At 32.0% G+C, this 72,089-nt stretch overlaps 4 protein-coding genes and 1 long non-coding RNA gene across 8 annotated transcripts; 2 read left to right on the top strand and 3 right to left on the bottom strand.

Annotated features, from left to right (window-relative positions):
- Positions 1–69: 69 nt before the first annotated feature.
- On the top strand, positions 70–3,447 carry LOC120154864 (bidirectional sugar transporter SWEET17-like). Its single transcript, XM_039166512.1, has 6 exons — positions 70–87; positions 494–633; positions 834–1,044; positions 1,134–1,278; positions 2,368–2,487; positions 3,364–3,447. Exons 1-5 carry the CDS (start codon positions 70–72, stop codon positions 2,469–2,471), a joined length of 618 nt encoding a protein of 205 aa, XP_039022443.1. The 3' UTR covers positions 2,472–2,487; positions 3,364–3,447.
- Positions 3,448–24,597: 21,150 nt separating this feature from the next.
- On the top strand, positions 24,598–26,724 carry LOC120154824 (serine/threonine-protein phosphatase PP1-like). Its single transcript, XM_039166468.1, has 4 exons — positions 24,598–24,848; positions 25,594–26,153; positions 26,220–26,409; positions 26,503–26,724. Exons 1-4 carry the CDS (start codon positions 24,680–24,682, stop codon positions 26,646–26,648), a joined length of 1,065 nt encoding a protein of 354 aa, XP_039022399.1. The 5' UTR covers positions 24,598–24,679; the 3' UTR covers positions 26,649–26,724.
- On the bottom strand, positions 26,320–43,628 carry LOC120154827. The gene is made up of 3 exons (XR_005518911.1): positions 43,618–43,628; positions 43,377–43,378; positions 26,320–26,475 (listed from the first exon to the last, which is right to left on the bottom strand). It is a non-coding gene; the product is annotated as an uncharacterized LOC120154827 (long non-coding RNA).
- LOC120154825 (dormancy-associated protein homolog 3-like) lies at positions 30,112–33,984 on the bottom strand. 3 transcript variants are annotated; one of them, XM_039166470.1, is made up of 3 exons: positions 33,724–33,984; positions 33,305–33,463; positions 30,112–30,468 (listed from the first exon to the last, which is right to left on the bottom strand). In XM_039166470.1, the coding sequence occupies exons 1-3, from the start codon at positions 33,950–33,952 to the stop codon at positions 30,365–30,367; spliced, it is 492 nt and encodes a 163-aa protein (XP_039022401.1). In that variant the 5' UTR covers positions 33,953–33,984; the 3' UTR covers positions 30,112–30,364. The 3 variants fall into 3 exon arrangements, with proteins under 3 accessions (XP_039022401.1, XP_039022400.1, XP_039022402.1); XM_039166469.1 differs by having other exon boundaries at positions 30,338–30,475; XM_039166471.1 differs by having other exon boundaries at positions 30,461–30,504.
- A 10,365-nt stretch (positions 43,629–53,993) lies between the features above and the next one.
- On the bottom strand, positions 53,994–55,509 carry LOC120154750 (60S ribosomal protein L22-3-like). 2 transcript variants are annotated; one of them, XM_039166406.1, is made up of 3 exons: positions 55,469–55,509; positions 54,791–55,036; positions 53,994–54,225 (listed from the first exon to the last, which is right to left on the bottom strand). In XM_039166406.1, exons 2-3 carry the CDS (start codon positions 55,018–55,020, stop codon positions 54,081–54,083), a joined length of 375 nt encoding a protein of 124 aa, XP_039022337.1. In that variant the 5' UTR covers positions 55,021–55,036; positions 55,469–55,509; the 3' UTR covers positions 53,994–54,080. The 2 variants fall into 2 exon arrangements, with proteins under 2 accessions (XP_039022337.1, XP_039022338.1); XM_039166407.1 differs by having other exon boundaries at positions 54,791–55,032; positions 55,470–55,500.
- Between the last annotated feature and the right edge of the window lie 16,580 nt (positions 55,510–72,089).

Here is a 72,089-nt window from a genome sequence, read left to right on the forward strand (position 1 = left end):
AAGAGGCATGAGGGGAAAAAGAAAGTGAACTGTTCAAAGAGGGTGCCTGTCACAGAAGGTGGAGGGACGATGGAGCTGAGGGTTGTGGTTACTCTATTTTGGGTTTATTTAAAGTTGCAGATATGATCGGTCAAAGGACCAGGTAAACAATTAACGATCCAACTCAGCTTTACGTTGTTATTCAGTTGACGACTGTTAACATCGAGTGACCAATAAATTAAGTATGTCTTGTCTACTTTCACAAGAGTCTCCTTTTAAATGGAGAAGACACCACTAATTTTCTTATTTTTGTGACACGATTTGGCATGTGATAATTTAAAATGGAAGGAATGGCTTTAAGACTATCATTCAAACAAATCAAAGGGACGCTAAATTCAAACCCCCACCTACCTATACTCAATCATTTCCATATTCACGCAATAAAACGCCAGAAAACCGACAGACCGGTCGATATCATTAACTTCTTCATTAATACTTTACCAGCATCATGTAGTTCATCTTCATACTAAAAGAGTCGGCAAAATTTCATATTGTTCCGTGCACCATTGTGTTCGTCTTCAACATGGTTAGTTTAATCACCATTTTCGGGTTGCTAGGGAACATTACAACCGGTCTGGTTTACCTTGCTCCAGCGTAAGCTTTTTCTTTTCTTTCTGGTCTCATTTTTTTCTTTTACATATTTATTGTACCTCCGGAGATAATCTCCAAAAACTATCAATCCTTCATCCATAAAAAAATTTGGATTAAAAATGGATGAACCATCAACGATCGATAAGATCTGTTTGTTTCCATCAACAATGTTGACCATGAGTTGTTTTGATGCCATTTTCTAGGAATACGTTCTGGTACATCGTACGACGTCGATCGACCGAGGAATTCGACTGTCTTCCGTACGTCGTCAAGCTCTTGAACGGATACATGTGGGTTTATTATGGAGTTGTGAAGCCGGACAGTATACTTGTGGCCACCATTAATGGATTTGGTTCGGTCCTTGAGCTTATATACGTGACCATATTCATCATCTTTGCGCCTCCTAGAATGAGAGTAAGTTGTGATTCACCATTAATGGGTTTTGTTTTCTGATTATAATAATCGTGGTCGTGTTTGTTTGGGAATGTGGTAAAAAATTTCAGGCAATAACTGCGATGCTTTTCGTGGTGTTCCCAATAGGAGCCGTCTTGGTTACTCAGATGTCATGTAATAGAGAAATGCAAATCAATGTCTCAGGATTCTTGTCTTTGCTTTTCTGTGTTGCAACTTATGGTTCTCTCTATCATGGTAACTTCTAAAATCGGTTTTTTTCCTTCCGTTGCACCGGACCGTAAATGAAATGAGACAGATGGGAGCTACTTAAGATCAATTCAGTCAAAACTCGATAAATATTCGACTCGAGCTCAAGCATGACTCGATTTCTTAACGAACCAAAACAAGCTACTTGATACTCACTCGAAAAGCTCGCGAACAACTCGAAAATATAATATATTAACATTTTATTTTAAAAAAGTTATTAATAATATCAACATTTATGTGGGATTTTTTAAATGCAGAATAAAGTTTCATGTATTAAGGTTTATTCGAGTTGAGCTTGAGGCTTCAATCAAATTAAGTTTAAGATTTTTTCCATTTTGAGATTTTACGATATTCTATTAATGGTTTCAAGTTAAGTTCGAGCTTAAAAATTTTAGGTTCACAAGTTTTCGAGTCTAGTGTACTCCATTTTAAAGTTTTTGCGTATAGAGAGAGAGAGAGAGGGAGAGAGTGGGGTTGATAACTATAATAAGAAATGAATAAAACTAGAGGTATACAATTACATTAGGGACATGTTTATGTGATTCAATATTTAGGGACGAAACAATAATCAAATATTTAAAGGGATGAAGATTTAAAAAATATTTAAATTCAAAAATTAAGATAAATAAATGTATTATTAAATTAATATTTAAACTAACAATAATCTAAAATACTGTTTTATAGAAGAAGAAAAATTATCCTAATAATAATTAGGATAAATTACGTATTTAGTACTTAAACTATCAATTTTGATCTATTTTAGTAAATAAACTTTTAATTTTTTTCAAAATCATACATAACGTTTAGTTTTTGTTTCATTTTAGTACTAAACCGTTAAAAACTTAATGTGTTTAGTGCCTAAACTAATTCAGTCTGTTTAATACATAAACTTCCAATTTTTTTAAAACTTAAAGCTAAGTTTTAATGAGTACTAAAATGAAACAAAAACTAAACGTTAGGTATGATTTTGGGGAAAAAATGAAAGTTTGGATACTAAAACAGACTGAACTTATACTTTATGTATTAAACTTGTAGTTTACCCTAATAATTATAATTTGTATGTGTTATGAAATGCAGAAAACTGTGGTGACAACAAAGAGCGTGGAGTACATGCCTTTCCTCCTCTCTTTGATCCTCTTCATCAATGGACTTGTATGGACTGTTTATGCAGTGCTCACTAATGACTGGTTTATTGGGGTGAGTTGCCACCCGCATTAATCTATTTATTGGACTCAGTTCCATCTATTCCTATTTTTGATTTCATATCATACATTATAAATTTTAGCCCAATATGATATATATAGGGTAAAGTATACAAATAATCCATCGATTATAGGACGTTGCTATGTTAAGTCATTCGATTATTGAAAGTTACAAAATGGTTATTCAATTGTAGGGTGATGTTTTGTTGAGTCCCCCTACTATCAAAAGTTACAAAATAATCTCTCGACTATTCATATATTTCAAACTCGTCATTTTCTTTAAAAGATGGCAGTCGCTTGAGCTAGATGTTAATATGTTGACTATGATATGATTTAATCTTATCCCATAATTGTCTGAACTGTATTTTATGGATTGATTTTTTGTTTATATTATGTCGTCAAGCCAACGCTTGAAAGCAATGACAGTGCTAGTAGACATCATTAAAATATACTTTTATCATATCTCAGTCAGTAGGTTAACGTCCAACTTAGACGATCGTCGATTTTTTAATGAAAAAGTACGAACTTGGAACATGTGAATAGTCAAATGATAATTTTGTAATATTTAATAGTCAGGGACTCAACAAATAATGTTATATTTTCACTCATCCAACGGTCCTAAATGTGTAAAGCTAAAAGTCTATACTAGGTGTAAGTAGATCCTAACACACACATATGACGTTTCCGAATAGTCGGTGATTTAAAGGTAGTATATGTTCATAATTTTTTCAATCAATTGATAATGCATACACACTCTGCAGAGCAGTTACTCGAACTTAAAATCAATGGGAAGAAAACATGAACTCATATCTCACATTCAAGTATTGAGAAATATAAGTATACCTAATGAATGTAATTGGGTTCTTTTCAGATACCGAATGGGAGTGGGTTTGTTCTTGGAACAGCTCAGATGGTGCTTTATGCAATGTACTGGAAACCTAACTATCAAAGACAACATGCGAGCATGTTGATGATGGATGCCAACATGAGAGCCTCATGCCAGATTCTGGTCCACCATAGGGAAGGGGGGGGATTAAGAGCAGGTTGTTTAGAACATTTTCAAAATAATATCAAATCATCAGTCATTGGGCCCTATAAAATCTCCGATTGTTCTATTTGATCTTCTGAGTTCGAACCTGACCTTCGTTTCATTTGTACCAAGTATAATTTAGTCCATCAATCTCAATTGGTGCCCAAAACGAGCCATTATATCTAGGTGTGAGCGCTCAGTCTAGTCAAGTCGAGTAAAAAAATCAAATTATTCTAGTTGACGAGTCTTTTTATAATTCAGATTTAATTTGAAACTTTTCGAGTCGAGTTATCGAGTTCCTGTTTAATTGTTAATATTTATAATATTATGATAACATTTGATTCCGAGTTAAATGATTTTTCTATAACTATACGCAATACATATATATTTTCTTCATATTTTTTTATATGTGATATATATATTTATCATACATAGTTGAGAGACTCGACTCAAACTTAAAAATCAATCTACTAATACGAAAAAGATTCAATTATTCGAATTATTATTCAAATTATTCAAGTTCTTAACTTTTATTGATGACGATCGATAGTAACTAGCACAGTAATTAAAATATAGGTAGATAGAAAAAAGGAAAATTATGTTTTGTATTGAATTTAAAACGACATCGTTTTAGGATAAGTTTAACTTTTTTAAATAATGCTATTTTGATATCGTTTGTTATGTTATAGTATTATTAACTATTAAATAATAAAGTGATTAAAATAAAAGAAATTCAAAATTTCAGTAATTAATTTTTTTTTATTTTAATATTATATAATAAGGATGAGAAGATAATGAATGATATAATATAATTTATCTGATTCAACCCACGGAACGGATATTTTCAAAGGCTTAATCGGCTATCTTGTGTTGAAGGAAACATTTAGTTTCGACAGTTTCATGGCAATCTGATTCCATTTTCTGGTTCCAAAATCCACATCTTGTTAACATTGGAATCATAAAAAAAACAGAGGGAGAGAGAGAATCAGAGGAAAAATGGGTTCTTTCATAATCCAAAGATTCGACTTTTCATCAAATCTCATCGTCCTTTTCCTCCTCGTATCACAATCTTTCGTCTTCAAACAATCGGCCATGAAAACAATAAGCCAACAGCCTATGAAGTTCTCAAAGACTTCGACTTTCCCATCGGCCTTCTTCCAAAAGGCGTGATCGGCTACGGTTTCGACTCGTCATCGGGAAAATTCTCAGCTTTTCTCAATGGTAGCTGTAGTTTCTCTCTCGAAGGATCTTACCGATTGAAATACAAGAATACCATCAAAGGGTATCTGTCAAAGGGAAGAATTTCAAGCTTGGATGGTGTCAGCGTGAAGCTCTGGTTCATGTGGGTCAACATCGTTGAGGTCTCGAGGAGAGGCGATGATCTCGAGTTTCTGTAGGATTGCTGGAGTTATTTGAGTCCTGTTTAATTGTTAATATTTATAATATTATGGTAACATTTGATTCCGAGTTAAATGGTTTTTTTATAACTATACGCAATACATATATTTTTCTTCATATTTTTTTACATGTGATATATATATTTATCATACATAGTGAGAGACTCGACTCAAACTTAAAAATCAATCTACTAATTACGAAAAAGATTCAATTATCGAATTATTATTCAAATTATTCAAGTCTTAACTTTTATTGATGACGATCGATAGTAACTAGCACAGTAATAAAATATAGGTAGATAGAGAAAAAAGGAAAATTATGTTTTGTATTGAATTTAAAACGACATCGTTTAGGATAAGTTTAACTTTTTTAAATAATGCTATTTTGATATCGTTTGTTATGTTATAGTATTATTAACTATTAAATAATAAAGTGATTAAAATAAAAGAAATTCAAAATTTCAGTAATTAATTTTTTTTTTAATTTTAATAATTATATAATAAGGATGAGAAGATAATTGAATGATATAATATATAATTTATCTGATTCACCCACGGAACGGATATTTCAAAAGGCTTAATCGGCTATCTTGTTGTTGAAGGAAACATTTAGTTTCGACAGTTTCATGGCAATCTGATTCCATTTTCTGGTTCCAAAATCCACATCTTGTTAACATTGGAATAAAAAAAAAACAGAGGGAGAGAGAGAATCAGAGGAAAAATGGGTTCTTTCATAATCCAAAGATTCGACTTTTCATCAAATCTCATCGTCCTTTCCTCCTCGTATCACAATCTTTCGTCTTACAAACAATCGGCCATGAAACAATAAGCCAACAGCCTATGAAGTTCTCAAAGACTTCGACTTTCCCATCGGCCTTCTTCCAAAAGGCGTGATCGGCTACGGTTTCGACTCGTCATCGGGAAAATTCTCAGCTTTCTCAATGGTAGCTGTAGTTTCTCTCTCGAAGGATCTTACCGATTGAAATACAAGAATACCATCAAAGGGTATCTGTCAAAGGGAAGAATTTCAAGCTTGGATGGTGTCAGCGTGAAGCTCTGGTTCATGTGGGTCAACATCGTTGAGGTCTCGAGGAGAGGCGATGATCTCGAGTTTTCTGTAGGGATTGCTGGTGCTGATTTTCCTGTGTGATAATTTTGAAGAATGTCCTCAATGTGGATGTGGGGTGAATTGCAATGGTGTTGTTAATCAGCAGCGACGAGTAAGAAAATCTGGTGGAAAATCACTTGTTTCTTCTTATTAGAGGGAATCTTGATGTGTATTTGGAGTCTTCGTTGAATTTAGATGTAGATCAATGGATTTGTATTGGTCGGATACATTGCTTGCTTATAGATTTTCTGATATGGTTGAAATGTGGATAATGCATGCATTTTGCCAGATCCTTGAACTATCTGTTCATAATTTTAGTCTGATTAGCAAATGTCCTTTTGCATTCGTTGAGAGCTTGATGTGGACACAAGTTTCTTCATGTTCTTCATTTTTAGATCTAGGATGCAATGTGATTCGATCGTCTTAGTACATAATTCCATTGCTGATGCAACAATGATTGGTCTCTTTGGACAATGCAGGCTTGCACTATGTGGTTATACATATTAAAGTCATGGAGTGTGGAACAAGTTTTTGTTCGGTGGTAGTTTCTACATGTTCTTCCCCTTTAGCATTAGGATTCAATTCGATCGTGTTAGTACATAACTCCATTGCTGATGCAACAGTGATTGGTCTCTTTGGACGATGCAGGCTGCACTATGTGTTTATACATATTAAAGTCATGGAGTGTGGAACAAGTTTTTGTTCTGTGGTAGTTTGTATTGACTAGATATTAGGTTCTGGTTCTGGTGTTTTTCTTTCTTTCTCGGAGATTCGGGATCGAAAAGGAATAAGGGCCCATTAGTTTCCGCGACTAGTGAATAATTTTGAAATGAACATTGAAAGTATGCCCTGTCTTTTTCATCTTGGACAGATCTTTTGTCCTGTTTTCTCTCTTAGCCTAGTTGAAAGGGGGAAAGCAACTCAATTGCTAACCTTACTAGCAAGGCTACAACATGTATGACTTTGTGGCCAGACATCAGTCTCTTCCTCACAACGTCTAGTTGTTTACGTCGTTATCGGAGCATTTTGAGAACTCGGTTGTTTCAACATCATGCATAACACCTTGTTAGAAAAGTAAACAAAGTTCATCTCATTCGACATGCATGTAGGTCTCTTGGTACCGATAACCTATTACGGCGAACAAGAGGCCTTAACCACTGCCGCCTTACGCTGTCGGACTTTACGTTTTCAGAGTGCCCCCAAAATCTCCGGATTACCGGATATTCGGGATCATTATTATTTTTTTTCCAAGATTGAAAATGACTTCCATTTGCCTCACCGAGTACAAGTAGTTTGCCCTCAATGTAACCCAAAGTTAGGTCTTGCTGCCTTTCTAGATGAAAGTGACTTTTCAGTTTTAGTTTCCTGCACTTTGACTAATATGTTGGAATCTATAAACGCCACCGTTTCAGTCATTCTTTTGTCTTTTTCCATTGTTTCAACATCAAATGTGTATTATTTGCTTTGGAATGTTGTACGTGAAAGACTTTTTATATGGAATGGAATCAGCTTTAGGTGGATTTAAAGATTATTTTGTAATTTTTAATAGTCGAGTCGAGTGATTTAATAAAGAAATACTCTATAATTAGGGGATTATTTGTATATTTTATCCAAATTTTAAACTTTTTTTAGTCTGTAAAGTACATACCCAACTATTAGGGGAGCAGCTGAGCGGGTCCTCATTTTTTTATCTTTATAATTAAGTCTTTAATTTTTTTAAATCTTATTTTTTTACTTTTATAATTGAGGTCATAATATTATTCAATCTTACTTTTTTTATTTATAATTGAAGTCTCTAATCCTTTTCAATCCTCTTTTTACCTTTATAATTGAGCTCTCTAATTTTGTAATCTCACTTTTAACTTTATAATTGAGGCTTTCAAGTTTTTCCAATCTAACTTTCTACCTTTTCAATTGAGGCCCCTAAGTTTTTTCAATCTTAATATCTAACTTTATAATTGAGGCTCCTAATTTTTTAATCTCACTTTTTTAACTTTATAATTGAGGCCCTTAAGTTTTTTTAATCTCACTTTCTAGCTTTCTAATTGAGGCCCCTAAGTTTTTCGATATCAATTATACCTTTATAATTGAGGCTCCTATTTTTTTCAATCTCGATTTATAACTTTATTAAGGCCTCTAATTTTTTACAATTTCATAAAATTCTCAATTTCTCATCCCTTTCTCCATCTCTCTCGTTAATTCATTAATTTTGAATTAAATCTAATCATATTTGTCTCTTTTTTTACAAATCTTATTTTTCAATTTACCAAATATTCTTTAATTTTTAGTCTTTTCCAATCTCAATCTGACGATAACATAATATCTTATTCTTTATTTTTAAATTTATTAATCAGAATAAAGCTAATATCCTAATTTATTCCCACATTCGATTTTTTAATTGTATTTAAGGTGTTTTCTTAACAAAACATGTTGGATTAAATCCATAATTATGGGCATATATTTTAATGCATTTGTCTTATAAATTATGAAATAAATTAAGTGACCAATTATGTTGTAAAGTCATAAGGTATTAGAAGTGTCATGGAAATAAAAGTGTAGATATCATTAAGTTGTGTTTATATCTTGATGAAGGGTAGACTTATACTACATACAAAATTGATTCTTAAATCAGTTATATAAAGGGGTTATAGTCTCCAAGAAATAAACATTCTCGTATTTACTCTTATACCAGTAAGAGAGTTTATACTTCAGGAAACTCTAGGGAACTCTATCTTCTTGGAAAATCACAACCAAAGAAATATTCAAAGATTTCAACCTATCAATTAATTCTTGTACGCTTCCGCTAATTTAGTATTTATTTTATTCTTGATGGTTTGACATGATTAGATCATGATTTGATTATATATATCTATTTATGGTTTGGTTCTAACAAGTGGTGTCATCGCCTGTCATGTTGAATCATCGAGAATCAATTGATTTTTAGGTTTATGATCTAGGGATTAAAATCATGGGATTATAAAACATTATATTATTGGATCAATGTTTAATTTCGTGTTGCTTTAAATCAAACTTTGATTCCTGCGGTGTTAAGTTACTGTGATTGTTATTGCTGCTTGAATAATGGCATGAATGTTAATATTTTGGATTACATATGAATTTCAATCTGTTATGTGCCATGTAATTGACGTAATGGTTTCATATGATTTTGTAATTGATGGAGTAATGCAGTAACCTTATTTTGGGTTATTTTGGATACTGAGGTGCCATCAGAAATTTTAGTTTTGACCTTTGATCGTTATAAAAATATTGAATTTGAATAGTAATTTTATTTTGGAGGCTTAATTAAAACAACAAGTCATTAAATTGACTCTAGTTATGAAAAATATTTGATTTCAAATAAGGTTATGTGCATGTAACTAAGGATATGTAAATATTGATCGACTCAAAGGAATTCATAGTTTATATAATCACATGTACAACTCTGGTAATAAGCATGTGATAATTATTTGGTTTTATGTGAGTAATAAATCGACCCAAAAGAAGATTTTTGCTTGACGTGTTCTTATTATCAGTGTTTGATTACCGCACTATATCACATAAGGTGCCTATTTTGTCTAAAGATGAAATATTAATGGAGCATTTGATATATTGAGATACGGTTTTAAGGTTATTCAAATTTAATATTATTTTGGTTATCTCTTAGTTAAAAGATAAATTAAGAAAAATTGATTGATTAACAATCTATATATATATATATATATATATATATATATATATATATATATATGGTTTTGTTTATATTGTTAATGCAATATATGTATATATTCAATTCGGTTTTATCAAAATTTTAATTTTGGTTGTTGGTTATTAGAATATATATTGAAACAAGTTTATTCATATTTTGGCTAGGTATGATATTTTGATAGATTAGTTGAAATATAATGTCACCAAAGTAACATCTTTTATGTAGATTTATTTATTTAGAGTATCAAGATGATTATGTGTTTCTTGTAATTCATGCGTTTATTAATTGGCCCAAAGGAAAGTTAATATTTGGCCAAATTTCAAGCGACAATTGTGGTAATAATATGTGATAATTATAAGGACTTTATGTGAGCATTACATTAGTCCAAATATTAGACTTTACACTAAGGAAAGAACAATTTTCAACTCTCATAGGGGATAACATTCTTAATTGGAATAAGGAGTTTTGATTGGTAAAATTTGTTCAAATTGCATAAGTCTAGTGGTCATGAGCAATAACATTTTAGAAGCCTTTAGGGGCACATAATCTGAAAATATTAATTAGGCCAATGGATTCCTTGACGAAGTTGAGAAATATTTTCCTACAAACAATAAGGTCTAAATGACATCATTTTATACTTATTTGATGTCTATAAAGTAAAAGGGAAATGTGAGGGAGTACATTATGGATATATTTCATATTGCTTCAAGATTTAAGGCACTTAAGATCAAGTTTTTTTTAAAGAATTACTTGTTCTTGTGATTTCAGTCCACTTCTTATTAATTTAATCAACTAAAAGGGAGAAATGAACTCTAAATGAACTCATTTTTCATTGTGTGCAAGAGGAAGAAAGGTAGAAGCATAATAAGTTTTAAAGTACTTGTTTTAAAGTGCATATAAAGATAAGGGCAAAAAAATCATAATGTAGTTACTAATAGTCAAACTTAAAAGCGACAACAATATATTACAAAAGATTGTTCTCTTTTGAGATAATTAGGACATGAGGAGAAATTAAATTCTACAACAGTAAGCAACTACTTTGGTTATTATACATTTTAGGAGTTTTACGTTTTATGATCTCTAAGGCATAATACAACAAAATAATTTTAGCGTTTGACAGTGGTGTCAAATTTGCCCATATTGTTTTTTTGGAACATTTGACCCGTTAACGCTTAATTTTAGGTCAAAAAATACCATCATTGGATGAAAATCGTTAGTCAACTAACGGTCAAGATGACATGACAAGTTTAGATAACATCGCACTGACGTAATAATGACACATATACAAAAGTGATGATGTGATATTTGTCACGTCAGTAAAAATTAATTTTTTAAAGAATAATTATATTAAATTTTTAATAATTTTTTAAATAGAAAGCCTCACATACATCAATGAATGCTTCGCTTTCTAAAAAAATGCAAAATAAAGAGGGCAAAGAACGAACTGGAAAGCAGAATATACCCTTATCGAAGAAATGCATGAAGGAATCAAGCTTAGGAGGAGTGGGAGTCTTATAAGCATTCTTCGTCCCCTCCCTTAAAATCTCTTCGATTTCCTTATAAGAAGACATCTTAGCTGACCCACTCCCTCTATCATGATGTTTAGCTTTCTTAAACTCCAACAAGTTCCTCCACTTGTCCGTACACATAGTCGGTGATCGATCGAACCCTTTCTCCCTCATCTTAGTAGATATCTGCTCCTAAAGGTGCTTGTTCGATTTGGAAGTATTGAAACGGTCGTTCGTTTCCCTCCGGAAACCGATAAGGCTTTTGGGTTTCATCTTGGACGACCCAGGTCTAGACTCGTTTCTTGGGGGCTTTGATTTTTGGGTCATCACCGCTGCTTTCACCCAAAATCATTTGTTGTTGTTGCTGCTGGAGCTGATGTGGGAAATCCCCATTGGTGGGGACCTCGAAGATCATGTCATTAGCTATAGAAGGGCCTTCCTCTTGTATAAATCAATTGGACGAGGCTTCTCCGATATGTACATGGCCAGCTTTGAATCTGAACAGGGAAATGAGTTCTTATTTCATCTTTTTTTGTTTTTTGTTTTTTTTTTTGGTTTTCAAGGCTTTTAGGAGTTGAAAAGAGTGAGGGTTTTGACAAGGAGAAGTGAAATCAGGTTGGGTTTAATTTGATTTTGATTAGTATTTTTCTTTTTTTTTCATTGTTTTGTCGATAAAGAATGAAGATTGAAGAAGAAGAAGAAGCCGTGAGCTTTGAGTATAATTTTATATTTAAGCTAATGAAAATATGACACGTGTCATCTTTGTATTAGTTAAAAATTATTAAAAATATTAATATAATTATTTTTAAAAAAATTAATTTTTGTTGATGTGGCAAATGTTATGTCATCACCTTTGTATATGTGACATTGTCACGTTAGCGTGCGATGTTATGTAAACTTGTCATGTCATCTCCATGAATTGACAGTTAGTTGACTAACAGTTTTCATCTAAGGAGGGTGTTTTTTGACCTAAAATGAAACATTAAGGGGTCCAATGTTCAAAAAAATACGGGCAAATTTGAAGCACTGTCAAATGTTAAAATTATTTTGTTGCATTATGCCATCTCATAATTAAGAATATTTTAAAGATGATATCTATAATGTTATTTTTGTGGATGTTGAGTTTGGAGGGAGAAATAAGGTTTGAGGAATTGATTTTGAGGAGCAATTGGATTATAACTCAATTCTTATTATCATTTTTTATGATATTCATGTGTTCATACATGTCGTTAATCAAGAACCGAATCTAAAATCTCAACCTTAAGGAAGAACAAACTCAACAACCTCAAAGAATAAGTGTCATTCAGAAGATCTACAAGATGAAAGGAATAATATTTTAGATTATTATGTTTCTAAAATAAATAAGGATGGCATTGGAATGATGGAAGATGATCTAATCAAATTTCATCATGTCATAAAAATTTTGGCTCTTAAAAATCGATTGATACCATGTAAGAAGAGTGTAAGTTCTATACAAGATAATAAAGTTTGAGAATTTATCACATTACTTAAGGGTGCAAAGTTGACTGGTTATAAATGAATATTTATAATCAAAGATTGATGCAAATGGTGATGTTGAGAAGTATAAGACATGTCTTGTATACAAAGGATATACTCAGAAAGTATGCATCAATTTCGTAGAGACTTTCTCTTTGTTTTTTTTTGAAAGACTATTTCAAGATAATTATGATACTTGTTGCTCATATTTGATTTTGAGTTACATAAGTTGGATTTCAAAATTGTGTTTCTCAATGGTAACATTGATGAAATATTTTATATGGTGTAGTTAGAAAATTGTATATAATGATACAAAATTAATGATATGCAAATTAAGGAAATTAATTTATGAGTTTAAGTATACTCACATTAATTGCATACCAAATTTCACCAAGTGATTATCTCATTTGGTTTTGAGATGAATTTGGTTGACAATTGTATATATTATAAGTCTAGTAAGAGTAAAATAAAGAATACCCCTATTACTAAAGGAAACAAGTTTAATCTTGATCAGTGCTCTAAGAGTGATTTTAAAACTAAGGGAATATTAAATGTTCTTTATGCTTTAAAATAAATAAAGAATTTAATTTATACTCAAGTTTATACGCATTCAGCCATAATATATGATTTTAGGATATTAAACATATATTTAAGCAATTTGGGTATGAAACGTTAGATAGCAGCCAAATTGATTCATACAATATATTTAAGAACAAAATGTTACATGCTTACATATCGGAAATCCAGTAAGTAAGAGATCATTAGGTTTATGGACTCCGATTTATTGGAATATGGATGCAAAATTTTGTATCATGAACTGCTAATTATGGATTGATAAGAAATACTGCTTAAGTTATTTTGTGACAACTAAGTTGCAGTCTTTTATTCAATATATAACAGAAACATCTTAAGTCTAAGCACATAGGTATTATGTTTCTAGCTGTTAAAGAAAATTCAAAGTGGTTGTGTTTATAGATCATATCGGTACAAACTCATAATAGCACGCTTACTATAGAATTGTCACCCAAGGTCTTTCATGAGCACACTACTCGTTTAATATAAACACAATTTTAGTTACTTCAATTTAAGGATATTTATTTTAAGATTATTTTCTGCAGAAATAAAGGTTATTTTGGTTTATCCGCTCTCTGGTTTTGGTAAAATTTGATCTCACTAGTTTTTAAGGAGGACTAGTAGGAAATTGACATGTGCGGTTCACATTGCATATAATTTTCATGCTACACTCCATGATTGATATATGCCATTTGACTATGTTTGTATACGTGGCTATTGATGGGTCTAGTCATGATAGATATGGCAAAAGTCACTTTGATCCTATATGGATATAATGACAAGATTGTTATAGAATACATATTGCATTATAACAAGTTTTGAACTCATATGGTTATACATTTATCAGGAAACATTTTGCCCAAGTAGTAGATTGTTGGATTAAAATTCATAATTATGGGCACATATTTTTTAATGTATATTGTTCATAAATTATGACATAAACAGACAGTAACTGATTCTTAAATCAATTATATAAGGATTATGGTCTCCAAGAAATAAACATTCTCGTATTTACTCTTATCCCCGTCAGAGAGTTTATACTTAAGGGAACTCTATCTTCTTGGAAAATCACAACCAAAGAATATTCAAGGATTTCACCTATCAATTATTCAGGTACACTTCTGCTAACTTACTATTTATTTTATTCTTGATGGTTTGACATGGTTAGATCTTGGTTTGATTATATATTTGTTATGGTTTGGGTCTAACAAAAATGAAACTAATGTTCGAAAAGTTTAATAATTTTTCTACGATATTAATTTTGTTTAAAGTAATGAAATATTTTCCTTCAATCATGGCCTTTTTTTTTGCTCAGGGCCTCAAAAATGTTTCGAGACGGCTATGGTAAAATAATATTGTTAAGGTTTCTCCTCCTGTTGTCTGTCTGGTAGCAATTGTTGATGCATATATGAAACAATGAATTGAATGAATTAATTTGTAAACATATATATCTATTATATGAATATTTTGAACTTGACATGTTAAGTTAATAGAATAATTTGATTTTATACGATATTAATATTTGGGTGAAGTATAGTAATGTACACTAAATTATATTAAAATGATTTTTTGTCAAAAAAATTCAAAAATTACAAAATGATCATCAAACGTTATGATCGATTATAAAATAATCATTATTTATCGAATTATTATTGTTATACCTTCAGAAATACTCTTCCTCTAACTAAGACCTTCTTTAGAGGGACTCTCCCATAATAAAAGTTCTTTGCACGGTCATAAAACCTTGACAAGACCATTAGTAGAATCGAGAGATTTACTAACAACAAACCTACGATCATGTGATTGTATTTTTATACTATGTCAACCTACAAATTGTAATAATGACCTTATGTTTGACACTAACACATAATAAAAGTTGATAAATAAACTAATGCAAAACAAAAAAGAAAAAGAGATCGGGAAAATTATTAATGTCCTTTATCACATTTCTCACTAGCAGAATCTTTTCTGATACCTCTCATAAAAATTCACCCATAATGGGGTGAACCACGTACAATTGCCCTAATCTCTTTGTTACCATCAAGAGTTATAAATTGATCATTAAATTTAGAGAAAATAATTTCAGTGACCGAAAATACCTTATAATATACGATTTTAACCAACTTTTTTTGGATTTACGAAAATGACCAACAAATTCGCAACGCGATCTCGAATTTGCAATGCGAACTCCAATTTCACAACTCAGTTTCCAAATTCGCAACGCGAATTTGTAAATCGCAACGCGAATTTGTAAATCGCAACGCGAATTTGTAAATCGCAACACGAAATTTTAATTCGCAACACAGAAGTCAAATTCGCAAAGTGCGTTTATTTTCGCAACGCGAATTTTATTTTCGAATTCAAAACACAATATTTATTTCGTAACACAAATGTAAACAGTATAATCGTAAATCATAACCTAAAACCCTAAATCACAACTCAATCCCATCTCCATCTCTCACTCTCTACGGCGACATCCGTCCCCATCTCCGACGAAATCCGTCCCCATCTCCGGCGAAATCCATCTATCTCCATCTCTCAGAGCCACCCTCACAACCATTCACGGTCAGAAATGGAAAATCAACCACCGAGGGTTAGTTTTTTAATTATTTTTATTTTGAAATTTTTGTATTATTATTAGATTTTTCATATTTAAATTGATGATAAATTTACTGGTAATTTCAGTAATAGATTAATCATTTCACTTAGATTGCTTAGTAAATTCATTCGGTTGCTGCCAATACTGCTAAACTGTTTAGTCTTTAACCCTGTGAAGTTAGTAATTGTCTTTGTTTTGTCTTTTGGTTGAAGTAATGCAATTAATTCAAGTTTCAATTTGCAGAAGACTATTTGAAACTTAAATTCGCAACACGAAAATGAAAATCGCAACGCGATTTTAGTTTCGCATTGCAATTTTAAGTTTTAGAAACTATTATTCTTCTGCAAATTGAAACTTGAATGAATTGCATTACTTCAACTAAAAAACAAAGACAAATACTAACTTCACAGTGTTACGAATTTAAGTTTCAAGAATAAACTACTACTCTTTATGTTGTCCTTAAACCTACAGTAAACCTATATGTTGTCATTTTAAATGTTTATATAAATGCTTACTTCTGGAATGTTATCTGATACATTTTGTGAACTATGATAGAATAATGACTTGGGTGAATACCGTGCAAGTTTGAAACATATTTGGCTTTGTTTTCACTGTTTAATATCATGTCTGTTTATAGTGTATAATTTGTAGTTTTTGGTATATCTAACTTGATATGCTTATTGTTTTTGTAGAAACTTTTTTCGGCTTCATTGACCTTAAGGAATAAATTAAGCCTAGCCACTACAATTGCGTCGACGCTCACACCTGTACAAAGAAAATTATTTGAGGATACTTGCTTTGGGCCATGGCTGAAAGTACAACATCCGGGTGGAGATGCTATGTTGACCCATTTGTTTCTTCAGACCATGACTAACAATCTACCCGAGAGGATACAACATGGTGATGAAGAGATATGGTTTCATTTTCCTCCGGCGTATGCTTGTTTTGGGCGGGAGGAGTTTTGCTTAATCACTGGTCTACGCTTCGGACACGATGATGTAGGTCGGTACACTAGTCATATCGCCCGCCCATCATGGTTATCTCAAGTTTTTCCTGAGCTGGCAAAGGCGAAGCCGAGTTTACACGTCGACGACTTGAAAAGATTATTTGTTAAAAATGGTTTTACTCGGATGGATGACCTCGATGTTGTTCGAGTATGCCATTTATTACTTTTGCATGCCGGCTTTTTAGGCAAAGAGGCCAGACAACCTATTTTTGAGGAAATAATATTATTGGTAGATGACCTAAATGCATGGAATTTGTTTCCGTGGGGTTCATATCTATGGAAAGCTACCTGGAAAAAGTTGTCGTCAGCCTTTGAGGACCGAAAAAGTTTGCGTGGCCATGGTTCAGAATACACTTTGGCAGGCTTTATTTGGGCCTTTAAGGTAAGAATTTCTATGTAATGTTTCCAAAATTATAATTAATTATTTAATAATTACTAATGTTTGTGTATTATATTGTTTGTAGATTTGGATATTTGAGGCTTTTCCCAGCATGCGAACATATGCAATCAAAAATTCAAATGATATTCCTAGGGCTATTTCCTGGAGGAGGATCCGACTGTTGGATTGGGAAGAGTTACTACCATATATGACGATAATTGATGTAAGTTAACACAAATACTACCATATATAAACAAGTTATTACTAGTAAACGTTTAAATTTGTTTGAGCTTTTATATTGTTAGGAGGCCAACTATTCATTACAGAGGCTGACACCCACAGAGGCTGAGCTTACCACTGATTGGTGGCAAGCTAGTAAGCGTTTTTTTGATGGCACGAATTATGAGCAGCCTCCACTTTGAGAGCCATCCCTCACCCAGAGCCACCAACTGATCGAGCTGATTATACACCTCCACAACGAGAGCCATCACCTATTCAATCTTATCATCGAGCCTATTCTCCACCATCACCTCATGATAGGCGACCGGCAAAGATGCCACGACATTTATCTCCTTGTTCTCCACTTCCACTGGATGAGTTAGGGGAGTTATGTGATGAGGTCAATGCTTTGCGTGAGGAGGTCGGTACTTTATGTGAAGATAATTGTGCATGGTGTGATGAGGTACGGTCTTTACATGGTGAGGTAGAGGTTTTACGCGGTGACAATGGTGCTTTACGTGGTGAGGTATCTACTTAACGTGATGAGGTAGCCGCTCTACGTGAGATTGTTGCATCGTTGTAAAATAAGGTTCATACTCTACGCAATGGGGTAAGTTTGTTTAATACTATACTAAAAATGCAAATAACCTTTTTTCGGCATTATTTATTTGTTTATTTACTAATTTATGTATTAATTTATTTTTAGTGGCCTGATAAGGTAGATGCTTTATGTCGGGTTTTTCTTGCACGACGGGGTTCACGCATCAGATGTCGTACATGTGCCATTACGTCTCCGTTCACCCCAATAGTGCCATGACTCCGTAAGAAGAAGCACGATTCACCTGTCATCATTCAAGATTCATTTCCTATCGTTCAAGAGGCCCCTATCATCCTTCAAGATGCCCCTCCCACCGTTCAAGAGGCCCCTGTCATCATTCAAGAGGTTCCTCCCACCGTTCGAGAGCCCGATTCACATGGCATAATATGTCGACATATTGATAAACCCCCTCACGTACCCGACATGATGAATGAGAGATGGCTTTCGTATGAGTTACCGGTTAGTACCATTCCGATATCTGAAGTGGAGATGAGAACACTACCGAATACAATTCTGGATAATACCTTTTGGGCTAAGACCGCAGTTGATTTTTATCTACATGAGCAGAGCCAGGGGTGTTACGCTGACATATGCAAACTCGACGATGATATGCATTTGTTTCCTGATCGGTCTTGGTGGGGTGTGTTATTAGGGGTTGAAGACAATGGCTATTTCGACCGGGGGGTAAGTCTTATATTCTTCTTATATTTCATTTTGATTAATTTTTTTTAAATTTATGAAATTCACTAATATATGTATTTTTTTTATAAAACAGCATATTGATGCATAGGTGTCATGTCTTCCGATAATAAGGAAATTGAAGAAAATAAAAAATATGCGATGGACTATTATGCCGACGTCTTTTCACGTAGCTCACTTGAAGGATCAGAAAGACACTTCATATGTGTTGGGTAATGGAAAAGCTAAACTTTATCCTGCGTGATGGGAGGTCGATAAGGTTAGTATTTATTTTTGAATATTTTAAAGGTGTTCATAAATAAAAATTTGATGTGCGCAATTGAATTATTATTTATGATTGCAGGTGTTTATCCCTATTTTGGAACGTCATCATTGGCTTCTCGTCGAGCTTCAGCTCCCATCCCTGAAGACAATGGTATATGACAGCATGTTGAATTACATACCATTGTCTGATTTGAGAGATATTATTTGTAAGGGGTGGAGCGCTCATTTGGCTAAATACTTGGATGTGATTGATTATTGGACTAATTTTGGAAATAAGAAGCCAAAGAAGTTCAAAGTTACAATGATCAGAGACGAGACCGCGCCACAACAAACGCAGGGAACCAGAGGGGATTGTGGTCCTCTCGTATACATGTGCTTGGAACATTTGACGACATGAAGTAAACAGTTTCTACCTCCGACAAATAGAGATAGAGGTGCAATAAGCTTGTGGTTTCGGTATTTTATAGCTAGAACGATATATGCGAGACGCTGCCTACCAATATCAACGTGCTGAAAGTGTACATAAACAATTGGTAATTTTGAGCGTTAACATATATACTCTTTTTTGGTTTGAAAATGTTTGGTTAAGTACCTAGAATTCAATAATTTGTTGTTTGTTGGTTTTAGATGTGTAGAAAGTGTTGTTTGAGCAAATGTTTGGTTTCTGCAGGTTAATCCTGAAGTGAGCTGCATGAAATTGATGGATTTGTGCATAAACAACTGTCTGCGTGAAATTGATGTATTTGTAAAAGTTCATTTGTTTAATTGATGAGGAAATAAGAATTATTTTTTCCTTGTGTAATTGATTTGTAAAAGTTGATTTGTAAAAGTTGATTTGTTTAATAGATGTGTAAATAATTCTTATTTTTTGCTTGTTTAATTGATTTGTAAAAGTCAAAAATACCTGTTGAAGGTACAATTTCGCAACACGAAAGTCAAATTCTCAACGTGAAAGTCAAATTCGCAACGCGAAAGTCAAATTCGCATTGCGATGGTTGCGAAAGTCAAATTCGCATTGCGATAGTCAAATTCGTGTTAGGAATTTACTTTCGCGTTGCGAATTTGACTTTCGCAACAAAAAAATCTGATAAGTGATAACAACTGAACATATCATAGCAACGTTCAAACTCAAGTTACTAATGAATGTCTAACTGAAATGTATGCATTCACACATAAAATACATATAATACAACATTTGCATTTAAAAATCACCTAAGTTAATAAGTCCCAAAAGGTGAAGCCGGTTGTGATTAAGATTTTGATTTTGATTGCGATTTTGATTTTGATTTCCTTTTGCTTGGTACCATATGAGCTTTGGATTTTGATGATGATCCATATTTTGGTAGAGGAAAAGATGATTGTGATTGCACTGGTGATCCACAGGTCAAACTTGTATGACCACTTTCCTTGCACCGACTACATGTCAATATCCTCTTCTCTTCACCCTTAGACGGTATACGATCGTGATTTTTTGGTATGCCATGTAGCCTGTTATCCATGACTGGTGGCAAAACTGTTTGTAAGTCATATGGTATGTCCCACTCAGAAGGATGTGGAATAGGGTAGACAATCTCAGCATAAGTCTATCGATATACTTCTGTAGTGTAGCAATCCATAGCGTATGCGCTTGAATCATCTTGGTTTAGATGAAGAGCAACTTTTATAACATGGCCACAAGGATAACCAGATGTTTCCCATTTCATACAACTACACGTCTTTGCATTTAGATTGACAAGCCCATTTAAGTTATTATCCAATACTTCAAACAAAGTGTTTGAACATGGTTCAACTCTCTATGACGTTGACTTCACAACACGTTTCGTTATCTTTTTTTCAGTCCATGGTGTAACACGACGTTCCAATGTTCCTGTAAATTTAAATAAATAATACTTAGTAAAATATATGATTACGAATTTAAAGAAATAATACATGCATGGTTTCTTTTCTTGTAGTACCACTGTTGAATAGAGGCTCGAAAAAACTCCATTAACATAGTAATCGGTAATTTTCGAGAATGACGACTTAGAGCGTTGATTGATTCTGCACTATTAGACGTCATGAAACCATATCTTGCTCCAAGTTGATGTACTCTTGACTATCTTTCAAACCTGACATCTTCTAGTGTTTGAGCACATTGAGGCAAAACACGTCTTAAACAATTTATATGCTTATTAAAATCCACTTCCCGATAAGCTTTTACAGCCTTCCAGTATGTCCATTTGTGATTTTTTATAACAGCAGACCTTGATTTTAGATTTCTGTACAAATAAACACCACAAAGTCCATAAAAAGCATATGAGAAACACCTTCTAACAGCGTTTATTGGCAGTATCCCATTGTTAGAATCCATGGCTACTGCTAATAAGTTTACTCTAAGGTATCGACCTTTCAAAAGTGCTCCATCAACTATAATAATTGGGCGCATGCAAGTAATAAACGAACGAATCTACAAAATAATATACACAAAAAATATAATCATTTAATTGTGAAATGCATGTAACTAACAAAAAAGAGTCAACAAAATTATATTGATTTACTAACTGCAGCACCAATGGCGATAAACAACAACTCAAAGCGTCCATCTCTATCTGTTTTGATATGAGTTACCGACCCAGGATTTTTCAGCTTTAAATTGTGACAATAAGCCGTCAGTTGGGCAAATGATGCTTCTGGAGACCCCCTCAACAATTCCAAGGCATAACATTTGGCTCTCCAAACTTGAGAATATGAAATACTAATCTTAAACCGAGCATTCATGTCAGTCATAATTTCATGTCCTCGATATACCCTGCCATTCAAAAACATTAACTCAGCCAGAAAACCACCCAACACCTTTTTGTTTGCCTGTCTATGGTGAGGAAAAACTTTGGGTTCTTGAACATGTATGTTTATTAATAAAAGTCCTAACTTGAAACATTTCGCAATCTTTTATCCTCTTTGCAATCATACGCCACATACAGTTTTTGTTAATCATACACTTTGTTTCGAAATGATCTTTGCTTGATTTGTTAACTTTTAGTTGATAGTCATCTTCCACACATTTCGTATACAAAGCTATCTTCAAGTCTTCCTTTGTATCAAAACATTCATCTTTCTTGATACGAATAACTTTTGTGTAACAATCAACTGCTATCTTTACCAACTCTTCTTCCGGTATCTGAAGTAATTCTGGCATATTCCAGTTATACTCTCGTGGCATTTTCTTCTTTTTCTTTTCTTCGGGGACTTTTTTTTCTTCTTTTTCTTCTTCAGGGTTATATGAATTACAGAATGGATGTTCAACATGTTCATTCACAGTCGTAACTTCCTCCTCATTATTATCAACAACATCTTCCTCGGTAATGGTTGTTTCATAATCAAAATTCGGGTATTGACCAATATCAAAATCATTACACGCAGGGTCTGTTTCTTCTTCTGAAACATCATCAAAATCCGAGTATTGACCAAGATCAAAGTCCGGGTATTGACCAAGATCAAATTTCGAATACTGACTAGTACTCATAATTTTTTTGTTGGCTCATAATCGTCTAACTGGTCAATACGAAAACCAGAATTTGGTGCTGAAAGTTTATTGAGATTTGGATTAGGAAAAGGTTGCAGGTTTTGAGATTGTGTTTGATATTGTGTTTTGTATTGGAAATGTGGTGAAACAAAATTTTCTTGATGATGAAATTGTGGTGGAACCATTAAATTTTGAGGTTCATAACAACGTTGTATATTGTGAGCACCATAAACTGGGGTTGAAGAACTTAGTTGATTACTACCCGCTACTGACCCAACTTCACTACTTCTAGGTTCAACAACATACAATGTAACATCATCTTCTTGCGAAACACTAATGTAAGCAATAAATCATTCAACATCTTTATTGTCGGTTAACAAATAAACTTTACATTTTCTCTGATAAGATAACCTAAATCCACTTAGAGGCTCTAAATTCAATTTCTTTGCAACACATAACATTAGAGTTTCATAAGTTAACTTTTTTAATGACAGTTTTAGTTGAAGATTCATAGGTAAAGGCATATATTGTAAAACACCATGAACATTCTCCCATGACCCTCCAAAACACAAATCTATCCAAACATGATCAACATTAGATGATTTCATTCTACAAATTGTAAATTAATTTATTAAACAAACAAGCTATAAACTACATATCATCACTAACTTAGAGAAAAACATACCTTTATTAAGTTGATAGTTGATAAATTGGGAGAGAAATCATTAAAAAATTATATAGAAATAAAATTATGTAAAAAAAATTAGAGATGGGGAAGGATGTCGTTGGATATAGGAACGGATATCGCTGGAAAGAGTGATAGATGGAGATGGAATGAGTTGCGATTTAGGGGTTTAGGTTACGAGTTGTTGCTGCTGCGTAGTTATATACCCAAAACATTTGTGTTGCGAAACTAAAACCTATTGTGAATTCGAAAATCGAGTTGCGAAAATAAAATTCGCGTTGCGAATTCAGAAATCGAGTTGCTAATTTAGAAATCGCATTGTGAATTTGGAAAATCACGCGAATTTGGAAAATCGCAATGCGATTTACATATTCGCGTTGCAAATTTGGAAACTGAGTTGCGAAATTGGAGTTTGCGTTGCGAATTTGTTGGTCATTTTCGTAAATCCAAAAAAAAGTTGATTAAAATCGTATATTATAAGACATTTTTGTCACTGAAGTTATTTTCTCTTAAATTTATTGAATTGTTATAAAATGATTTCTAAACTTATAAAAATTTATCACTATTTTACCACAACCATTTAATAACAATTCAATAAATTTAATAATTATTTTATAATTCTTAAAATTATTAATAATTAAAAATTATTTAAACATAATTTAATGATTCCTTGTCCCCAAAGAACAAGATATCAATAGCCAAAAACTTGTTAAAAGGATCTATATTACATTGAATTTTTATAAGAAAAAACCACACCTGAGATAAAAAAAAAACATATTTTTTTCATCTATTTATGACAGTGTAGTTGGAGGCCATTCATGTTAACCCTTTTGACATGGCAGAACTCCATTGGCAACTAAAATACACCCCATGTTCTGTTCTTTTTTCTTGGTCAACTGTAATAAAAGCAAGGTGTACAACCCCAAGATCTAAAAAACACAGCAAGAAATGGACTCCCGACTCCCAAACCATATCCCCCTACACGTATAAACAACTATGTACGCAGGTACTTTTCAAAGAACGCGGTTTTATTACATGTTTTTATTATCACATTCAACAGAGCAGTGCTTGAATCTGTTTAAAACCACTTTTTAGTTTTTTGGGGGAGTTTTGGAGGTTTCAAACTAGTGGTCATGTTGATTTTTTTTTTCTTGTCAGTTAGCATAAAAAAGAAGAAGAAGAGAGAGATAAACATTGAAGAAAATGACAGCCAAAACCCAAAGAATTTGATCTAAAAATATCTCTTTTTTTCTGTTAAGTTTGGTTATTCTGAATCCTTTCCCCTTCATAAATCTTGGGGGGGGGGTTTACCTTATTTATTTCCAAAGTTTTAATCTTTATTTTGTGTCGGGTTTCTGCATAGGGTGTTTTGGGGGTATAATTAGAGGAAAATGATCATGATGTCAATGGAGGGACGATGGATAAAGGAGTATTGGATGATATAATAAAAAGGTTATTAGAGGGTAAAGGAAGCAAACAAGTCCAGCTTTCAGAAGGAGAAATTCGTCAGCTCTGTATTAATTCTCGCCAAATCTTCCTCTCTCAGCCTACTCTTCTTCGGATTCATGCTCCAGTTAGAATTTGCGGTCAGCTTTCTTCTTCCCTTTCTCTTATATGTATGTATGTATGTATGTATGTATGTATGATTGTTGATGATTGGTTTTTCTTGGTGGGATTTTGATGGCATCAATTTTTTGAAGCTGGGATTTGTGTTCTTATTAGAATCTTGGAAATTGCATAACAGTTAATATGTGGGGGGAGGGAGAAAATTTCAGATTATCTGAATGCCAGGTTCATTTGGATATTCGGGTTAATCTGTCATTTGGTACCAGAGTTTTGCTTCAATTTTCAATTTGGTAATGTTTTTGTACCAATTGAGTAATTGAGATTAGCTTCAATGTTTTATTTGGAAAATGAGTTTGTCCCAACTAAGTACCTATGAGTTTTTGCTTAGAGCACACATGTCAGAGATATTCATTGGGGCATTAGGTCTAGGTACCAATTCGAACATTGAAGCCAAACTCAGATACCAAATGGTATATTAATCCTTTTCATTTATTTGTTGAAATGATTGTTAAGTTTTTAAGCATGTAGGCTGTTTGAATGGGATGGTTGTATGTTTTGAGCATCCAGAAGTGATTTTCTTACAGCAAAAGCAATGTTAAACAAAGGGTTCTTTGCTTTTCGAAAATACGAAAGTGTTTTCGAAACCGAAACAGACATCTTTTAAAAAGAACATTTCAACCGCACTTTTCGACTCGATAGCAATGCCGAACTAGGCCTTAGTAATGTAGATTTGGGATGAATTCTAATGTTAGAGGTCTTTTGCAGGTGATATACATGGGCAATACCAAGATCTCTTGAGGGTATTTGAATATGGGCAGTACCCTCCAGCTTCAAACTACCTGTTCTTAGGGGATTATGTTGATAGAGGCAAGCACAGCTTGGAGACAATTTGTTTGCTTTTGGCCTACAAGATAAGGTACCCAGACAAGATCTTTCTCTTAAGGGGAAACCATGAAGATGCAAAGATCAATCGAATTTACGGGTTTTACGACGAGTGTAAAAGAAGGTTTAACGTTAGGCTTTGGAGAGTTTTCACGGATTGCTTCAATGCCCTGCCCGTGGCCGCACTCATCGACGAGAAGATACTTTGTATGCACGGAGGGTTGTCCCCGGAGTTGAAAAGTTTGGATCAAATAAACCAAATTCAAAGGCCGACTGAAATTCCAGATAGCGGTCTTCTGTGCGATCTGCTTTGGTCGGATCCCGATCCCAAGCTCAAGGGTTGGGCGGATAGTGATCGAGGAATCTCGTGTACTTTTGGACCCGATGTAGTTACTGAGTTTTTGCAAAAGAATGACATTGATCTCATATGCCGTGGTCATCAAGTAAGCTTATTTTCTTGTTCTCTTTTATTCATGCAATGGAGCTTTTTTCTAACCTTTGAATCGCAGGTTGTGGAGGATGGATACGAATTTTTCGCTAAACGGAGATTTGTGACGATATTTTCAGCTCCAAACTACGGCGGAGTTCAACAATGCGGGTGCTTTTCTAAGCGTCGACGAAGATCTTATCTGCTCGTTCGAGATTTTGAAACCGGTTCAAGCCTCACCGAGCAGTTCAAACAAGTTGCCATTGAAGAAGTATGTTACACCCAAACCAAGCAATAGCATCATATCTTATATTGGTACTTAAATGCAACATTCAATTCTGGTTTTGCATGATTGATCTGAACAGCCACCGAAGCTTGGGAAGATTTGATGTGTCGACGAAGACGGGTTTTTGAGGATGCCAATGCCGAAACAGGGGAATACCACGAGCTCGATCCGAAGAAAATTCCGATCAACTGTAAACAAATGGACTTACAAGGAAATCTTCTTTGAGACTGAATGCTTTGTTTGATACTAATTGCAATGGAATTTATAGGGGAAATCTGTAAATCAAGCACCCATTTTTATCTTGTGTGCAGTAACATAATTGTGTACATTGAACACCATTTGTGTGCATGATTGGGTAAAATTGAGAGAAAATAGAGAATATATGGTGAATGTGAAAGCTCTCAAACCATACAATTATAAATAGGGTAAATTATGCATTCATTACCAAAATTATCAGTTTTGTTTCATTTTAGTACTTAAACTTTTATTTGTTTTAAAATCATACCTGACATTTACTTTTAATTTTATTTTGGTATCTCGCCGTTGAAAATTTAATGGACCTGTTGGACTGTCACCTCTTTTAAGGGTAAATTGTATCATTCATCACTCAACTAGCTTCTCACTCCTATTTTAGTTACTGAAGTTTAATTTTTCTTAATTTAATTACTTAACTTTCAAATTACTCTTAATTTAGTCACTTTAACTTTCAATTTTTTTTATTTTAATTATTAATAATAAAATAATAATAATAATGTCATTTCATAAAAAATTATTAATAAAATAAATCAGAGTGATTAAAAATGAGCAATTTGAAGGTTGTGTAGTTAAATTGAAATTTTTAAAACTTTAGAGACCAAAATAAAAGTGAGAAGATAATTGAGTGATGAATGTAATTTACCCATAAAAATGTTAGTGTCGTTAAAAACTTAACGACGGGTACTAAAATAAAACAAAAGTAAACATTATGTATAATTTTGAAATAAATAAAAGTTTCGATACTGAAACAAAATAAAACCGATAATTTAGAAACTAAACTTGTAGTTTAGGGTTTTATGGTTTGTACATCTTTTGTAATCTTCATGTAACTTTTCTTCGACATGGTTAATTTCTATTCTATTATTATCGTTTTTTTAATGATTTTTCACGTAAATCTTTTTATTTTTATTTTGTGATTTTGTTTGTATGTCATTTGTTGTTAGAGCGTAACACAAGATTTTCGTTGTGATAGATAAAGATGCGAGTGATTCTTGTCGCATAACACTTTGCTAGGAATTGATCAGTTGTTGATGTCTTGGATACTCGAGAAAAAAATGATGTGAGGATCAAAAAGTGTGACACTCTAATTCGATCCTACTCGAACATCGAGGGATCAAGATGTTACATAGAATCATTGAAGCGACTAATATTTTTTTAAAAAGTTATTCCACTCAACATCAAAATCATATTTTAAAATATAAGGGAAATAAGTTTACATAAATAAGGAACTCCCAAAACGACGTCCGAAATCAAAGTAATAATGATATCAAAATAGAGTTACTACTCGAATGTACAAAGGGCCAAAAAACAGTACACATACATCCACTAAAATATCCAAGACATACTCTGCAAACTTGACAAATCTGGAACACAAGTCAAACGATAATCTCCTTGAGCATCCACCTAAAAATTTGTGCACGAAAACACATCTCAAACGTTGAGCTCACAAGCTTATTGCCACATAAAAAAAAAACTCTACTATACTACATGCATTCATCAAATGAATATGTTGGTAGGTATAGTCATGAACACAATGTACATTAACGTAACATATGCATGCATCATGGTGTAGCGCAAGTGTCACATGAAATCTAGGACTCATACCCTTCTAGCATGCTTAAGGTACTCTAGATAAGACCAATGTCACACGGCATCGAAAGCTTCATCTAGTAAGACCCTCATTGCCAAGTACCTAGGGTGCAATATTGTAAGCCTACTTCTAAATAGTATTGGGACCTATCTAGGGTCACATAGCATCAAAGCATATGCTCGACTAGCAATTTAAGTGTTTTAGGCAGTGACTTAAGCATACTCATATATTTTCTAATAACAAGATGATCGACGTACACATACAAATAATTTGGGTGTTCTCATCGTTTCTTGAGAATTACACAAGAACTCAAGTCTTATGAAATCTCACCTTATAATGATATTATGCTTAATTACACAATTTATTAAATGTTTCCACTTGTAAGCATTATTGAGAAGTTTTAACAGTCTTAGACCATTTCCCGAACTCTCAAACTAAAATAAAGCTTTTTGTTCATTTCAATCCAGTGTACTAAATACTAAGTCATTTAGTATTGATACTGACCCTTGAGTATTGATATCTATTCATGGTATCGATACTAATTTTCATTCGATATTTTGAGAAAGTATGTAGTATTGATGCCCCCATACGAAGTTTCGTACTTACCTGTTGAGGTATCGATACTACCATGAGTATCGATACCATATTTGCATTCGATGTTTAAGAAAACTAGATCAATATTAATACCCCTACTTAGAGTATCAATACTTCTTCTTTGTGGTATAGATAATCCCCGAGTACAAATACCAAATTTAACCACTGAAATTTGAAATCTAACGATGATATCAATACCTCACCATTGATATCAATACTCGAAGAACAATATCGATATTTTATGAATAAAGGATCAATACCACCCAGCCAAAAACCTCTTGTTTTGGCTATCTGAAGAACAATATCACTACTATTCATCTATATTGATAGTCAAACTCATAAATACCTTATTTCTAATGAAAAAGTCGACTCAGCTCATCCCCTAAGTCATTCTAAGGTCCTTAAATTTTATTTAAAGCTTACGAGAGTTAAAGGGGTCATGATAAATCATTTCTCATAACCTCAAAATCATCCAAATACATGTCCAACAAAAATGTACTTATATGCACAATGAACTCATACAAGTAACATATGCACCATAGATATCAGGGGTGTGAGCGCTCAATGTCAAAAGCCAGAGAGTTTATCTTTGAATAGATATTGCCTTGTACTTACCCAGATTAATAAAAAATTGTAACATACACGCATATAATGACCTATAAGTGATATAGATAAATTAGAAGTTGATAGGGAAGCGGTGACGGTCTGGCCTCGTGTTATAGGGCCAAGTGGTATAGTAAATTTATCATCCTTAGCTTTAGGGCATGTGGTGCATGTATCAAAAGTATATTTACCTTACTCCTAAGTTGCAAGAAACCACTGCAAGCTCACTCAAAAATAAGCATTTTTTCACTCTTACATTTGAAGCTTTTTCCCGCTTCTTTCACTAATCATGAAATAAGAAATGAATTACTAACTAAAGTAGAAACTGAAAGGGAATTTAATAAGGTTTCTTGAGCTTCAAATCCACCCTAAACGAGTTGATTTAGTGAGGATTTCTAGAACCCTACTAAACCCATAACCATAGCCAAACCATGAAAATGAGAAATTAAAAGAAAGCTCATGGGGGTGAAGGTTATCCCTAGAGATGGGCATGGGACTCTTGCTAAAGTTGCTTAATGAACAATTCAATTTATCTAAAATTCCATTCGATCAATCTGAAACTATTAACCAAGAATTTGATACATTATAAGAAGTTTTATCTTAAATACGTCTACAATTGTTCAATCAAATTCTACACAATGTATTGAAGAGAATCCGGCACCGGCACCGGAGTCTTATTTCGACAAGTTTCGAACAACAACGGTGGGAAACGGTCACAAACTCTATAGGTAGCAAACTTCAATTTTACATGACACCACCATTCAAACCCCTCTATACAAGTTCTACACATCCAAAAGAACTAACCACACATGCAAAAGGTACCCAAACCTAGCCTTGACGTACATTAAAACTCAAGCTGCAAAGGTACTTGATTTTTCGCCAAATACGGGGAGACGGCTCATATCTCAGACGTCATAAGGAGGACGAGGGCTTCTCTGTCCAACTTCGTTAACCTTCTCACAAGCGTCCGATGCCGACCTTCTCCGAAATCGAAACGACTCTCTGCCTCCTAACAACATCCCATCCACATAAGCAACACTATACATCCACAGTTATACCTTTCCATTACAACATATGGAAAAGTAGGGCCGTCTATGCTAACCAATATACCTTCAATCTAAAATATCTATGTCCGTGTAATGCACGAAATTATGACCGCCACATGCATCAAAAACTTCATCAATTATATAAAAATGACATGTAACATCATACAAATGTGGCAAAGTTGAGGCACTCAATAGCTACACAAAATAAAACTTTGCGTCATGACTATGATTTCAACATTAATATATATGATATTTGATGTGACGTTACATTATTGTGCATTATGCCCCACATAGGAAATGAAAGGCCAAAAAAATAGTAATAAATACAATATGAATTCTTGTCCTCGGAAGGTAACCCTAACTACCCTCATACAAAGCACTTAAATGACATAACTACCCTCATAAAGGCCACTTATCAGGGGGAAATAATCAAGTGGGAGTAACAACCCATTAATAGGGGTAGTTCTGCGGTGCGGCGTCTAAAAAACGGCTAATATACGGCGTGACCGGTAAAACAAGTTACCGGTTAAAATTTAGACCGGTTATGTTATATTATTTAACCGAAAATATTATAAAGTACAATAACATACTAGGTAGCGCTTATATAATGTAATAGGTAGGCTTATATTTACCTATTTTATAAGTAAACCGGTATATTTATACTGATAGCATTGCAAATTTACCTATTACATTATAATATGTTGAAAGTGTCCATACTTTTTATAAAAAGGATCGATAATTTTTTTAAAGTTATGTAATTTATGTTTCAATTTTTTTTAATAGTGTTTCATGTTTTTCACCTACAATATTAATTTAATAATTTCATTTGCACAAAAAATTATTTGATTGTTTTGATATTTTATAAAATAATATTTAGAATTTAAATTTAACAATATTAACCAAAGATAATAATAAATATGTAATATATATTTTTATTATTTTTAATTTAATAATAATATATATCCTAACGTAAAAAATAAATCATTAGACGCCTATAATTACTAAATTAATATCTTAAAACTCACTCAAAGATAACCTTAAATTAATGTTTTCCACAATGAAAAAGTATGGACACTTTTATAAAAAGGATAGATACTTTACAACTACCTATTACATTATATAAACGATACATATTACATTATATAAGCGCTACCTATTACATCATATTTTTACCTATTATATTGAAAGTGTCCATACTTTTTATAAAAAGGATCGATACTTTTTTTAAAGTTATGTAATTTATGTTTCAATTTTTTTTAATAGTGTTTCATTTTTTCCACCTACAATATTAATTTAATAATTTCATTTACACAAAAAATTATTTGATTGTTTTGATATTTTATAAAATAATATTTAGAATTTAAATTTAACAATATTAACCAAAGATAATAATAAATATGTAATATATATTTTTATTATTTTTAATTTAATAATAATATATATCGTAATGTAAAAATAAATCATTAGACGCCTATAATTACTAAATTAATATCTTAAAACTCACTCAAAGATAACCTTAAATTAATGTTTTCCACAATGAAAAAGTATGGACACTTTTAAAAAGGATAGATACTTTACAACTACCTATTACATTATATAAACGATACATATTACAATATATAAGCGCTACCTATTACATCATATTTTTACCTATTATATTGAAAGTGTCCATACTTTTTATAAAAAGGATCGATACTTTTTTTAAAGTTATGTAATTTATGTTTCAATTTTTTTAATAGTGTTTCATGTTTTCCACCTACAATATTAATTTAATAATTTCATTTACACAAAAAATTATTTGATTATTTGATATTTTATAAAATATTATTTAGAATTTAAATTTAACAATATTAACCAAAGATAATAATAAATATGTTTTCCACAGTGAAATAAGTATGTACACTTTTATAAAAATGATATATACTTTTTTGAAAGTTATGTAATTTATGTTTCAAATTTTTTAATAGTGTTTCATGTTTTCCACCTACAATATTAATTTAATAATTTCATTTACATAAAAAATTATTTGATTTTTTGATATTTTATAAAATATTATTTAGAATTTAAATTTAACAATATTAACCAAAGATAATAATAAATATGTTTTCCACAGTGAAATAAATATAAACACTTTTATAAAAATGATATATACTTTTTTTAAAGTTATGTAATTTATGTTTCAATTTTTTTTAATAGTGTTTTATGTTTTCCACCTACAATATTAATTTAATAATTTCATTTACACACAAAATTATTTGATTGTTTTGATATTTTATAAAATATTATTTAGAATTTAAATTTAACAATATTAATCAAAGATAATAGTAAATATATTTTCACAGTGAAATAAGTATGGACACTTTTATAAAAAGGATAGATACTTTACAATATAACAAGTAAAAATATGACAAAACCAGATTCATTATGATAAAACCGGTAAAATTTACTTGATATGTTAAAAGTATGGACACTTTTATAAAAAGGATAGATACTTACCGATAACCAAAGTTTACCGGTTACCAAATTTTTTAATAGTTTTTCATATTTTCTACCTAAAACATTATTAGTTGTCAACATAATAGGTACCGCTAAACCGAATTTATTAAATACATTTTAATATATCCGGTACTGCCATATATTAGCCGTGTATTAACCCGCCTTTCCTGAGACAATCCCCATTAATAGCCCACTTATGAAGATGTTTCTAGTCTTACACCTTTCGAGGAGGGCAACTTCGAATTTAAGAAATAGATAAGGGATAAATTCAGGAAGTTTGAAAGAAAAAATATTACCGGAAAAAGGAGACACCGGAGGAGTTGATCCGGCTGGCGAAACCGGCGGCGATCCGGTCTGGTAACCAGGAGGTTTTACGATCATAATACTACGTGTCACTCTCGTCGCTTCCCCCGGCGTTTCATCACCGTACGAGCTCACACTCCCGCCATCAGATTCTGATCAGCAGACCGCACCAAATCAAATAAAACTCAATCAGTAATAATTATGATAAAGGGAGAACGGTAAATTCATCCTCGACAGTCGTTCGATTTGTTTGTGAAATTATATTTCGGCTCACACTTTGAAATTAGAATTACTTTTAGCGGCAATTGATTCCTTTAAGCAAGTAATTATAGTTTCATATATAGTTAAAGTGTGCCTCCGCCGCCGTGGCGTGATACAACACGTGATTGGTGGAGGAGAGGCCTAAGCGTACCCTTGGCGGAGTTAGGCCGGGAAGTGAAAATGGAGTGCTTTCGGAGCTTGCCGAGGCCGTTATCGGGTCGGGGACCCGCAACGGTATCGTCCCACAACTGGTCAAGCAGCCCCATATGATCGGAAAACGAACGGAGATCGGCGTATTTTAGCTGATCCGGCGTAGCCTGAAGATCATCAAAGAACTCGATAGCCAGGATAGAAGTACTTCTGGGTGGAGAGAAGAACATATTTAACGCAAAATGAAGGTTAAATGTCGAACAAGTTGAGACAAATCTGGACCGTGTATTTAGATCTGGAAAAGGAATACTGTCGTGGAAGCTGGATCGCGGAGCACGTAGTTACGGATAAGAACAGGTAGGACCAAAAAACTCGGAGATCTTTGGCGCACGAAGAATGGAAAGTCTAAAATGCCCTCAATTTATCCAGTTGGACTCTGCATAGCATGGTTTTTTCCGGAAATTCCTCCTTGTCTTTGTCCAAATAAAGTCAATTTCTTCCTCCTTTTGATATAATATTGTATTTATCAGAACAATAAATTAATCCTCCTTTTATTTTAATATGTGGATAAACTACGTTTTTAGTACCTAAACTAGTAGTTTTGATTCATTTTAGAACCCGAACTTTCAATTTTTTCAAAACCACGCCTAACATTTAATTTTTATTTCATTTTAGCACTCATCGTTAAAAAAATTAACATGTTTAGTTTAGTACGTAAAATATCAGTTTTGACCCATTTTAGTACCTAAACTTTAATTATTTTTTTTTTCAAATTTAACGTTAAGTTTTTAACGGAGTAGTAAAATGAAACAAAAATTAAATTTTAGGTATGATTTAAAAAAAAAAGTTTAGGTACTAAAAAAGATTAAAATTGATAGTTTAGGTACTGAATACATAGTTTACCTTAATATTTAATATATACACCAATGATTTTGAACAAGAAGTATATATATTGGTAAAATTGAGGACACAAAATTTTGATTGCTTAAAATTTTATAATAATATTTATATATGTTATAACTATAATTCAATAAAATGTAATTTTAAATAAATTATTTATTTATACGATAAATTTATTTATTTAAATTTAATTCAAATTAATTGAATTAAATAAATCATTTGACCAATGGAAACATGAAATGCAATGATTATTTTTTACCGTAATTATTAATATGTTTTACTAATTAATTATAATTATGTGAATATATTAATTAAAATCATATTTTATTACAAAAACATAATTCTAATCGTAATTTTAAGAAAATTTTATTATTACACAATATTCAACTGTTTATTGGACTGTTTAAAAGGATAGCATTGTCTCAATTTTATTGTTTGGGTAAATTATTTGAAGTCATCTAATTATGAGATAGGTTTTAATTTGATCAATAATTTATTTTAAATAACAATAATCAAGTCATTTATTTTAACCGTTGATAAAAATATTAATCTCACAGTCAAATAAATTTATATAATTATATATTTGATCCTCGTTATTTACATATTATATCAATTTGATTTTAATTTTATTAAATTAAATTAATTAATATTAAGACAAAATACTTCTAATATTTAGTTAATTGACATGTCATTATTTTCTTGAATGAACGTAATTTGGACAGAATTAATAAAATGTTAATTATGTTTAAGTAATAAGGATTAAATATATAATTATATAAATTTAGTTAATTGCATTGTTATCGTTTCCTTAATCATTAATGATACGTGACTCGATAGATACATTTGAGTAGATAAGTGATTTGATTTAAAAATATTAATTGATTAGTGGTCAAACTAGAACATATCCCATAGATAAGTGCCTATTCTAGTAGTTTTACCCTTATTATGGAAAGTTATTTAATTAAACTTAGGTTGCAAGTGGACGTCTCTTTGAAATTCTTCATCTTGTCTTTGTCCAAATAGACAATTAAGTCCATTTTCCCCCTAACTATTTAACTTACTCCATTTTTTAAAATTTATCTTTTCCATAAAATAAGTCCCACAAGAAATTTAAATATTAATATTTGAATTTAAATTTTATTATTCTTTTAAGGTTGAATGTATCATTTGTTCTTTAATGTTTTTTTAATTTGTTATCTATTTTTTTCAATAGTACTTTTAACGTTTACAAAAGTTGTTTATTTTATTTGTTTTTCAAATTCAGTACCTAAAGTTTTTTTCCAGATAAGCCCTCTAATGTTTATAAATATTTTTCAAATTAATTCTTTATTGTTAACGAATTTGTCATGTAATAAGATTTTGTTGTAACATCCCAAACTACAGGTTAGTGACTAAATTGTAAAACTTCATAATTTGGTGATTAAAGTAGAATAGCTGACTAGTTCAATGACTATTTGGAGATATTTTATGAAGAATGTTTAGTAATTATTAAATAAAGTGAAGGACGAAACGGTCATTTGACTAAGAAATTAATTAAAAATGGGATATGATAAGTATATAAGGATAAGATTAAGAAGATATCTCTCCAGAAAGCTCTCTCTCCTTCTTCTTCTTCATGCAACCGTGAACCTCTAAGGCAAAGGTGAGTTTATTGTTAGCTAATTATTTGTTAATTTTAAGGTTGGGTTTTGATCATTAGATGATAACTAAGCTTAAGGAAAGCTTAAGTTATCTTAAAATCAAAAGATAAAGGAGTTAGGAAAGATTAAAGATTTGGAGTTCTTGAGTGAAATTTTGAAATAGAGTTTATAATAAGAATTGAAAATTGGATTTGACTTGTCATCAACCTAATTAAGAAGTATTAAGTGTTAGAATTAAATTTAGAATATGTTGAAATTTGAGTATGATTCTTGAATTTCATAAGGAGAAGATGATATGGAGGTTAATGATGGGATAAATGAATATAAATGAGGATAAACATGTGTATGTGAGTTAAAGATATGAAAGGGGTTGAAATATGACACAATTAAGTTAGAATGAGGTAATTTTCGTGCATAAATTGGAATTCTGGGCTAGTGTGCATCGGTACACATTCAACATATACCGATGCATAAAGGGTAAATTTCCAGAAATTATTCAGTGTGTATCGATGCACAGGGAGTGTATCGATGCACCCCTTGAAATGGAAAACATCTAATATAATTTGTGTATCGATGCATAAGTAGTGCATCGATACACACGTTAAGGAATGCACCGATACACTATAGTGTGTACTGATACACTACAAAAGGAAAATGGAAATAGTCTTTCTTTTAGTCTAAGAAATGAAAGATTAGTATGTCATTTGGAATACTAATATGTATAAATGTATGATTATGTAGACATCAAACGTAGGTAAATTTCGAAAAAATCAAAGAATTAGAATCAATTGAAATCAAGTGAGGCTAATGTGAGTGCAATTTAATTTGAACTTATGTTATCGAACAAACATTGGCTTGCGATAAGCCAATGACGGAGTTACTATAGTAAGAAGTGACTCTTAAAATACTATTTGAATTGTGATTAATATGATGTTTATGTGTGCGTGAATACATGAAAATGAGTGTAAGTGTCATATGTTATTATATGTGACCTGATTTACATGATTACATGTATATGTGATATGTGATATTGAACTACATAAATATATAAAAACATGATATAAGTTATTTGGTATTGATATACGAACTATATGGAAGTATGCACATGAATATATGTATAAGTTTATAAGCTATATGATATGATCTATGTGATTACATGTACATGTGATACATGTGGTATGTGACAGAAGAGAAGAAATATGAGATCATAAGAGCAATGAAGAGAAGAAATATGTGATCATATGAAATGTGATAAAGAGCTATGTGAAAGAATGATGTGATATGAATGTGTGAATATGTAAAGTGATATGTATAAAAATAATGCCCATGTTATGTGATATGAGAGCTAGAGGTATAGTTGGCATGCTAAGAGTCGAGGGTTTACCTATGTTCTTATGAACATATGGATTGTTTAACTATGTTCTTCGGGACATATGGACTGTTTACCTATGTTCTTCGGGACATATGGACTGTTTACCTATGTTCTTCGGGACATATGGACTGATTACCTAGATTCTTCGGGATCTATGGACTGGTCCTTCGGGATATTTATACGAGCTGTGGTGACATCATAGTGGTGCACAACCTCAATGTACTCACATACCTTAAGTCCTCAGAAGTGTACATGGGCTTTAAAGAGAATAGATAAATCAAGTGGTATGATACTATGTGTGCTCTGTTGTGAAAAGATATATGTGTTCCATGATGTGTATAGAAATGTCCAGTATGTGCTTAAATGATAAAAGAGATTAGTGCTAATAATATAAATACTGATAAGCATGTTAATGATATATGTGTTATATGATATACAGAAATGATAAGTACAACATCACATGATAAATGGGTTAATGATAATGATGGTATATGTACATGTATGCATTTTTGTTATATGAAATGTTCTATGGTTTCTATTATATGTTTTATATGCCTCAAGTCAATGACTTAGCGTGTGATTGTTTCACACGTAGGTTCCGAGAAGAGGAAGAATGATAAAAGTTAAGCAAGACAAGTCAGTTTCTCCCTTACAAAGATCAGATCAGAAACATAGTGCATAGTATGTATTTTGTAATACTGATTGTAGTTGGCATGTAAATAAAGAATTGAATCTGATATGCTCTGATCGAGTTTTGTAATATTTTAAACGTATTTATGTAAATGGTAATTTTATAGTAATGAAAGTTTAAGTTTTTTAGGAGTTTTATATATGTTTAACCGAAATTGCTATAGCAGGATATCGGTACACTATAGTAGGGTATCAATACCCTTGTAGTATTCGGGAAATTTTTTAGCATCGATACTGTTCATGGTACTATTTGTACAGTATTATTACTATTCATACAGTATAATATTATTCATAAAAACGTTTCTTTCCTTAAATTTGTTATAATGAAACATAATTCAACAATATATTATCGTATTTTCTTAATACAAGTCCAAATGTTTTAATATTTTGTAAGAATATTGTTAAAAAAAGTCAATGTGACATCTCAGACTCGTATCCAGGTCGGGTACGAGTTGGGGTGTTACATCTGTCATTTTATTGAACCCTAAATTATAAATTATAAGTTATAATTTAGGATTTAGGGTTTAAAGGTAATAAAGTTATGGTTTATAGTTTATTGTTTATAATCTAGTGTTTTAAGTTAGCAGTAGGATATAGAATGATGTAATTTAACAACTTTGATAGCTAAATTGATGCGAAAATACGATAGGGCGAAAGTGATAAATTTGGTCTACTACAATGGCAAAAGTTACCCTTTTGCCTATTTTAAATAATTGTTATTTTCTTTAAGTAAAACTGGTTACTTATGTAAATAACTAAATATTATGGGCATCGGTGATTAAAAAACTTTAAGTATTGAAATGAAAAAGAAAACATAGGGGACAAATGGTGCATTAAAACTTTTCTTAAAGGTGATTATGTAATTAAATTAAATTTTAAATTCAAATGATTTTTTTTATTGAGAATAGATTAATGTGACATTCCTAAATTTCAATATTTAAAGGCTTAAGGGTCACATATGGTTCTCTAGTAGATTAAATTTATCAATTTCGCTCCTATCGTATTTTCACATCAATTTTACTATCGAAGTTATTTAATTGCATCAATTTATACCTCTGATCGTTTTGACTAACATAATCGTTAGTTTCTGGTTATGTGAACGTCAACTGTTTCCACATCAACCAAATTACTGACATAATTCAATGATGGTGTGGCATTTATTAAAAAATAATAAACTACTTTTAATATTTCCTAAAATATTTAAAATATCCCATCTTGGTGGCCTCCACTGCAAGCGACGGTAACAAGGGAGCAAGCTACGGTGAAGCAGCATCAGACGGTCGACGGCCAAAAGAACGATGAGAAACTTTGATGCTAAAGGAAACGAAAAGATCAAATAAATGAACAAATTTGCATTAGAAACTCAACTCAAATCCAAATATTTTATACCAAATTAAAAGATCAAGAATGAAATTTTTTTAATACAAAGGATGGAAACAAAACATCACCAGTTGTTTAACACAATAATCATAGCTTGCTAGGGGTGTAAAAAGCTGACCCGATCTGCAAAACTGATTGGAATCGACTCGAGTTAAAACTGTGTTTAACCTGAGCTGTAGCGATCCGAAACCGATTCGAGTCGGAACTGGTGTTTACTTGAATCCAAGTTAGACCTGGAAATTGTGGATTTGAACCCGACATGTATCCGACTGACATGAACCCGAAACCGAGATTGACCTGGTAAATAATTGGTATTACCCGACTTGTTTTCAACCTGACCTGTTTTCAACCTGACATGTTTTTAACATGACATGTTTTTAACATGATCTGATATTTACCTCACTTATATATTACCATGGACGAAATTATAAGATTTTAATAAAATTATGAGTTTTTTAGTTTATGATGTAATTAAAAAATTAATATAATTACTTTTTAAATGTCATAATAAAATATTTATTATGATAATTAAATTAATAAATATACCTATTATATAAAATTATTTAAATGTATAATAGATAAAACAAGATTAATAATGCAAAGGAAAATTAATATAGTTTAATTTATATAAATTATATAGTTTAATTTATATAAAGAAAAAATAATATTAATAATGAAAGTATTTATTATGTAATATATATTAACGTTTTACATTATTAATATAAATAATTTTGGCAATACATTAGTTTACATAGGCCCAATACATAGGCCACTCTTTATTACAATATGTATATGCATTAGTGTTAGTCTATTTACATTAGGGTTTATGGTTTAGTGTTTATGGTTTAAAATTTAGGGTTTAGAGTTTATGATTAGAATTTAGGATTTAGGGTTTTTATAATTTATATATTTTATTACTTTATATAGTTTATGCATGGTATTTCTATAAACTATATAAATAATTTACTTTATATAGTTTATATATATATATGTTATATATATATATAGTTTATATATATTATACATGGTTTATACATACATATTATATAAAATTATTTAAATGTAAATTATATAAAACAAGATTAATTAAGTGTTAAATAATTAGTTTTTTTTATTGATTTTAGGGTTTATGATTTAAACCCAATCCTTTATTACTTTATTACTACAAATGGATTTAAATTTGAGAGTTTGGATTTATTTTTTGATTGGGGTTCCCTCGTGATTCGAATTTGGTTTGGGAAATTTGAAATTTTCGCGTCAAATGAACAAGAATTGGAGCGTTTTGAATGGATAAAGTATGCAAATGGTCACTAAAATATATTGTAATTATGTTTTTAGTCATTAAATTTTTGGAAGTTATGAAATAGTCGTATTTTATAAAATAGTGATAAATTTTCACACACGCACACGCGCACGCACGCACGCACGCACGCACGCACTCACAAAATTATTTAAATGTAAATTATATAAAACATGATTAATTAGGTGTTAAATAATTAGTATGTCGCATTGCATATTATATGGTTCATAAATAGTAGTACATGTCATATTAATTTCATTTGCATAATTAGTATTTTAGTTGCATGTTAGGTTAATTCACATTAATAACCCATTTATTTTGTTGTTATGAATAAATAATAATAAAACCCAAAAATAAGTCCATTTGCATTAGTGTTTGTCCATTTACATTAGTTTACATAGGCCCAATACATAAGCTCACTCTTTTATTACAAATATATATGCATTAGTGCTAGTCCATTTACATTAAGGTTTATGGTTTAAAGTTTAGGGTGTATAGTTTATGTTTTAGGGTTTAGGGTTTCTGTAAACTATATATTTTATTATTTTATATAGTTTATGCATAGTGTTTCTATTAACTATATAAGCAATTTACTTTATATATATATACATGGTCTATACATACATATTATATAAAATTATTTAAAAAATCAATAAAATTATTTAAATGTAAATTATATAAAACATGATTAATTAGGTGTTAAATAATTAATATGTCACATTGCATATTAAATGGTTCATAAATAGTAGTACATGTCATATTAATTTTATTTGCATAATTAGTATTTTAGTTGCATGTTAGGTTAATTCACATTAATAGCCCATTTATTTTGTTGTTATGAATAAGTAATAATAAAACCCAAAAATAAGTCCATTTGCATTAGTGCTTGTCCATTTACATTAGTTTACATATGCCTAATACATAAGCCCACTCTTTTATTACAAACATATATGCATTAGTGCTAGTTCATTTACATTAGAGTTTAATGTGTATGGTTTAAAGTTTAGGATTTAAGGTTTATGATTTAAGGTTTAGGGTTTTTAATAAACTATATACTTTATTACTTTATATAGTTTATACATAGTGTTTCCATAATATATATATATAATCTATAGATTACTTATATTAGTTATACATACATATATATACTATATTGATATAAATTATAATTTATAAACTATATATTTTATATAGTTTATACATGCGTACATATGAACATACATACATACATACATACATACATACATACATACATACATACATACATACATACATACATACATACATACATACATACATACATACATACATACATACATACATACATACATACATACATACATACATACATACATACATACATACATACGTACGTACGTACGTAGAAAATTAAAAGTAATTAGAATGTATACAGGATTAAATTGCATCGAATTGAAAATTCAAGAAGATATTTACAATTAAACCATGACTAAAATAAAAGAAATAAAAAATCAAAAACAAGTGGAAAAATGATTATTGTTGGAGGAGCATGAGCCTAATTAACCAAAAATATCTTGTTGGACGGCTCAAACTTCCCAAAATTTTCTATTCTCTCTAAATTCTCAATTTCTCTATATTGTCAGAATTTCTCAATTTCCCTCTAAATTCTCTAATAAAATCAAATTTTTTTCACACAAAAATATATTTCTTTTAAAAAGTTTTCTCCCACCACTCACTTTGAATAATATATATATATATATATATATATATTAATATAAATTATAGTTTATAAACTATATATTTTTTATAATTTATACATATATAGTTTACATATATAGTTTATATAAATAATTATATATGCTTATAATAATTATATATTTATAATATAATATAGTTTATATATATATATATATAATTTATATATAAACTTATATTATATATATATTATATATTTTTTAATTTTTTAAATAAATGTAATTTACTATATTTTTCATTATTTATTCATATTTTACATTTATTTCAATTTAATCTTTTTTTGTTTTTTTAATTTATTTCAATTTTAAGTCTTTCATTTTTATATATATTCAATTTAGTTCTTAAATTTATATGTGCATCTTCATTTGGCCCATTGTTAGTTGTTATTTATATTTTTGTAACTAGTCCATAACTTTTTAAATGTGTTTAATTTAATCATTTTTATATTAATTTAAACCTCACATTTTAAATTTTTTTTGATTTAGTCCCTTACCTATGTGTGTTGTTTAATTTATATTTTAAAATTTTATTTGTAATTTTACATTTCTTCAATTTTGTCCTTAAATTTATATTTTTTACAAAATTGATCCATGAATATGTATTTTTGTCTTAATTTACTCGCAATCATATACAATTACAACTTGCAATTCAACAATCACGAAAGATGACAAAATAATTAATCCAAAAATAGAAACGACCCGACCTGAACTTAATCCGTATCCGATAAACATCCGACCTGAATTTTATCTGTTAATGTTTTGACCCGATCTGAGCGAGATCCGACTGAAATCCACCTGAACCTGAATTAACCTGGTCTTTATCTGCTTCGGACCTGAACTGTTTTGACCTGAACTGACATCGATCCGAACTGAAAATGACCTGACCTGAACTTGATCTAGATCTGATGTCAAATCAACCTAAGTTGACTTATACCCGATTTTACCCGACCTGTCAAGATCCGACTGAAACCTATCCGATTACCTGCCTTATAGCTTGCTGCTGTAAAACATCATCTGCATGCAAAGCAATGGAACACTCAACAGGGGGAGCTTGGAAAATCACCATATCAGCAACTCTATTACACTCTCTCGGGATATGAAGAAATGAGACACACCAATCACGATGAAGAATGAAACTTTGATTCCAAAGGAAACGAAAAGATTAACATTATTGTAGTAAAAGATAAGAAACTGAAATTGAATCCATTAAAACAACCACAAAAACAAACAAAACCTATAAATTAGATCTCCATAAAAAAAAGGAACAAAATTTCAGTAAAAAATCATAAATATTCAAAAAAAAAAGATAAAGAAAGCTTAGAAGGAACAAACCTTATTGGGATTCAATCAATGAAACGAAATAATCAAGTATAAATGAGATCTAAGTGGCGGCGAACGGAGGTGTTTTATTTCAAAGGAGCTGAGATGTATTTCCAAGATACAAATGACGGTGATTTGGGGAAAACGAACTTCAGATCCATGATCATGTGGTCAAAGAGAGTCAACTGGTGAAGTTTGGTCTTGATCAACCACCAAGGATGGCGGCCGACGCGGTGGTGTCCGGCGATTGAACGGTGAAGTGACCTGATAACCAATGGAGCGACTATGCCTGAGAGAGAAGAGCACGGGTGGAAAGGGAAATAAAGGGAAAATAAATAAAGTGAAAAATATTAAAATGGTGATACAAATTTGCTTCCAAAACTACGTAGTTTTGGGGTGGTAGAAAAAAGAAGGAAAAATCACAACTTCAATCCTCTAGAAAAAGAAAAATCATAACTTCAATCCTCTAACATAGAAACAGTTGGCATTTACGTAAGTAGAAACTAACGGTTATGTTAGTCAAAAACGATTAAAGGTACAAATTGATGTAATTAAACAACTTCGAGGATAAAATTGATGTGAAAATACGATAAGGACAAATTTAATAAATTTAATCTACTACTGTGACAGTTAAGCCATATTTAAATCTGTCTAAAATTGATAGACTGTCAATCGTCGTAATATTTTTATTAATTAAATAATTGAGAATCGAATTTGCCTAGTCATGGTTAATAAATTTAATGAATATATATGTCTGAATATTGACTGTTAGTAGCCGAACTGATTAATTAGTAATAGAAACTGATTATTATGACTAATAAAGTTGTGAACCATAATTAAGGTCCTTACATGGTAATTGGGACCCCGAATTTGCCTAGTCATTTAAATATTTTAAAAAATATTTTAGTTTCATTAATTTTATAAAATTTTAAAAGAATTAATTAATTATTTTTAATTTTAATTTTTTGGTTGCTCTCCCAGTTCCAAGGTTTCACCTTGATTAATTTGGATCAATCCACGTTGCACACCTAGTTTTGGTGGGTGAGTCTCCCAACAGTGATTTTCTACATACATAGACTCGAACTTGAGACCTTACTTAAACGATATTTACCACCTGAATCAACTTTGTTGGTAATTAATTCTTATTATTGATTGATCGATCAAATTAATAAGATCAGATTCAAAAAAATGTGTATTCAAAAAAATATGTATTTTATTATAACTTCAATAATTATGAGTGATTATAAAATAGTACATATCATATGTTTAAAATTTTCTTAATCAATTAACAATGTAGAGTTATATATGCACCCTACTCTTTAACATTTTTTATACTATCGAGACTATTGATAATTTTTTTATTTTATTACTTGAATACACTGAATGAAAGCTATATGTCATGTAACAAAGAGAACCTATATAAAATAAGTGTACATTTCATTATCTAAAGTCTTGAAAGTCCCTATACACTTTGTGATAATACCAAGTCTCATGTTGTGGGTGAGGGAACAATTGCACTAAAAGCAAAGTTTCCTGCGATTTGCTTTCTTTTCTCTTTGCTGTGGTCTCTTTATTCTTTCATTAGTGGGCGGCGACATCAACCTTCATGCTAGTAGTAGTTGCTAATATTTTCTTTTTATTTCGTATATTTTTTTTTCTATTTTATGACACGAATTTTTCTGTTTTCATAACACATTTTTCCTCAGTCTTTTAGCATTTATTTTTTATTTTTACAGGGATGGATTTGACATCACCACGACTGATCAAGATGACGCTCATTTGTTATCTCATTGACATTCCATGTTTTGGACCCTCAAATTGGATTTGGATACGTAACTTACGATCACAGATAATTATCTCATGATGCTTGGCTCTGATTTAGGTTTTATCGGTGGTCTTTCAGTAGTTTAAATCCCTACTGTGGTTGGTTTATCGTAGCAGTCAGATCTTGTAACACCCTAAACTCGATTGGATTAAAGTGTCACATTAGACTACCGAGATAACCCTAAATTTTTAAATACTTATTCATTTAATTTATAAACATGCTGAGTGGTATCATAATTAAAAACATAAATAACATTTATAAAACATTTTACAAAATCTAGAGCTTTGTGACACATTATTTAAAATAAGATAAAAATAATACAAACTATTTCTTATAAATCTGGATACATAAGTAAGGTCCCCTGAATATACATACCCTCTAAAACTACCATACAATACTCTGAAAAGGGAATGCTGGAAGTCTTGCCACGACGGTGCTCCATGAGCTGATCAGCTAATAACATACCCACGAAAACATCCGAAAGCTGAGCTTACAAAGCCCAGTAGTATACTTGTTAATCTAGAGCAGCATAAGATTTCATAAATGCAAGCATACTAAAGACTGAGTCCTAAGCAGTAGATACATGCACGACCTTAATGTAGACACTGACTATGCTATACTAGTATATGATATCACACATCATCAGATACTAGCCTACTGAGAGGGGATACTGGTATCACACAGCATCGGTAGGCCCTCTATCTGCTGGATGATCTCCTGGTATCACACATCATTAGGAAGATCATCGAGAAGGAATCTCGGTATCACACAATATCGAAATTTCCCACTCAACTAAAGCATTTACTTGGTATCACACAACATCAAGCCAAGCTTTTCTGATAACAGAGGTATTGGACTAATGCAACTCTATACGCATATCTAAAGCCCAAAGGCCATATAACACTGACTTTGCTAACACACTCTTCACGAATGTTCAGGCCTTGCGCCCTAGTTAGCTCAAGAAGTGCTTCGAGCACTAACACTTCCCTACAAGGGCAACTAAGATAACATGGGTGAGCTAGAGTATAAATGTACTCACTAGGGTAAGGTCATAATTCTTTAGATATTATATCGCTTGTTTTTTATCTAACACGTTGTGGTGGAGTTTAATATTTTGTTATTGATATTAGTTATTATGCGACTCTAAAATGGTCGTTGATACTTAGGGACATGCTAATCATTCTCTGGCTCTAGAGAAGTCTTTACGCTTTTTGAGGTTCTACAACCACTATTGATCTCATTGCTCATCGCTTGTAGCACATTTTAACCCAATACCTGACTCGGTTTATCACTAAGTGGCATTGTTCTTGTCATCCTTATCGGACTTCCTTTCAAAACTCCCTTGATCTGAAAATGGATTGCTTACCCCTCTTGGGTTGGCTGACATTCTCCAAGCTTACACTTTCTGCCACTACTATCTTTGATTTAATCCTTATACTATTTTTCAGTATACATTTTGCCACAATCCTCATCCTCACAAATCGTATACATCCTCGACTAAAGGTGTATCAAAGTAATACTCTTAATATGGTTACACTCGTTATAACCCACTCATATGAGTGATTCTGGGTATCCTTAGCCATTCATGTCCCTCCCAAAATAATTCTTACTATTATGGCTTGTCCTTAGTTCTTACGAGCCTTAAACGGGTCAAAACTGACCATCTAAAGTTATTAGTATCGATACCATACTTGCAGTATTGATACTCTAGGGTCAAGTATCGATACTCCTATTAGTACTAGTACCAAAAATACATTTTGTTTCTGAAATTGAGGTCCAGTATCGATACTATCACCTTGAGTATCGATACTCCCTTTGGCAGTATCGATACTCTCAGCTTTAAATCCCTAATTTTAGCCTCAATTCATCCAGTATCGATATTGTTCATCCTAATATTGATACTCCAGCTCAAAAATGGGTATTTTAGGGTCGAGAAACTTTCCAAATTCACCCTGAAAGACTTGGCTTGAGTTATAAACTAATTCTAAAGCTTCAGTATGTTATTAGGGTCTTAAGGAAGCTAAAAAATGTCTTTTAAACTCCTAAAACGTGATTTGATCTCTATATAAAAAATAAACTCTAAAATGCTTAGATACTCAAATCTTAAGAAATACTTGAAATCTATTAAAACTTAATACTCCAAAGGATTAGAGATACACTACTTTAATGTTTGGATCCCTAAAAGAGTCTCATTGCAAAGCTAATATACTTCCTTGATGATTTTGGAAGAAAACTCCAACTATTCTTTAACTAGGATCAATTCAAGACTTGGATTAAATTAAACCATGTTACCAAGGGGATTAAGAATGAAAATGTAACTTGAAAAAATGTTTAAAATCTTACCTTGGCTTGACCTTGAAGAGAGAGAAGAGAAGAAGAAGAAAATGATGAAGAAAGGTTTAGAGAAGAGTGGGGAATAACCCACGAGTGAAACCATTTAAAACCCCCAAAATTTCTTTCATTTCCATAAATGAGTTAATTACCCTTTTGGTCTCTTATACTTCTTCCTTATAACTCAAAACCCCCATTTTATGGTCAATTGAGCCCAAAACCAATCCAATTAAACCTAACAACTTAAATTAGAAATTTTTCGAGGTTCACTTACTTCCCGAGTAAACCCGAAACTAATATCCCGAAATTTGGAGTGTTACAGATCTGTCTGTATCTACATGTTATTCGAGTTTTTCTAGATTAAATTTTTCATCTTTTCCTTGTATGGTTCTGATATGATCTTTAGTGGCGAATTTCTTAATGATTTTAGAATAATTTCTCAATTATGTATCTAATTTACGATTTTTGTCGTAAATTTTATTGTAATTTAGATTTTTCTTATTTATTAATAAAATTATCTTTTTTTATTTAAAAAAAAGCTTCTCGTAAGGAAAAGACGTAAAGTATACAAATGATCCTCTAACTATAAGATGTTATTTTGTTAAATTTTTTAATTATTAAAAATCATAAAATAGTCCCTTAATTACGGAGCACTGTTTCGTTGAGTTTCTTGATTATTAAAAGTTACAAAATGATCACCTGACTATTTATATGTTTCAAATTTATCTTTTTTCTTTAACAAAATAAACGATCATTTGAGGTAGATGTTAACACGTTGAATGAGATATAATAAAATAACATTAAAAACTTTTATTTTAAAAATAATAAATAGTATTATTTAGGGTAAACTACGCATTTAATATTTAAATTATTAGTTTTAGTCCGTTTTAATACTTAAGCTTTTAATTTTTTAAATTCATATAATGTCATAACCATTTTTTGGAAAATTAAAATTAAAAATAATTATGACTTTATTTTGGGAAAATCAAGATTTTTTATGAAATATGATTTTTGGAGTCGGTATCAACCATTGGGTTAGGTAGATCGAATACCTAAAAATATATTTTAAAATAATGTTAAGGAAAATTATTTTTAAGACAAAAATTGATCTAAGTATTACTAGAAATTCATTTTTAAGAATTCAGGAGTCGGTTACGTAAGGGGAAGGGTGAGCACACCCACAACACCCAAATTGGTACCCTTGATTATATGTTATATAAATAGTGAAATTTTACATATTCGAATCCAAAATGTAAATTATGACCCTTTTATTTCTATAAATTAAAAAAAATGAGTGGATCTATTTTTTAACCAACATATAAAAGGATCATAATTTATAGAAATAAATGGATCATAATTTAAGTTTTGAATTCAAATATGTAAAATTTCACTATTTAGATAACATATAATTGAGGGTACTAATTTTGGGCACTGTGGGGTGTGCTCAGCCTTCTTAACGTGTAATTGACTCTCGAATCCTTAAAAACGAATTTATAGTAATACGCAGACCAATTTTTATCTTAAAAATAATTTTTCTGAAGATTATTTTAAAATATATTTTTTAGCTATTCGACATTCCTTACCCAAATATCTATAGCAACTCCCAAAATAAAATTTCATCAAAATTCCTGATTTTTCCAAAACAAAGTAATAGTTATTTTTAAATAAATCTCGGTGAAGACTCATAATTTTTGTTTTATTTCATTTTAGTACTCTGTCATTAAAAACTTAACGCATTTAGTATCAACCCTATCGATTTTGGTCTATTTTAGTAACTAAACTTTCAAAAAAAAATTAAAACTTAACGTCAAATTTGAATGTTGTATTAAAACGAAACAAAAATTAAAGTTTTTAACTGAAGTATATTAAAATGAAATAAAAATTATAACAAAATTGATACTTTAGGTACTAAAGACATAGTTTATCCTATTATTTATTATTAAAATAAGAATATTATAATGATATTGTAAAAATATTAAAATAAATTTGTTATAATTTTAATGAAAAAGTGATGGCCTAGAAATTTGTGCATTGTGTGTCCGAAAACATCCCCGACATAAAACATTTAAAATCCTTGGACTCACCTCTTTTTCTATGCTTCAACTATCTCTCGAGCTCCACTGGCGACTGATATTAATACCATTGCTTGCATTTTAAGGTTCCCTGCCGTTTCAATTTCCAACACCCATTTCCCCTATCACAATCAACCCTCCTTTAGGGCTAAGTCCTTAACCAAAACCCCCAAAACAACTACAAAGAGTCCCCTGGTTTCAAGCCAAATTCTGCAGGCACTGCCACTGCCACTTTGCTTACAAAATCTACAGATCTTCACTGCCAAAAATGAGCTTAATCTTCCATTTATATAAACTCTTACGCCAATGGGAGAGTTCTGAACCTAGGAGTGTGCATAGATACAGGGTAAACTGCTTATGAATTATTCGTATATCGTTGATCGATGTTCGTTTAAGTTAAATAAATGAATATGAATAAAATTTTAGTATTCATTTAATAAACAATCTAGCACGAACTAATGTGTATTTGATTTGTTTAGATTTATGAACAAATTCGTTTATTGACTCGCTTATAAGCTTATTTATACGGTTATCTTTTTCCTTTTATTTTTTTATATTTTATATATTGATAAAGATAATGACTAAATTGAAAATATGATGAATTTTAGAGTTTAAATTGTATGGAGCTTAAGGACTAGTCACATAATTTCACCAACATATTCATCAACGGTAAATCAACGTATTGATTAATGTTAAACGAACATGTTTTCATATATATAAATAAATATGCTCGTTAATGTTAAACGAATATATTCGTAAACGCTAAATGATTGAACATAAATACTTTAAAAAATATATAAATGAATACAAATACGATATTAAAAACTTAGATAAATACGAACCGAACATAAACTCTTTTTAAAAATAAACAAATGAATAGGGCAACAATAAGTCAACAGTGCAAAGTACAATCTGAATTGCATCATGTTGGAAGCTAAGATTGGTCAAACCCCATTGTCATTTTATGTTCCAAATATCACTTTCTTGCCTTCTTGTTTTCCTAGAAAGAAATCTACTTGTATTTCTTGTGCTTATTGCCATAATGCAAACATGGGGTCACCTACCAAGAAATCTGATCAGTACATACAAAATACCTACATGCATGCAGCATTATTCTGTTCTTACATGAACCTTGTTTTTCCAGATATTATTACAAATGCAAAAACAAGAACAGGAAATCATGGCAGATATCAAAGTTGAGGCATATGATTTACCTTTCTCGACATGTCTGCACTGCAAACAAAGGTGAGGAACTCGTGGTGGAGAAGGGGAGCACGTGCAAGGCTCGTTTAAGACACGTAAAACTTGCACGTGCCCTGCTTCTCCAACGAGGGCAACTCACCCCAATCACCATGGCAAAAACGTCAAATTCTTTTGAAGTAAATTACAGGTGATGAGTGGAGAAAGTGAAAGGAACCCTCTTGTATTTATACACAGTTTTTACAAGAGAGAGAGAGAGAAGAAGAGAGTTATTGTGATTGAGTCTTGAAGTGGGCATTCTTTAAAGACACTTCCCCAATGCAAGTTATTTTTCATATAGGCCTAAAAGGCCATACCCTAGGGGAAAAAATCAATATGAAAAAAATGATGCAAACCCATTGATTCATGACACTCTCTCTATAGGATCATAAAACCAATCACCACTAGCTCAAGCAATGAGAGCTAAAGTTGTGGGGTCCTTTGAATTTGATTCCTTCATGCTATCACCTCCAAGGATATGAACCTTGAAATTTGACACAGATTTTGCAGTGAATCTTATTTCGTCACTGGTTTTTTTTATTAGCGGGTTTATACATTCTTTAAAGCTAAGTATCTACTAACCCTTGCTTGATTAGTGGGTTTATATAATCTTCAAAAATATTCTTTAATTTTCTCTAAAACAAATAGACCTTTATTTGAATATTTAATCTTATTTATTATGAGCACGAACCAAGTAACCTCAGTAATTGAGGGGTACGAGCGTTAATCAGTAAATGAATGTTCTTTTCTAATACATGATTCAAATTCGAATAATTACATATATGAGATATATATTATCATTAGGTTAAAAAAATTTAAATATATATTCTATTATATATGAATTAGGTCATTTGTGTGAAGATTTTTTTCTTCTCATCATCATCATGTGTGAATCACAAGATTTTTATCGAAACATTAAAATTCTTTAATATCTCATCATTTTTACTTGTTGAACTCGTAGTTCCAAGTCTTTGTTGGGTAAAAACAAATGGTGTTTTTACCTAAACCAGTGTGAAAACTGGAGTAAAATTGCTGCTTAGGGAAATTGGATAGCGAGGCAGTGGGAGATCAGTGAGAATGGTGTGGTCATTTATTTATTTTTTTTACTGCCATCCTGTGTGCATTAACACAGTTCAGATACTTAACGTGTGTTGAACTAAAGTTACATTTGTATTAAATATACATGCTCCCTCAGCTTACATGAGGCTCTAAAGAACCCGATTCTTTCGGGTAAGGCATTCGAGCTAATTATATTGCATAGATAAGATCTTTAGGCAAGATTTATAACAGGTCCACATGATATATCAGAAGAAAATCTAAAATCTAACTATCGTATATGCATAATCTGTCGACCTACAAATAACCATAATAATTTTACGATTGACACATACCAAGTACTTTCAACCAAGACTGGAAAAAGGGGTTGAAACCCCCCCCCCCGGGCATTCTACCCCTCGTCTTCATCTTCTTCCTTATGACAATCTCTCTTTCACACAGAAAAACGCTAATCCAACCACCATTTCTTTATCGATAGTAGCTTACAATCTAAATTAAAAGGGGTAAATTATTAATGACTGACTACACCCATTTGTTATCATCAATATACATATATATATATATATTTAAATCAAGACCAAGAATTATTTTAGGAGAATAAAGTTTGAGTATTAAACAGCTGCTTTTGAGAGAGGGGTTTGAGTGCAAGAATGGGAGGGGGAGTAAAATGAGAAAAGTTAGATATTTGGCTTGTAAGTCAAGCAAAAACATGGGTGAGCATCAAATGCAGGGCCTAGTCTTGGCTAGATTCTCAAGTCCAAAATAGAAAATGGTGGTGCCGGGGAACTTCACATTTGACCAAAGGATTGAAGATATGAATGAAAGATGAATGTATGTATGTATGGGTGATGAGAAATTGCAGGCACATAGTGGAAGAACATTGCACGTTGGGGTTGCGTGTTATTGAAGAAAAATATGAGTTGATTTTGGAGACGACGTGGAGAGTTTCTAGGAAGATATGATTCCCCATCTTTGGCATGAATATATAATTCCTGGCTTCATACAATATAACATTACTTCCCCTGAATTTTTTGAACTTGTTATATGCATTGGGAAATTTGTTGAGACTACACACCAAGTCCCTTTTAATTTATATAAAAGAAAACTCGTCGGAAACTCGTCGGAAATGTACGACGAGTTCCCTTTGAATAAAGGTAGAACTACTTTGCCATAATCATCTGGACTGCACGACGACTTCGATGAATACGGTAGAAACAACCCCAAATCCCTAAACAATCCCGACCCGACCCGATTTCACTGTTTTTTTAAACTACAATAGCCCTTGCAGCTGAAATGCTAACATTAGGAAACAATTATTATTAGCCAACAATCAAATGACAAAAACTCCAATCACTCTTGAGCTTTACCGAAGAACTCACAACATAAAATACATTCAATTGGTAATACAGGGGCATTGCAAAATCCCATGTTCACTAAGTAACAAAAAGATCATAAACCTCATAGTTCGAAGCCTCAAACAACTAGTCGTTCCCCCAGATATCAGTCTTCCTCCTCTCCCTCATTTTCAGCAATGTTGAAGTACCTTAATTCGTAAACAGTTCGATCTTTGTCGGATGCAATCACTCGGAGCCAATCCCGTACGTTATGTTTCTTCAAGTACTTTTTCGTTAAGCACTTCAGATACCTAGACAAAAAATGGAGAAATTGGATGAACATGTCCCAGCACAATGCCAGACAATCCTTCTTGTATCACAAACTACCAGCGATATAACTTGGAAAAATGGCAGTTGAAGACTTCATAAGCAAATGAAACTAATACTGGCCACGAAACCAAGACCGACCGCACACGGGGGTCGTTACTCGGAGCTCGAAGCAAAGAATGCTACCATAAGAGAAGTTTACCAAAACCAACCTCAAATTGAAGGTTAAGCAAGTATCTTCCTCAACATTTTACATTCATAACATACTGATAAAGAATATGTCTACCCTAGTTCTACTCAAATTCATTATATAAAATGCAAGTTCTCCGAGTTATTGGTCGGATATGGAAGCAAATAATGCAACCATAACCACAGACGATAAAAACCGACCTCGATTCGAAGTGAGCCGAAAAGGTTACTTGAGTATCTTCCTCAATGTTTTCTAAGTACTCATGCTCCAAGAAAGCTTATGATAGAAAGAGACACTAATGCCAGTAGAAAAGTACAATCCTATCCTACCGCAAATCGAGCAATCTCTTATCATTTTACCTCTTGGAGAATTCTCCGTCGGAAGTGACGGTGAATTTGCTCTTCTCGCGTGTGATCATTACGGTTTCACCGAGTGCGCCGGCCTTGCCTCCGACCTTAATTCTCTCCTGAAGAAACTTTTCCAGTGAGGAAATGTCCATGATTTTATCCTCCACTGGCTTCCAACAATCGATAGTGAAGGTAACTCCCTTCTTCTTCCCCTTCGATCCCGCCATACTACCTCGACTCATTTTCAGTTTACCCTATGTCAATCATCCAACACAAAAAGATTAAGATCAGTCAAATTTACTAAAGCCCAATCACCACAACAAAGTTAAGGCTAAAATTTCCTTCATTTTCTCGACAAGCAAACACATATAAACATAAAATTGTCATCTTCCAACCAAACCAAACCAAAACATCATCAAATCAACCACTCAATGGCAATGTTTAAGTATTCTAACTTTGACAAGTACAATATTGGGTCACTCACTGTGACAAAAGCATGAACCAAATTACGCCATGAAAACAGAGAAATTGCTTCGCTTAAAAAGAGCTAAAAACAAAAAGTAAAACTTTGAGTATCAAACGAAATTTAATTTCTTTTTTTTCATATATTCTATTAAAAGTTCCTTAATCTCTCACAGAGCAACACGTATAATTAGCCATGTTTTTGTTCCTAACGGGAAAAGAGAATTACCCGTGAAAAATATGTTGAATCTATGGGGAAAGGTGGCAACCATGGTTTTCAGAACCGGCCCGGTTAACGAACCGGCCCGGTTAACGAACCGGTCATGCTACCGGTTCACTGGTTCAACCTGTCGAACCGGTACGACCGGTCGGAAGAACCGGACGACGCCATAATTATTTAAAAAATTAAATAAAAATACCAAAAATATTTAATAAAAAATAATTTTTTATATCACAAGTCATATTCAAAACAAGTCATAACATATATAAGTTAAAAACCATAAAATCAAGTGAAACAAAATGATTCAAATTAACTACAACATAATATTTAAGGTAAAACATATTAAATAATAAATATAATTATATAACTATAATTAAAAAATAAATTTGGGGCTAAAAAATCATAACAAAATGATATTTTTTGGTTTAATTTTTTTAAAAAAACAATCTCATATGGCTAAGAAACATAGAAGAGCATCCCAAAAGTCTAAAGAGTAAAAATATGAGAACAAAACAATCTCACATGGCTAAGAAACATAGAAGAGCATCCCAACTAACTTCTATAAATAATAGAGGTAATTTGGCATTCAAAATCATGTAGCCTTTTGGTGAGCATTGAGTGAACTATTCTTTCACTTCAATTAAACTCGAATTTTATGCTTCAATCGAGCTTCTAAAATTTTTTTGAGTTCAAGCCTTTTCGAATTCAAGTTTCAATATTATATTTTGAGTTCGAGTTGAACTTGATAATTTTTAGCTCGTGAGTTTGAGTCGAGTTGATCTTACTTTTAAAGTTTTCAAGTTCGAGTCGAGCTCAACAATACTCGAGTTTGACTTGGCTCGTTTAACAAACGACGTCGTTTGGTTTAATTTTTTTTTAAAAAAAACAAAATTGGCGGTTTTTCCCGGTTTTCAGCCGGTCCGGTTCAAACGGTTCAGCGGTTCCTACCGGTTCACTAGTAGCGGTTCAACCGGTATAGATTGAACCGGACTAGACAGCGGTTCCCGGTTGAACCGGCCGGTCCGGTCCAGTTTTCAAAATAGTGGTGGCAACCAAGAGGAGGAAGAAAAGTAGGGTTTTATTTTTTAGGGTAACTTATACTACTCATCACCGAACTGTACTCTCTCTCCTATTTTACTCACCTAACTTTCAATTTTTTTATTTTGCTCACTGAACTTACAGATTGAATCATTTTGCTCACTCTCCCGTTAACTCTCTAATGTTTTGATGATGTGACAATTTTTATTATTTTTAATATAAAATAATTGAGAAAATAGTAAAAAATAGAAGGTTCCAAATCCCACCACCGACTATCGTCGACCGCTGTAGATGGTGGTCATTCGGTTTCAAATTTCATAGGTCGCTTCGCCTCAACATTGTGATTTCGAATCCGACCTCCATTTTGTGGGAACTTGCTTCAATATCCATAAATTTGAGATTGAAAGCGAGGGAATCGAAATGTTTCAGTAGAGATTCACTGGTTTGGGGATATTTTTCGGTGAAACAACCACCAGATTCAGACTTAGGGGTTGAGATGAACTGACCCATGAAATTTGGGACCGAACAACCACTATCAACGATGGTGGACTGTGGCCAGAATGAAAAATGGTTGGTGGCCAATAGAGAGAAAATGAAAAAGAAAAGAAAAAAGGGTAAATTACACAATTCCTCACTGACCTTTAAATAGTTAACAATATAGTGAGCAAAATTATTCAATTTGTAAAGTTCAGTGAGCAAAATAGAAAAATTGAAAGTTGGGTGAGGGAAATAAGAGAAAGAGTATAGTTCAGTAAGAAACAGTGTATTTTACCCTTTTTTTTAGGCATTTGCCTGCTCTACTTGGGATCTAGTGCGAAAGTGCTGCATCATTAGATGTATACGAAGTAATGGCGATCAACGATGAAGATTTACCAAGTCTTTGTTGTCTACTCAATTATTTTTTGGGCAAACTACACTAGATGCAACCGAGCTTTAGACATTATATCGTTTATACCACTGAACTTTAAATTTTATCAATTATAGCACTGAACTTTAATTTCCGTTTCAATTATACCACTGGCCCTTTAAATCATTAACAATTAGATTGAAACGATATCGTTTTGGTGAGGTGTATATATCAAAAGTCGTCAGCCATTTCAGCAGCTGTTACCTACATCGTTGTTCCATTAACGATTTAACGGTTCAATGGTATAATTGAAGCGACAATCAAAGTTCAGTACTATAATTGGCAAAATTGAAAGTTCAGTGATATAAACAATCTAAAGTTCGATGGTATCTAATGTAGTTTACCCTTACTTTTTAAGATTTAAATAGAAAATTGTTACTTAAAATTATATTTTTTTCTTAAGATTGATATCTTATTTATTTTAAGTGGAAACTAAAATTTATTATTTTATATGATAAAACTATGGTTAATGATATAATTTTATAATTTGATTGAGTTTTTTTTTTTAATTATCCTACGACTCTTTAAATTTATGCTATGAAACTTTATCAAGTGATTCCATATACTTGTTTTATAAACATTTTAATAAGGTGTCGGTATATAGATTAACTACAACCTTAACATAACATAACCCATACAAAATATGAAAATACTATTCGTGAGAACCATCAGGGTTACTTATCAATGACATCACTTTATCCCATACATCTTTTATTGTGTACTCTTCGTGAGAACCATCAATCTTAAAATGGTCGAGTAAATGAAGTGGGCAAAAAATTCTCAATATAATCCACCCGGGAATTATTTCCTCTTCTAAGTTGAATTGTACAGTACTAACCTAAAGACGCTAGATACTCCACGTATCTCCAAACTAAATATGAAGACTCCACGATTGCATGGTGTCTTCATGAAAATGAAAACGACCCCACGATTGCATGACATCTTCAAGCAAATGGAGAAGACCCCAAAAGTGCACGGCCTATTCAGACCAATAAGAAGCCCTAGTTCAGAAAATAATGTAGTGTGTATCTTGTATGGGAAAATCATTTTTCCCACAACCTATATGGGCGAGGAAACCAACTTGCTTACCAATGAAATCACCTTATCCCATACCTCTCTATTCTGTAAAGTGAAATAAACACAAACCAATATAACCATCAAGATTATTTACCAATTACATCACTTTATCCCATACGTCTTCTGTTGTGTACTCTTCGTAAGAACCATCAAGGTTGCTTACCAATGACATCACTTCATCCCATACGTCTTCTATTGAATAAAGTGAAATAAACACTAATCAATGTCATATATTGACCATATTTTCATTGTGAGTAAATTCTTTGGACCCTCCTTTATGTTTTTTTGCTCCAGTTACTTTGCTTTTCATTTGAAACCTGAAAAAGAAGAATTGATGAAAGATATTACTTCAGGTGATGCTGCCAATATCTCTTCCGAAACTACGAAAGATATCTTCCACAAAAACAAACATCATATCTATTAGATCAAGCCAAAATTATTTATTTTTACGACAACAAAAAACTTTGTAAAGCTCCACCCTTCTATTCTTCTTCCTTCTCTTTTAGTTGTTATTAGATTGATATCATCTTTTGAGTCCTTCCCTCGTCTCTTTCATGGACTATATCCAATATGTCAAACGCTAATTCAATCTTTCCTACACCTCCCATCCCATTAATCACGGGTCTAAGATCAACAACAAGATGGTGAAGAACTCTACAAAATCTTTCATTTTGCCTCAAGTGTTCATTAATAGCGTTGGCCTCGATCATTGCCTTCTCGTTGACCTGATAACAAGAGCTGAGATCAGGAAATAACCAAATGAAGCATTTCTCCTTTGCTTTGTCTCCATCTTCCTGCTATTGTGTTTCAGCCGTATAAAAAAGGCAACAATTTAGTAATTGAATAACTATGGTAATCATTATGTAAGGATTAAAACAGTATATCTTCTCAAACGAATGATATTACAACAATATTTAAATATATATAATGATGATGATTTCTAGTTATTTTTTCTATTCATTCTATACTTTACACACAAAGAAACCCAGATCGGGATGATCACCAAATGAATCGAATCTAAACAAAATTAAAAAAAATGAGCTTTAGCTGGGCAAGATCCAAGCAATCGACAAGTAAGCAGATAGAGAAGGGAAAGAGTTGAGAATGACCGTGACTGGCATTGAGAGCTTCTTGAGATTTCTGAAGGGTAAAAATCGTCTTCTTATCTTCAGTTGAAACAGTGATTCGAACACGGAAGCAAGAAGATCGTGAAGAAAGGAACCGCCGTTTTAGGAAGCTTAGTAGAAACAGTCATTAAAAGGGGTGGGTTTCTAGTGTGGCGAAGAGCTGCGGCCGAAAAAGGTTAGGGTTTTCAAAATGGGTAAACTACATAAATGGTCACTTTCGTTTAATTTTCGTAAACTTTTCTTTATTGAATTCAAAAAACATAATATTTGGTCATTTTTCGTTTTTATTTAATTAAGTTGTGGTTACTTTCGTTAGTGTCATGACGTCTGTTATAAATTGAATAGAAGAGAGTAGATTTTTGGAAAAGAATTAAGAGATTCAAGAAATGCATTCACTAGATTTAACATGATCTTTCAATACAATGATGAAACAACAACAACAACAACAAAACCCTATTCACATATGTAATGGGGTAAGGGGGAGGTAGGGTAGTAGGCTGTCCACCAACGCCAGGTTGAGAGCAGCTTCCGTGGATGACCTCCGGCCAGTCAAAAATTAATAATAAAGATAAAATGTAATGCATGCTTAAATAAATAAATAAAATACGTAGTTGAACAATCTTCATATGCAGTCCTCATATGCACGTCTGTAATGTGAAGTAATCCCTGCAAATAAACCTCTGCATAAAAATATCTGCATATAGACAGAAACGTAAGACCCGACCAAAAATATAAAGATGAAACATGATGAGCAGTATACACAGAATTCAACGATAGCAGGCTTCGAGAAGGGATAAAGTCAAATGGGTTAGAACCTAAACTAAGGGAACACTACTCCGCTACCTTAGTTCTAGGCCTTCATAAATTCCAATGTTAGAAACGTATAAAAAGTACAATTAATGAAATTACTACAAAGGCATTAAAAGAAGACTAAGATGATACACCCAATGGTAGCTTGCCTCCTCTGACTCTGGTAAATCATCTTCCACCGCTTCCCCCTTCAACTCATTTAACTCCTTTTTGTCCGCATGATGATTTTTCTTTTGGCCCACTACAGCCCACATCTGTGATCTGTATTGCACAGCTTGTTTCCCACACGATGTCGTTTCCATCACACTCATAAAATTTTGGTAAGTTCTTTCTCCCAAGATTCTGTCCCTTTCATGCAATCCTGAATCCCCTTTTGTGACCCACATTGAACCCTGATTTCCTTCCCAATTTTGTAGAGTTCCTATCCAAGCTCATCGCATTACCCTCTCCTACACTGGATCCTTGTCCCAAGGATCAAAATCTGGGAATTGAAACTTCAACACAACAAAATCTTCCCTCGTAGCACTGATGGCATCCAAATTTGATCATTGAATTAACAATCGAGTCACCGCTTGGTTATGACGCTTTATTATCCTTTTATTGAGGACCATTGTTGGATAGATTCGTAGGTGACCATCGTCTCCAACATATGGCGTATCTGTTGAACTATGTTTCGATATAACAATTTAAGGAAAAATGGTTTTTGGACTTGAATTGAATTTACAAAATGTTTTTGGACTTAATTGAATTTATTCAAAGTTTTTAAAATGTTTCAAAAATAATTCAAAATCAATTAAAATTCGGATTTGAGCCAAAAATATTTTAAGGGGTTTCAAGATTGCCCAGGGGGTATAGATTCCCCCCCAGGGGGTACAGATACCCCGGGTACAGATACCCCCCAGGTGGTACAGATACCCCCTGCAGGTTTTTGCCTCTGAGAAAAACAGAATGTCCAGGGGGTACCGATTCCCCCCCATGGGGTACCGATTCCCCCCCTGTTCAACAGCCCAACGGTCATAATATTTGAATATTATGAAGGGGTATCGATTCCCTATGAAGAGGTACCGATTCCCTCTATTCTGGGCAACCTTTTTGAGTATAAAAATCATCCCCAAACGGCTCCAAAACATCCCCAACGGCTATATACGACTTCAAACTCATTCCAAGCTATAAATACAAGCTGAGGACACTTGAAGAAGTAAGAGAACAACTATCCAAGCAATCAAACAAAAGAGAATAGTTTTTCAATCTTATTTCATCTTTCTCTTGTAAATATTTTGTTCTTGTGAGCTCAATCTTGTAAACACCTACCTTAGAGAGGTTTTCTTGTTTACACTTATTATCCTTTTGTAAAGGGGAAATGTTCTAGCTTAGCCCGTGTAAAAGCTAGGGAAAGGTTCTAGTTTAGCCCGGAAAAACTAGGGAGTTGTAAGGTTATCTCTTTGTCCTCAAAAGAAAGAACAAATTAGTGAATTTGTTGGAAAATCCTTGGTGAGGAGCTAAGGTAGTGGATGTAGACTTTGGTTGATAAAGTTGAACCACTCTAAATCGCTGTACAATTTTCTATCTTTCAATCTCCTTACTCCCTAAACACAAAACCATTCCGACCCCTCTTTGCAAACCGTTTCGGTTGTCGATTCGAGCTTCCGAAAATCCTAACAATTGGCATCAGAGCCTAACTCGTTAAGAAGGTTTAACCACCTTGAGACGATCCTCGAAGAAGCTCTACCAATTCCCGACACAACCGAGAAGATGACTTCTACCTCCGGCTCGTTCCACATGGAAGACTCCCTACCAACCGACAAACCTCCATACTTCAATGGAGTCAACTATCATCATTGGAAGAAATTAATGAAAGTATTCATCCAATCCAATGATCTTGATGTATGGGAGATAATCGAGAACGGCTACTCTTCTCCAAAGAAGAAGGAGAAGAAGATGAGTGACAAAGAACGGAAGAAAGCTCAACTTAATGCCAAGGCCATGCACATGTTGTTTTGTGCATTTGGTCATGAAATCTATGAAGGGGTTTCTTCATGTTCAAGTGCCAAGGAGCTTTGGAATAAGCTTGAGGAAATCCATGGAAACAAGAAAGAAGAACCAACAAAGGTGGTGTCTCTAATGGCTTGTGAAGAGCCCGAGGTATCTTCTAACTCAAATGAATTTAATTCATATACGTTTGATGAGTTACAAGATGCTTTTAATAGGTTATATTCGGAGTTTGAGACCATGAACTCCAAATATAAGAAAATGATTTCAAAATTTAAAATCGAAAATGATTTTCTTTTGAAAACAAAAATAGATTTTGAAAGCCAAAATGAAATTTTGAAAAAGGATTTAGAGCTTTCAAAAATAAAAATTGAAAGTTTTGAAAAAGAAAATTTTGATTTAAAAGTTAAGCTTGAATGCTTAACAAAAGAAAAAGAAATCATTTTAAATAATTCATTTAGTTCAATAATGACAATATGCTCACATTGTCATTATCATGGTCATAAGGAACATACTTGTCCTTTGAAGAAAGGAAAACGTTTTAAAATTAGGCAAGTATGGGTTCCAAAAGGAACAAGGGGCATTGAAACTAACGTCCAAGGATCCAAAGCAATTTGGATACCAAAATCGAAATGAATGTCTCTTGTAGGTGTGTGGGAGCAATTGTGATGAAAATAATGATATTCAAGATGCCCTAGCCACACATGAAAAAGGAATGGGTAACCTCTAAGCTTAATGCTTTTAATTTTGGTTATTTGGTTGCTCATTTGATTTTAAGCATGCATGAGTTTTGGTTTTAAATGATTATGCATCATTGTTTTAATCTCATGTATGTTGAAAAGATGATTATGATGAACATTTTAAAGTTATATTAATTTTTAAGAATTTTTAGTTCATCATAATAAAATTTTGGTCAAAATTGGTTTTAATGCAAATGATATCTCTAACAATTGATATCAATTTTTCAAATAATTTAATTTTACAAATTTTAAAATTTTTGACCTAAATTTAAATGATTATGCATGTGGTTTAAATGAAAATGATATATCTTTAACAATTGATATCAATTTTTTTAATGCATAACATTTTTGGAAAACTTTATGCAAATGCACTTAATTTTAACAATTGATATTTATATCAAATTTCAACAATTGGTATTGCATAAAGTATTTTAGTCTTGGATAAATTGAATTTCATATGCTACTAACTTGTTTGTTATTCTTTGTTGAAATTCAATTTTGTTTAAGTGTCAAGTTCTTAAAAGCTAAATTTTGATTGGAATGCATTTATTAAGGGGGAGCTTTTGATTTTTCAAATGATTTTAAATGTAAAATTTACTACTTACTCTCCAAAGTTATTTTGAACATCAAAGATTGAATTATTTTTAATATAACAAAAAGGGGGAGAAGTTTGGTTTGAAAAATTCAATTTCTTAATAAAAAAATTTCAATTTCTTAAAGAAAAATGGGGAGCTTAACATTTTCATATGTTTTCCAACAACTAGGATCTTTTTCATTAAACATTTTATTAAGGGAGAGTTTTGCCAAAAACAATTTTTCAAATGTTTTGTTATATCAAAAAGGGGGAGATTGTTGAACTATGTTTCGATATAACAATTTAAGGCAAAATGGTTTTTGGACTTGAATTGAATTTACAAAATGTTTTTGGACTTAATTGAATTTATTCAAAGTTTTTAAAATGTTTCAAAAATAATTCAAAATCAATTAAAATTCGGATTTGAGCCAAAAATATTTTAAGGGGTTTCAAGATTGCCCAGGGGGTATAGATTCCCCCCCAGGGGGTACAGATACCCCGGGTACAGATACCCCCTCAGGGGGTATAGATACCCCCTGCAGGTTTTTGCCTCCGAGAAAAACAGAATGTCCAGGGGGTACCGATTCCCCCCCATGGGGTACCGATTCCCCCCTGTTCAACAGCCCAACGGTCATAATATTTGAATATTATGAAGGGGTATCGATTCCCTATGAAGAGGTACCGATTCCCTCTATTCTGGGCAACCTTTTTGAGTATAAAAATCATCCCCAAACAGCTCCAAAACATCCCCAACGGCTATATACGACTTCAAACTCATTCCAAGCTATAAATACAAGCTGAGGACACTTGAAGAAGTAAGAGAACAACTATCCAAGCAGTCAAACACAAGAGAATAGTTTTTCAATCTTATTTCATCTTTCTCTTGTAAATATTTTGTTCTTGTGAGCTCAATCTTGTAAACACCTACCTTAGAGAGGTTTTCTTGTTTACACTTATTATCCTTTTGTAAAGGGGAAAGGTTCTAGCTTAGCTCGTGTAAAAGCTAGGGAAAGGTTCTAGTTTAGCCCGGAAAAACTAGGGAGTTGTAAGGTTATCTCTTTGTCCTCAAAAGAAAGAACAAATTAGTGAATTTGTTGGAAAATCCTTGGTGAGTAGCTAAGGTAGTGGATGTAGACTTTGGTTGATAAAGTCGAACCACTCTAAATCGCTGTGCAATTTTCTATCTTTCAATCTCCTTACTCCCTAAACACAAAACCATTCTGACCCCTCTTTGCAAACCGTTTCGGTTGTCGATTCGAGCTTCCGAAAATCCTAACAGGATCACTTAGGGTAACCACACGATCCCTAATCTTTTTCTTCAACATACTAACATGGAAAATTGGGTGTATTTTTGAAGAGCTGGGAAGTTGTATCTTGTAAGCCATTGACCCAATTTTACTGATCATTGTGTAGGGACTGTAGTACTTAGTAGATAATTTGATATTCTTTCTTAAGGCCAATGATGTAACTCCCTAAACCCAATTAGACCTAAAATGTCACATTGGGTTACCGAAGCAACCTTGATTTTCAAAACATGTTCGTTTTCTTTTTCAAACATACTGAATGATATCATAGATAAAACATAAATAATTATTATAAAACATTTTACAAAATCAGAGCTCCGTGAAATATAATTTAAAACCAAAATAATAGAACTCTGAGTTTAATAAACTAAATACATGAATAAGGTTCTATGAATACATATTCTCACTAAAGCTACAACAGTACTCTGAAGGAGATGCTAGAAGTCCTGTTGCGATGGTGCTCCACGAACGACCCAAGCTAGAAACTTGCCAACGGAAAACATCCAAAGACTGAGCTTACGGAGCTCAACAGTATAATCGCTAATCTAGAGCAACATTAAGAGTTTCATAAACACAAGCATGCTAAAGGCATGATACTAAGTGGTAGGTACATGTATGGTCATAATCAAGTGCTATCTACTTAAGGTTTAACTATTCTCTTGCTGAAATAGGAGTCTCGTGCTTCCCTTAATCCTATGTTAAGGGTTTTTCTATGAGTACGCTTCTATTGGGTCTCTACCCACACTGACTGTTATTACTTTGCATTATCTAAATGCGACAATAACTCATTTGCATTATCTGAATGCAATGCTGACTCTACTATACATAATCATACGAGACACAAAACATAAAACATATAGAAAATGGTAGACATCATGGTGCGACTGAGGGATACATTTCGAAGATCACACAACCCTCTAGTTTACCTACATCAAATACATGAACAAGGGTATGCATCATGGTGTGGCTGAGGGGCTACATCTCGGAGCTCACATACCCATCTAGCCTACCCAAGATACCCTTGGGTATCTACGTTGAGATCCAGAACTACATCAGAAATGTATACCCGCCAACTTACTTCGTCGAGTCTTGGAACATATACGCCCAGCTGGCAAAAGAAATGCCTTACGCACTATTTAGCTCAAAATCCAGATATTGCAACAAACAAGACATAAAAGAAAATCGTCATACTACCAAAATAACTCGAGTGTCCTGATTGTTTCCCGAGTATCACACAAAGGCTAGTTTTATGAAATCTTATCTTACAAAGTTTGTATTATATAGTCATAAATATTATTATTGTTGCTTTAATATTTCGTCTTGAACATTATACAAGTATTTATCCATCTGTTGTGGTTGTTAATTATGAAGATGTTCTATTATGATCGTTTGTTATTCAAGGACGTCTTAGTCATTCTCAGACTCTAAAAAGTCTATACGCGTTTGTGATTTATAAGGGATTTCTGAGTTTACAACTTAATAGTTGTAACACTAGCTAACCCAAAACCTGACTACATGACTTGGGTTAAATACTAAGTGGCAACACTCTTCTATCTTACCTCTTGACCTGAAGGGGACGGTTACACTTCTTGGGTTCACTGACGTTCTCGAAGCTCACACTCTCCACTAATATTAAATCTGACTTATTCATCACACCGCTTATCGATACATCCCCTGTAACGATCCTCGTTCTCAACTATCTGTATATGTGCTCGACTAAAGATAATTCAACGTATTACGCTTCGTATGGTTATATTTTTTGTAACCCGCTCCTACAAGTATTTCTATGTATGTTTGGTTATCTATGTCCCTCGTGGACTAAGTCTTACTATCACTGATCGTCATTTAGCTCTTACAGACCTTAATCAGGTCAAATCTAACCATTTGAAGTGAGTAGTATCGATACTCTACTTGTAGTATCGATGCTTTAGGGTTAAATATTTTATACTCTTATGAGTATTGGTACCAAAAATGCATTTTGCTTCTGAAATTTAGTTATGGTCTCGATACCATTAATCTGAGTATCAAAAACGAAGTGGCAGTATCGATACTCTCCCAGTAGTATCAATACTCTTTGCTTGAAATCTTTAATTTTTACCTCAATTCATCCAGTATCGATATTGTTCATCCCAATATCTATACTCAAACCCTGAAATGGTTATTTAAGCTCAAGAAAACACCTAAAAATCATCCTAAAGGCCATAGTTTGGTTCCTAATCATGTGCTAAAACTTTAGGGAGTTAATTAGGATCTTAAAGTAGCTTAAATACTTCTTCTTAACCTTTAAAACTTTATTTGATCATGATATCAAATATAAACCCTAAAATGCTTAACTCTCAAATCCTAACATGTAACATCCTCAATACCGGGTTAGTGATTTAAGTGTAAGATTTTTAAATACAATGACCAAATTAAATAAATTAAAAAGTGAAAGAATTAATTGAAAGATGTTGGTGTAGGATTAATTAGCAAATGAATGAAGAGTAAAAGGGTAAAAGGGTCATTGAACAAGTGGATGAATAAAATATTAATTGGGTTATTTTATAAACCCACGTGGGGCTTATGTAGGAAACAAATGTTTCCAGATTTCTCTCATTTCTTCTTCTTTCTTTCTTCATTTTCTTCTTCTCCCAAACGTGAAGACCCAAGCTCAAGGTAAGTTTGATTTCTTTTGGTTAATCCTTCAAATTCAAGCATGGTTTTGATTCATGAAGCTTTAAGAAACATGATGGAAGGAAAAAGGGGCTTACAAACTCAAAGAGTTTTGAGTTATAGAAGATTAAAGAGAATGGGTTTCAAAGAGAATGGGTTTCAAAGTGAATTTATGAAAAATAGTTAATAAGTGAATTTAGAAGTTGAATTTGGTTTGTCATAGGTGTGAATAATAAGTTATAAGTGTTAGAATTAAGTTTGGATAACAAGGAAAATTGGGTATGATTCTTAGCTTTAAGAATTTGAATGAAGTATGGGAGATTCTAAAGTGTTGAAATGATAGAATAGTTAAAATGGTTGTAGTTAAGTTTGGTGGTATGAAAGGAACTTTGTATGAGAAAATTTAGTGAAGAGTTGATGATTTTTGGGTTTGAACAGTAAATTCTAGGTTTTTACTGATTATGCAGGGGGAATCGATTCCCTATGGGGAGGGTATCGATACCCCCTAAAGGAAAAATTGAAGTTTGGTTCATTAAATTCATTTAAGCTATTAGTATCAAGTTATAAGATTTAAGCTTTTGATAATTGTCTAGAAAATTATGTTTATGTAGATATCGAGCCTAAACGAGTTCTGGAACAAGTGACAAGTAAGAACAATTGGGGGATTAGAAACGATTGAGAAAGAAATAAGTTATAGAATTTGTTCAAATCCAACAAGGCTAAGGTGAGTGCATATTATAAGTATAGTGCAATGGAATAAGACTTGTGATAAGTCTAATTCCTATGTTGATTTTTATAGTACAATAGTTATGAACATACATACATGATAATTATTTTGATACATGCATAAGGTATATATGTTCATATGATTGGATAAATGATATATGTGAATAGATTCAAATGCACATGTGATATGATAAGTGATATGAGCTATGTGATCACAAGAGAAATGACATGAGTACATGAACATATGAAACATAAGAATAATGCCCATGGTATACGATATGAGAGCTATAGGTATAGTTGGCATGCCAAGAGTCGAGGGTTTCATAGGTCATTCGGGACAACTCATAGGTCCTTCAGGACATACTCACAAATCCTTCGGGATAAAATTTCATATGCCACTCAGTGGGACTTATACGAGTTGTGGTGACAGCAATAGTGTAGAACCTCAATGTACTCGAATACCTTGAGTTCTCAGTAATATACATGGGCTTATAAAATGGTATCAAAGGTAATTGCATTATTATTGTTATATGTTACCATGTTATTATCGTTTACATTGAATTACATGTGACATTATTGAATGGATAGATTGCATGTTCATATTCATAAGGAAGGCACAATTATTATATTTATATGCCTCACTAAGTCTATGAATTAGCGTGTAAGTGATTTACACGTAGGTACCAAGAACCAATAATAGCAGAAATAGAAGTTGCAAGAATAGCAGAAATAGAAGTTGCAAGAATAACAGAAATAGAAGTGGCAAGAACAACAACACTGCTAGAAGATCAGATCAGAAGTAATTGATAAAGTATGTATTTTGATTGTGTATAGTATGTTGGCACGTAAGAAATGTTTTATTATGAACGCTTTGATCGATTTTTTTAATGTTTTAAAAGTATATATGTAAATGGTAATTTTGTATAACGATTAAAGGTTAAATTTTAAGAGTTTATGTATGTTTTACGGAAGTATTGTAGCAGTAATGTAGCAGGGTATCGGTTCCCTGTAGCAGGGGAATCGGTTCCCTGTCAATAATATGTAAAATTTTAACATTTGGTACTGTAGTAGGGTATTGTTCATACCGTATAGTATTGTTCATAAATACGTTTTTGCCTCAAAATTTTATATTGAACATAATTTAATAGTATATTATCGTATATTCTTAAAATAAGTTCAAATATTTTGTTATTTTGTAAGGAAAAGTGTTTTAAAAAATCAATGTGACATCTCAGACTCGTATTCAGGTCGGATACGGGTTGGGGTATTACATAACAAATCTTTATAATTATGAAAATCTTGACACTCTAAAGGATTAGAAATACACTATCTTGATGGTTTAATCCCGAAATGATGCTCCTTGCTTAGGAACAATCCTTTCCTTGGTTATTTGTAGGGCTGTTCATTCGGTTAAAACCGAACTGAATTAACCATAACTGAATTAACCAAACTTTTTTTTTTCTTTAACCGTTAACCGAACCGAACTTTTTTTCAAATATATTAACCGAACCGAATAAATTTCGGTTAATTTTTGAATTAACCGAATTTTTTTAAAATTTTCTAATTTATATAAAAATTAAATGTTTTGTAATTAAAAAAGGTTTATAATTAATTTAAATAATATATAATTATAAAATAAAAATTTCAGATAAATTTTTTAATTAATTAATATTGATTTAGGTTTAAAAGTTATTGGATCTTAAATTATTAATTGGGTTTTAAATGGTTTGGGCTTAGCCCATATGTTATATATAATATATATAAATATTTTTTAATTATAAAAACAGTTTACAATTAATTTAAATAATATATAATTATAAAATAAAAATTTTATATAATTTTTTTAATTAATTAATATTGATTTAGGTTTAAAAGTTATTAGATCTTAAATTATTAATTGGGTTTTAAATGGTTTGGGCTGAGCCCATATGTTATATATAAAATATTTAAAATTTAAAATTTAATTTCGGTTAATTCAGTAATTCGATACCCAGTTTAAAAATTTTCTTAACCGTTAACCGATCGAACTAATTCGATAACCGAACCGAATTAACCGAACTAATTCGGTTCGATCGGTTAACCGAATTAATTCGGTTATTTGAACACCCCTAGTTATTTGGATGAAAACCCCCACTTTTATTTAGCTAAAAATAAACCAAGACTTTGATTCATTAAAACGATGTTGCTAGTGAGGATTCTGAACGAAAAAATGAAGCATGAAAAAGGCTCAAGACCTTACCTTTGAGCTTTGGCTACTTAGAGAAAATGAAGGAAGAGGAAATGAGGAGGATGAAATGAAGAGAAAAAGATGAAATGAGATATAAAAAACCCTCATCTTTATAAAATGGAGAAATTATGCTTTTGGTCCTTCCCATCTTTTAACTATTTATCTCTTTTTTATGATTAATTGGGCCCGAATCCAACCCAATTAAGTCCAACAACTTAAATTATAAAATTCACAGGGTCCATTTACCTCTCAAGTAAACTCAAAACTACTAGCCCAAAATTTAGGGTGCTACAAAGGACGTTTAACGATACAATTGTAGCTTCAGGTAAATTACATCTCCTATATGAAATTCTCTTTCACTTCTATGTTTATCAGCATTTTGCTTCATTGTGTTGAGTTTTAGTAAGGTTGTCTTTTAGGGCTTTGTTGATTTGTTCTCTTTGCTGCATAAATTCTTGAACATTGTGAACTGGTGTATCACGCTGCCAAGTTAACATAGGAGCTTTATACCCATACAATGCTTCAAATGGTATGGTATCGATGGCCGTATAAAAATTAGTGTTGTACCACCACTGAACCATGGGTAACCGCTTAGCCCACTCCTTAGGCTTTAGAAAACACAAGCTTCTCAAATATTGCTCGAAGCACTGGTTTATTCGTTCAATCTGATCATCCGTTTCAAGATGATAAGCAGTGTTGAATAATGCTGAAGTCCCAAGTTGCTTCATAATTTCCTTCCAAAATATACTAGTGAAAGTTTTATCTCAATCAGAAATAGCAATTTGAGGTTGGCCATGTAACATATAGATTGTATAGAGGTATTTACGAGCCACATCTATCACTATGTAAAGATGTGCTAACTAGGGGTGTGCAAAAGTATCTGATCCAAATAATTCGATTCGTTTTTCCGATGATCCGATCTGAATATTCAGATATCTAATCCGAAATTTTTTCAAATAATTTAGATCGGATATCTGATTAAAAAATTGGATAATCGGATCAGATACAAATCAAGAAAATATCAATTTTAGATTATCCAAATATCTAAAAAATTAATGGGCCTTTAGCCCAAGGCTCATTAGCCAGTAACATCTTTCACGAAAAAGCCATGCGATCACTTTCACAATACTTTTCTCCTCAGCCCAGTAAACAATGACTCTATCCTAATATCATTCATTTTTAGGGCATATATATATATATATGATAACAAGCTGTTAACCCACACAATTGAACACTATCTATAAAATTTTTATTTTTTTTGGTATGTTAAATTTAAATTCTTAACCACGTTTTTTAGATATATTTAATATCAAATTCAAATTATCTTTTAATGATCTAATTATTATAAAGATTTAATTAACAAAGTATATAATATTTTAAAATTCAAGTAAAATATTTTAAAGTTTGTGATTAATTTAAATTTTGAATTATAGTTTCAAAAAATATATTATAATTAAC

Source organism: Hibiscus syriacus, unplaced genomic scaffold (assembly GCF_006381635.1).
Source record: "Hibiscus syriacus cultivar Baekdansim isolate YM2019G1 unplaced genomic scaffold, ASM638163v2 tig00111151_pilon, whole genome shotgun sequence".
Lineage (NCBI taxonomy): Eukaryota > Viridiplantae > Streptophyta > Magnoliopsida > Malvales > Malvaceae > Hibiscus > Hibiscus syriacus.

What these genes read in the sequence shown, in the direction of transcription:
- LOC120154864 (XM_039166512.1), top strand. An exon ending in CTGGTTTACCTTGCTCCAGC is followed by an intron (nt 634 to 833) that starts GTAAGCTTTTTC and finishes GCCATTTTCTAG; the next exon opens with GAATACGTTCTGGTACATCG. An exon ending in TTATGGTTCTCTCTATCATG is followed by an intron (nt 1,279 to 2,367) that starts GTAACTTCTAAA and finishes TATGAAATGCAG; the next exon opens with AAAACTGTGGTGACAACAAA.
- LOC120154824 (XM_039166468.1), top strand. Translation starts at nt 24,680, where the DNA reads ATGGATAAAGGAGTATTGGATGATATAATAAAAAGGTTATTAGAGGGT. An exon ending in TGCTCCAGTTAGAATTTGCG is followed by an intron (nt 24,849 to 25,593) that starts GTCAGCTTTCTT and finishes GGTCTTTTGCAG; the next exon opens with GTGATATACATGGGCAATAC. An exon ending in ACAAGTTGCCATTGAAGAAG is followed by an intron (nt 26,410 to 26,502) that starts TATGTTACACCC and finishes TGATCTGAACAG; the next exon opens with CCACCGAAGCTTGGGAAGAT.
- LOC120154825 (XM_039166470.1), bottom strand. Translation starts at nt 33,952, where the DNA reads ATGTTCTTCTCTCCACCCAGAAGTACTTCTATCCTGGCTATCGAGTTC. An exon ending in CCGGCCTAACTCCGCCAAGG is followed by an intron (nt 33,464 to 33,723) that starts GTACGCTTAGGC and finishes TCTGCTGATCAG; the next exon opens with AATCTGATGGCGGGAGTGTG. An exon ending in TCCGGTGTCTCCTTTTTCCG is followed by an intron (nt 30,469 to 33,304) that starts GTAATATTTTTT and finishes GTTAGGAGGCAG; the next exon opens with AGAGTCGTTTCGATTTCGGA.
- LOC120154750 (XM_039166406.1), bottom strand. Translation starts at nt 55,020, where the DNA reads ATGAGTCGAGGTAGTATGGCGGGATCGAAGGGGAAGAAGAAGGGAGTT. An exon ending in GACGGAGAATTCTCCAAGAG is followed by an intron (nt 54,226 to 54,790) that starts GTAAAATGATAA and finishes TTTTTTGTCTAG; the next exon opens with GTATCTGAAGTGCTTAACGA.